Source organism: Falco peregrinus, chromosome 16, assembly GCF_023634155.1.
Source record: "Falco peregrinus isolate bFalPer1 chromosome 16, bFalPer1.pri, whole genome shotgun sequence".
Taxonomy (NCBI): domain Eukaryota; kingdom Metazoa; phylum Chordata; class Aves; order Falconiformes; family Falconidae; genus Falco; species Falco peregrinus.
This window is the reverse complement of record NC_073736.1, coordinates 4,475,253-4,528,321: the sequence shown is the minus strand read 5'-3', so window position 1 is coordinate 4,528,321 and position 53,069 is coordinate 4,475,253. Positions and strand designations below refer to the sequence as shown.

At 55.6% G+C, this 53,069-nt stretch overlaps 2 protein-coding genes and 1 long non-coding RNA gene across 3 annotated transcripts; 1 reads left to right on the top strand and 2 right to left on the bottom strand.

Moving 5' to 3' along the window:
- Positions 1-13,459: 13,459 nt before the first annotated feature.
- LOC129785786 (uncharacterized) lies at positions 13,460-19,490 on the bottom strand. The gene is made up of 2 exons (XR_008750021.1): positions 14,064-19,490; positions 13,460-13,810 (listed from the first exon to the last, which is right to left on the bottom strand). It is a non-coding gene; the product is annotated as an uncharacterized LOC129785786 (long non-coding RNA).
- Positions 19,491-19,618: 128 nt separating this feature from the next.
- On the top strand, positions 19,619-30,518 carry FMOD (fibromodulin). Its single transcript, XM_013296894.3, has 3 exons — positions 19,619-23,498; positions 25,833-26,843; positions 28,914-30,518. Exons 2-3 carry the CDS (start codon positions 25,853-25,855, stop codon positions 29,063-29,065), a joined length of 1,143 nt encoding a protein of 380 aa, XP_013152348.1. The 5' UTR covers positions 19,619-23,498; positions 25,833-25,852; the 3' UTR covers positions 29,066-30,518.
- Positions 30,519-39,230: 8,712 nt separating this feature from the next.
- On the bottom strand, positions 39,231-43,723 carry BTG2 (BTG anti-proliferation factor 2). Its single transcript, XM_005234522.4, has 2 exons — positions 43,495-43,723; positions 39,231-42,480 (listed from the first exon to the last, which is right to left on the bottom strand). The coding sequence occupies exons 1-2, from the start codon at positions 43,655-43,657 to the stop codon at positions 42,140-42,142; spliced, it is 504 nt and encodes a 167-aa protein (XP_005234579.2). The 5' UTR covers positions 43,658-43,723; the 3' UTR covers positions 39,231-42,139.
- Between the last annotated feature and the right edge of the window lie 9,346 nt (positions 43,724-53,069).

Genomic DNA, 53,069 nt, shown 5'->3' with positions numbered 1-53,069 from the left:
ACACCCCCTGCACAGAGCCCCACAAGGCTGGTGGAGAGGGGAAGAGCACACGCCATGCCACAGCCCCACGTGCTCTCTGCGATGCTGGGGTCACTTCTTGCAGCTGGCCCCGCACTGGCACCCCCCAAGCTCCACAGCTGGCTGCCCACCAGCAGCCACACTTTATTTAGCTTTCAGCAATAGCTAAAAGGCAGTTTTTCCCCCTCCTCCTCTATTTTCCCCTCTCTTTCTCCACTCTTCACACAGGACAAGGGGTAACAGCAGCCCCCCAGCATGTCCCCCACAGGCTCAGCCAGGCACGGCACGCTTTGGACCACTCTGTCCTCTGGGATGAAAGGATCTCGTGCCAGAAAGGCTTTCTCCAGCCACGACAGCACTTTTGCTGGTGGAAGGGTTCTTGGTGTCAGCTCAGCAGTGGGAAGAGCTGCCAGTGTTGGTTAAAAGAACAAGGGGGTGATTCAATGAAACTCTGAACGAAGGGCAATGGGATCCATGAAAGCAAATATTTTGAGTCAAACACACAATTAGCTGGGGGGACCCATCACCACAAGATGCCACTCAGGCCAAGGGTTTAGTAGGGTTTTAAATAAATACATAATAAAATACATGAAGGTCTGCCCACACGTAGGGAGAGTGGGGACATGGGGGTGACAAGAATCAATGAGGACAAAGACTTGGACAATGCAAAAAGCATCAGGACCACAAAAGAGAAGGAGTCACCAAGCTGTCACAGACATCTGCCCTGCCTCCCTGGGTGACACGTGTCTGCCACTGCTGGCTGGGGCTTGCTGCGCCCCTGGGGAGCCCTTGTGGTGTGGAAGCAGGGGGTGCCACACAGATGTCCCCCAAGCCCTCTGGATCCCTGGCCGCTGCAGCAGTGCCCTGAGCCGATGGCCTCCATCACCTCCCTCGCACTGTCTGGGCTTCGCCGCCGAGCTGCTGCTTGCAATGGAAACACCTAAGCAGTGTCTAGTCCTCCCTTGGGTTTGGCCTTCATCCTTGCCTCCTCCTCTTTCTGGTCCAGTATTTTTCCTCTCCAAATGCAGGAGCCAGCCGGACGCTTTCCTTGCATGACATCAGCTGCCTCAGGAGCCCGACTGCTCCCTGGGCAGGGGGTACCCACCACACCACAGCCCCGGGGGCTACTCCATCTCTCAGGGGCTGCTTTCCCTTGGATAAATTAATTGGGGTGCTCCTATTTAGAGCTAACAGACCACTATGTCAAAGCCAGCCCCATCCTGGCCAGCAGCCCCCACTGGGGAAAGCATGGTTGTGGAGACCCTGTAATTGCTCTTTTCTATTAATAAATATTTTCCTCCTGTACAAGAGTGAAACAACATGGAGAAACTTCTCCAGCAAGGTCATAATAACAGGGCGTTATCCTGGTGGAAACGCAACGCTGTCCCTTCAGCCACAGGAACGCTTACAGTGAGCCTCTTGCCTGCTCAGCTGTCCCCAGGAAAACCTCAGCCTGGGGACAGTCACCTCCAAAGGCATTCCAGCCACAGCTGCCACAAGCACTCGAGATGTCCCGAGCTGCAGACAGCGCTACGCCTCGGCTGGGGAGTTCTCCTACGTGGAGATTGTGGAGCTCGCACTGAGCAAGGGGCAGTGGCAGTCCCCAAGGTCCCTGTGCCCACATTGTCCTCTGCTCGTGATGGGGAGATGAAACTAGAGAGCTCAGAGGGGCCAGAGGGACCCAGGATGATGGATGCACAGGTCAGAACTGAGAAGGAACCTCCACAGCCCCGGTATATTATTACATATTGCACGCAGTGCAGATTTGCCTATATTGCTTGGCAGCACGCGAGCCGAGAACAGGCCCCTGTCAAAACCCCAGAGATATTCAGAAACTGCTCCAAATATTACAGCTATAAATTCAGCTCATTTTTCTATGAGCTGCCAGGGTCTTTGACTCAATCCATCTCTCCCCAACCTCTGTGCCAGACCCCTACAGACACCCGTCCCTCTGCAGTTGCCTGGAGCAGCACAGACCCTGCCTGCCCCTGTCCTGGGCAGCATCCCACCCCACCGAGGTTCCATCCGCACCTTCCAGGTATCCTCAGCCGCCAGGGTCTGCCCTCACCCATCCTGCAGAGTTCCCCCCTCCCTCCAGACCCACATCGCAGCACTGCTGGGGCTGCTCAAACACAGGCAGGCTGCAGCAGCCGGTCCCCAACTCCTTCTGCCTCCCTTGCTCTCACCACAAAACCAAAACCCATCTGCTCTGCCCAGCATCCCTTCTCCCCTGCAAGCAAACGATCCGTTTTCTCATCTCAGTGTCTTTCAAGGAATAAAAATCCCACGGGAAATGGGTCTTTTCCCTCCCCAAGAAACACCTGGTGGGGGTTTCCCCCTTCCCTGAGCCAGATTATTTCATTCTCATGCTTGGCCATGTCCCACCACTCAGAGTGCCCAAGCAGGAGCGGGGGCTAATCCAGCCCCCTCCCCTCCCCTGCAGCAGGATGCACAGTGCTTACAGGGAAGAGTTAACTCTTCCTTGCAGGCGCTGCACATGGATCAGCTCTCAAGTAGGGAAGCCTCAGAGGCAGCATCAGATTTCCAAAACCATTCCAGGAGTGGTCCTCCAAGGGCTGTATCCTCACACCCCTCTCCCCATAAACACTTTTCTTCCACTGTGGGGAAGAGCAGGGCTCCAACTAACCCGGTATCATCTCCAGGGTTGGTAGTGCTGGGAATCATCCAGAACATGGACTCATCACCCAGCCCTTCCCCTGACTTTGTCTGGCCACTCATTACCCAAATATTTGAGGCTCGGTTGTGCAAAGAGCTCATTGTGCAAAGGGATGGAGCAGAAATCTGTGCAGCCATTTGCAGGGGGAGGTGGGCACCTAACTTCAGCCTAGAGGGGGGGTTCAACATCTCCCATGTAGGAGAATGGGCAGCACCAGGAGCGTTGCCTTCAGGTCTGGGACTCACTCCTCCCATTTCGGGGGCATGAGCCGGCAGCACCCCAGTAACAAAGGGGAAAAGTGGGAAGAAAAGTGCCTTTGCCTTGAAACGGGGCAGCAGCTTCAGGGGGACAGAGGTTGGCCAAGCCCCCGCAGCACCCAGCACGCATCACCCCGAGGAGCCCAGCACTGCAAAAACTATCAAGAGCAGGTAAAATCACATCCCCATAAACAGTCTCAATTTCCCATTAAGGACTTTACTGAAGGTAAAAATAGGAGTGAAATATTTTGATTGTACCGAAAAAAAAAAAGTAATGTTTCCTTCAACTGCAAGGGAGATTTTTCCAACAGTTCTGTTTTACTGGAAATGTCTTATTTTTGTTTTTATATTATTTTGGAGTGGAAAAAAAAGCAGAATATGGGGCCTTTCCAGTGAAACTGAAACCCCTGGCCCTGTCCAGCTCCACTCGCTACTCTCACTCTCTTTTTTTAAAGAGAGACCAACCAAGGCTCAGAAATGGAAAAGGCAAGGCACCAGGAAAGGCATCTCATCAATGAAAGTTGTCTTGGTAAAAATCCCAGCTTGGTTTAAACAAACTCCAGATGCCCCGATACAGTCAGGATTATCAATCACAGCTCAGGTCAGGCTCCAGGTTTGTTTTGCTGGTGATGGTTTTGCTCCGAATCTGTTTCGGTGTGGAGCTGGTCCAGCCATTGCACAAGTTTCAAGATAAACTCTTCACAAACCATGATGAAAATTGGAAGCAAAGGAGATGAAAGGGAACAGCAAATAAATCAAGCTCCTCCCGTACTTTCCACCTAGGCAACTCCATCCTTTATCGCCCCAGCTCTCCCCAGTTGCTCCCAGCCCTTTCCAGCCATTCCCTGGCACTGCTCCATAGGCACAGCCTTCACATTGCCTCCTGCAGCAGTTTCCCCCCTTCGCTAGAATATCCTTCCCCTCTTCCCTTTCCCGTTTTTCCAGGTGATTTGGGGTGAGATGGAGCAGAAAGTTCCTGATGCTGGTGTCCCTCCAGCCCTGGCCCTCCCACTCTGGGAACTGGGGGCATCAGAGCCTGTGCCCATCAGCATCTCAGGCTCTGCCCCATCTTTTCAGGCCAGGTTAAGTGAGGGGGGAGGCAGTTCAGCCACTCTCCAACCAAGTAGCTCTGCACAGCAGCAGCCTGGTTCCAATTATTCCCCCAGACTGGTATAAAAGGACAAACCCGAGCCTGTGAAGGTTTAACCCCTTCAAGGAAGGGGAGCAGGGGAGGACGGGGGCTCTCCAGAGGCTGCACACAAGCCCTCCATCTCCAGAAGGCCTGGCGATGTGGAAGGCAGAACTGGGGCTGGGATAAAACAAGGGGGTTCCTGGAGCTTTGCAGGGAGGATCTGGGAAGGCAGACCCCCTGTGCAGCCTCTGGGTGACCCCCTGGGGCCACCCAACTCCAGGTAGCTCCCAGGGCTCTGGGGAGGCAGGTGAAGGGGCAAGTGAGGCACGTTTGCAGAATTTGGGAGCCGGCACTGCAGTGGCTGGAAGGGATGGACCTCATCCCTCCACCTCCATCCTCACCCCTCCACCTCTCCAGTCCTGGGGTCCCCGTGCAAACCCACCACGTGCCCTGTAAAGCTGGGGTGGCACCTGGAGCCTTCCTCACCTCGAAGAGGATGGGGGCCACCTGGCAGCCCCTTGCCATGCCCCTGCACAGGCGAGAAGCCGGAGCAGCCACCTCCCTGCATTCCGCCAGCGGTCTGCCAGCACAGCCCGACATCCAGGGGTTAAATCCCCAGGCTGGTGAGTCAGAAAATCTTTGATGCAGCCAGAAGGAGCTGAGTAATTTGTGTATCTGCAGAGGTCACATTGCCTCCTCTCTTTTTACGTCTGTTACTCATGCTGCTCCTTCCCACTCTCCCTCCACAGCCCGGACTCTCCTCTTCTTTCTCCCTTTTCAACTCACCAGCTCTTTTTACTATTAATTATGGATATTAGAGGAGCCCCTGGCAGCCCCTGCCCATTCCCATCGAAGGCAGAGCTGCGGTCAGTGCCAGAGCCTCTGCTCCTTTCATCTCCCTCGCTCCTCCCGGGATATCCATCGCTCTGTGGTTGCAGCTCAGGCCCGCATGGCAGCATTTCTATAGGAGAAACCCTGCCACCAGCTCTGGAGCTTATTTTCCACAGTGTCACTTAACCCCCGAGCTACGAGCCACCCCAGGCTGAGAGGCACAGACTTTTGCACCTCTGGTTTCAAGCGCATCGCCTTGGCTGGGCACAGAGGCACACGCCCGGGGCTCTCCCACACTCCTACGAGCCAAGTGACAACCACCCACCACAGCAATTAACCACTGCAAAAATCAGAACCGAGCTATAGTTAACAAGGCGCATCTTAAAGCGCCTCATCTCCCCAGTAACAGTTTCAATAAACCCAGGTTGCTACAGAGCACCAGGGCAGCCAGAAAGACTTCCCTGCGTTTAATCAAATCACTTCATTAGGTTGTTTAATAAGCAAGGGAGCTCTGGGAACACCGGGGTTTCACTGCTCTCAAACAGCATTTGGAGAAGGAATGTATGGCAGAGCTATTAAGGCCCAATAAATCTGCCTTTAATCCTCTCACAGCATCCACCCCGTGTATGGCTTCCCTGGTCCCACCGCCCCGGCTGATGCTCGGACCGCTCCGCTTCCCTGGGAGCTGCTTAATGGGATGGAGATGGTCCAGGCACATCGTTTAGTGTACAGTTCCCCAGTCCCACCGCCCCAGGTGATGCTCGGACTGCTCCGCTTCCCTGAGAGCTGCTTAATGGGATGGAGATGGTCCAGGCACATCGTTTAGTGTACAGTTCCCCAGTCCCACCGCCCCAGGTGATGCTCGGACTGCTCCGCTTCCCTGGGAGCTGCTTAATGGGATGGAGATGGTCCAGGCACATCGTTTCACCATCCCCACCACCAGCACCTCACCAAGCAACAGCAGGGTCAGGAGGTCCTGCACATGAACCGGGGACTCTGCAGCACATGAGGGATCGGGGAGGAGGAGTGCTGAGCCCCGTGGGATGCGTAGGGCAGTGGAAAGGGTGATACATCATAAACCACAGGAGCATGTCCCGCACACCCAGGTATTTGGGCTTTTGCCCAGGGTGTCAGTGCAAGAGCAGGTCCCCCCTGCTATCCCCACCGCCAAGAGCCGGTTATTTTGCCGTATCATTTCACTGCACGACTATCACCCACAGTCCCTGCCCCTCGTACTGTGGCACTGTGGGCCAGTTCCAGCAGTTTAGCAGGGGGATGGTGATGAACAGGCAGCAATCACACCCGAGGCACCAGCGAGGTGCCTCTGTGGTCCCAGGGCTGGGCTGGGAGCCCAGGGATGGCACACCACAGCTGAAGGGAGCGCGTTCGGCCCGGGGATTGCAATCCCAGCCGGCGCCCGTGGGATAAAGCAGATACAAGAGCACAAGGCTGTGGCCAGAGACCTGGGTCAGCTCGAGGGGCTCCTGCCAGCCACCGCTCACTGGTCTTGCCGAGAGCTCAGCGCTTGCTAAGCCACAGGCATTGCCAGAAGCTTGGCTCAGGCGGGAGCTGAGCTGTTTGGACAGCCTGACTAGCAGGGATTAAAGCTAACAAAGCCCCTCTGAGCTCCTTCCTAAAAAAAGGAGGGACACTTGAGCAGGCACCTTCTGGATGCTTTTCCCAGCTCTGCTGCCCTGAAGAGCTCACAGCATCCATGACATGCTGCTGCCATTGCCCCGTCCCCTCCAGATGGATTTGCTTTGCATTTTCCAAACTGGACCTTTGTGTTTCCTGCAGATTTTTCTAACCTCTCTGTCCTCTCTGGTATTTGCAAATCCTCCCAGTTCTGCATCCTTAGAGGATTTTGTGCATGTGTTATTTCCTCCCTCATCCAGAGTGCTCCCAAAGCCCAGTAAACACAGCCGGTCCCCACAGACCGCCACCGGACCTGCACTTTCAATCTTCTCTGGCTCGCAGAGCCCTGAAAACCCTCAGATGAAGACACAAACATTTCCACAGCAAATTCAAGCCCATGAATCCCAAACATCTGCCTGGCACAGCTCAAAACCTCTGTGCAAGACACCAAAGCCCACCTGATGCAGTCCACCATGGGCCCAAGCCACCCCGTGGCTCCCAGCGGCCAGTGTGGTGTGGAAGCGTGACCTTCACCGGCTCATTCCCCAGCACCTCCGTAGATTCCCCAGGCTTGAAAACCAGCTGGAATTACTGGCTGAAGGTGCAGACTTTCATTCCTCCATCCAGAAGTAACTGAGCTACTGCTAGCAGCTCAGGGCATTTGATAACTCCCAGGCTAATGCAATCACTTGCACTCAGTAATTACAGCTGCTTCTCATCCCGCACCTGGGAAGACCCGAGAAATCGCTCAGAGGTCAGGTGTTCGCAGGCAATACCAGCTCCAGGTATCGCTGTGCCTTTCCTTTGATGTGTCAGACCGCAGCCTGATGTGTCAGCAGCTCACATCCCTTTTCCCAGCCCCCTGCTACCCTCCCTCACCCCCTTCCCCTCTCCCAGCATCGCGCCAGGTGATGGGAACCCCCATCCCCAGGGAGGGTTTGTTCCCACGGCCCTCAGCCTCCAAAGGAAACGTTGGGAAGCTGTCAAAGCAACACGCCTCAGCCTCATCTCGTTTCTTCCATTTCTTTTTTGCCTGCTCAAGGGACAGTCCCTGCAGTGGCCGTCTCAGCCTGCAGCCTCTCCTGGAGGAGCTGGGCAGGATCTGGCTGGAGGCATCTGCCCTGTCCCGGTGTGCACCGTGGCTGGCGAGCTGCGGCCGCAGAGCCCTGCCAGGCCTTCCACCCCGACAAGCACCAACATTTCATAATAAATACAGAGCTCAGGGCTGGAAAATAAACGTCTTTCTGTTTCTTTCTGCCTGGGGAGTTCGGCTCTGATACTTTAAAATTGCACATTTATTCTGATTGAAGCAGAAGCGGACAGAAGGCTGAGCCAAGCTGCCAGCACTGTAAAATCAGCTGTCAGGAGCCTTCCCAGAAGCTGCCGTCCTCTGGCCATGCCCAAGATCGTGTTTTCTGCGGAGGGACAGGCTGGAGCTGAGCCAGAGCAAAGCACAGGCAGCTCTGGAGGGCAGGGGGGCTGCCCTGAGGCACATCACCCCCCCTCCCCCCCCAACATCTTCTTGCTGCAACAGCATCGTCTGGAAGGACTGCCTTCTGTTTGCAAGGGTGGGTGCTAAACTGCAGCATGACTAAAAAACAATGAACCCCAAAACGGTGAAAATTCACAGCCCTCGGGGGTCTCTGCTGGAGCTGAGCTGCAGCCCATGAAGGACCAGCACGACGGGCACGGCTGCCCCCATGGAGGCGTCCCCCTGGGGAATTCGGGCTCAGGGAAGGAGGCTGGGCTGGGATCCAGAGCCAGGCAGCTCAGCTCTGCCCCTCCAAAGCCTGGTGTGTTGCAACAGATCAACTGCACAAAGCTTTCACCCCTCGCCCAGAGACCTCTCCCGTGGGTGACACATCCCATGGTACCCATCAGAGCCATTGGCAATGGGTGCTGAGGACCCACCAACTCAGTGCACCCATGGAGCCGGTTCCCAGCAGGCCAGCCACATATCCTGGGCTGCAGACAACCCACCCAGGTCTGGTCCGGGATAAACAGCCAGTTCCCCGGACAACAGCCTGGGGTGGCTCCGGCTCCACTCCAGGCTCTCTCCCGGAGCCAGCGCTGCCCCACGCCACCGCTTCACGCCATTCGGCATGATGAGCAGCGTGTGTAATGGTGTAATGGCTCCAATTAAGAGAGCCGGAAAGCTCCAGAGAGATGCGGCTCTGCTTTCCCAAATGTCAGGTGGAGGTGGAGCGGCAGAGGAAGTGTTTTCATCTCGAAGGCATCTGCGCCGCTGCTTCCAGCTGAGGCAGATGCTCTGGTAGTTGCTCCCATAGCCTCTGAGGATGGAGGCTGCAGATGCGGGGGGACTGAGAGCTCCAGGCCCTTTCCTGCCACCCCCAGCATCTTCCCAACATGGCAAGGGGACAGGGCAGCCTGGAAAAGCATCGCTAGTTCCTCCTTTTTGAGCCACCTCCAAACCTTGCCCGAAACAAGGAAGGTTCCTGGGAGGGAAGGGGAGGCACAGGGCAGCAAACGGTGCTGGCCCGGCGGGTGTCTGCAGCAGATGCTGTCCCTCAGCCCCCGGGGAGGGAATTCAGAATCTCTACCCTGAGCCGACCCCAGCAGCGGGGGCCGGGGGGCAGCGGGGGCCGGGGGGCAGCAGGAGAAGAGGGGAGAAGGTGGCTGCATCCCGCACAGCCTGTTTATTTTTGAGCGCAAACCAGAGCTTTGCTGGAGCTGGAGGAATTCATCTTGCTGAAAGAGCCTTGTTTTTCACGGAGGAAATGAGACAACGTGCTTTTAATAGGAAATAAAAACACATAAAATAAAGAGAAACTGAGACACAGGCCTGGAAAAAAGCGGAGCCATCCAGCTGCGTCTCGCCAGCAGCACGGCCCCTGCCAGCAACCCCAGCGGCTGCACTGGTGTGCACAGCATGGCCACAGCCACACCACGCTTGCACCCCCAGCCCCTCGCTCCCCTCACCCGTCCCGGTGGGTGATGAGTGCATCCAACCAGCGCATCCTGCAGATCTCCATCATCTCCATGTGGAGCCACCTCCTGCCCTGCCCCTGTGCCCTCCTCCTGCACACGCAGGGTAGCAGGGGTTGCTTGGGGGGGCTCTGGGTGGATGCATGAGTGGGTGGATGGATGGATGGGTGGGTGGGTGGATGGATGGATGGATGGTTGGGTCCATGGAAGGGTGGGTAGATGGATGGATGGATGGTTGGGTCCATGGATGGGTGGGTAGATGGATGGTTGGATGGGTGGATAGTTGGGTGCAGGGATGTGTGGATAGATGGATGGGTAGATGGATGGCCATATCAATAGATCCAGCTGTTGTCCTCCAGGGAAATCATTGATGCTTCACAAGCAACATCCCTGACATTTGCAACAATGAACCGTTCAATAAAGCCCCGAAGGGTTGACTCTTGCAAACGTGCCACCAGGATTCAGTAGGTTTCGTGCAGGAAATTCACATTGATACAGCTCAGCAGTGAAAGTTGGGGGTGTTCAAGCCTGGCCAACCCACCAAACATGAGCAGGGGCAGTGTGCACGACAGAAACAATACACAGAAATAGTTATGAAAGGTGTGCCCAGCAAGGAGTGCAGGGAATGGACCGTGCAGCACCCGTGGCTCTGGGCAGGGTGGAAGCTAAGGACATCGGTGGGAGGCAGGTGAGGGCAGAGCCGCACCGCCGTGAGGCTTGCACAGAAGAAAAAGCCCTGATGATTTTCCAGCTGATGGGGGCACCCAGTGCCCTGAGTCATGCGCTCCAACGCTCCCAGGAGAGCTCGGCCAGCCACCCTGTCATGGGTGGGATTGCCGGCACCCTGCGGACAGACGGAGAGCCCCCCCAGCAGGTACAGCCTGCCTCCCAGAGGTGGGCAGCATGTGCTTCAGCAAACGCACAAGGAAAACCAGCCAAAGGCTGGGAAAGAGTTTTTCCAGCTGCATGTTTTACAGGGATTTGCGCCGGGATCAGAGACCACTCATGGCTCGTAACTCATTTGCATTGATTAAGTGAGGCAATTAAACAGCAAGGGAAGGGCTTGGTGGTGGGAGATGGTGGCAGTGCAAGGGAAGAGGCTGGGGAATAGCCCTGGAACCATCGCCAAGAGCAGTTCACAGCTTTACAGTCTCACAGTAAATACCGGATTAAATAGGAATGAAATGCACATCTGGAGGTGGCGCTGGGGAGCATCTGTCCTCCTCTGCCTGGGAGCCCGGGGCCTCATCCTGACAGCATCGCGCTGCCCCATGTCCCTCGGACCTGTGCCAGAACTGTCCCACCTCGGCCAGCACGGGCAGCAGGACATCCCAGCCTGGTGGCTCCTTGGACCATCCGCCAAGCCACAGCTGGGGCTGGCACCATCCTCTGCTCAGCAGCTGGGAATTGTCCCCGGGGCCCAAGATGGACCATCCTGAGCAGCAGCTTTACAGCCTGCAAATGCAGGCTCCTCTCCGAGCAGGCAGCCGGTGGCCAAGCAAACCACGAGCCACACGCACCGGGTCAGAGCTGCCGAATTCAAGGCTGAGCGTTCCCCATCGCTCCGGCGTTGCTCACACACCCGCCCAGCTACTGCCCGGTTTCTTTCCATCAGACACCATCCTGACGTATGAAATCAAAACTCCTCCTTACGTTGCTGTTGGCTGTTGATGAAAATAGCCGTAGCTACGGATGCAAACAAGTGATGTTTCCATACGGAGCTGGCTCCAGCCTTGTCCTGGTTGTCTGCAGAGAGCCGCACCCAGGGCTCGAGCCATGCACGAAGGGCTGGGAAATTTGGTGGCCCTGACCTGGCATTTCTTAAAAACCTGGGGACAACGGTGCCTTGGGCTGTGCTGTCCCCATGCCTGGGTCCCTCTGGCTGCTTGCAGCCACCCCAGAGCTCCAGCAGCTCCCGGCAGCAGCACGGAGCCTGTATCAGAGAGTGGTTAAAGCCTTTGAAACCACTGCTCAGAGGCAACCTGCCGGGGATTTCTGAAGCTGCAGACACTTCAAGACAACCTCACTCGGAAACATTTAATTGGGAGGGCTGGGAGGGAGAGAGGAGGGAGCCCAGGGCATATGTGGCCCGCAGGGAGCGGGGAGAAAAGCTGGGAAGGAGTTTGCAGCGCAGGGGCTTGGCCTCCTGATACCTGGATGCTCCCTTGAGCCATGCGGGCTGCAGCCGTGGGGCACAGCTGTAAATCCCCCAGGATCATCTTTGCCAGCCAGGGAAAGGTTGGGAGAAGGAGGCAGGAAGAGAAACCTGGAAGGAGTTTTCAAATGACTCTTGCAGTCGTTTCCCCAACAAAAGCCCCTTCAGTCCCAGGGTGGCCAGCCCCGCGCGTGCAGCCAAGGGTAACATTTGTGCATGCGGAGCTATATGGAAACGTGTTTATTTTTCAGCACATTTACTGAAACGCTGCATGCTCGAGGGGGGGAGAGGCAGCGACCCAGGGGCCAGCTCCTCTGCTGGTGGGAGCAGGCAGAGCTTTCCTTGGGTCAGTGGGACCGGTGCCAGCTTACAGCTCCAAAACCCAGCCCGGAGCTCCTGCGTGATCCCGTCCTCTCCCCCATGACACCCGCACCCCTTCTCCCACAGCGATGGCTGCGCACCAAGCGCTCCATCCGTTCACAGCCGCACCAAAGTCAGCCGGGAGCAGGGGCGGTGGGAGCATCCCTGGCGCCTGTGCCAATCTGCTGAAAAGCCCACGGTACATCCCCTCCCGGGGAGCACCAGGAGTGGGAAGACGAGTGGGGGTCCCCACCACACCCCCCCGGGGCCGTGTCCGCTAGAGGGAGAGCATGGCAGCTGGTTCCCATCTCCAGCACCGCTCAGCACCCTGGCAGAGCCGTGGGGTGCCCCTGCAGCCCCCAGGAGCCGGGATCCCCCCGCATGCAACCCTCCATCTCCGGCCACGCATGCACTGCCCACCCAAGCCCTCCCACCCCCGTGGCCCCCGGTAGCCCCGTGCTGTGGGGCAGTGGGTGCTGTCCTGCTTGGGCTGCAGAGTGCTGCGCGGGATGCTGAGCTGGGGGTCTGTGGAGGAGGCGGGGGTCTGCTGGAGGGGTCGGGAGGGCCCCCCCCATGCACCCGCCACGTGAGGCTGCAGCTGCTTCCTGGCGAAGGGTATGTGTAATCACTACCAGACCTCGTTGCGCTCCTTGCTAATCAACCCCAGGCTGCTGCGGTTTTCCCTGCAAGACCCCCAGCCCGTTGGCTCGGGGGGCAGAGCTGTGGCAGCTGCTGCAGAAGCCCCCTCCGTACCCCCAGCGCTTGCGAGGTTAAACAGGGAAGTGAGGGGAGCTGGGGGGGGGGCGGGCAGCAGCAAAGCCTGGGAGCAAACAGCACGACCCCCCCTGGAGTCAGACTAACACTGCCCCTGGCACCATACATGGGGTCAAAGCTTTTGTTGAGTTTAAAACCAAATAAACACGTTCCCACCCCTCCCGTGTGGCAGCTCAGGGAAGGACCCCGCTGGGATCAAGGCCATCTTTGGGGCTGAGTCCCATTTAAATACCTGGGGGGGCTCCTGAAGGTTGCACCAGCAGTGACAGTGTTTGCTCATGGTTTGCTGTTAAACACACCTGAATGGAGACATTTACTTAGGATTTCACATTATTAACAGCCACAGCAGGAAAAGGTCGGGGAAAGAAAAAGCCGATGTTATTTCCCCAAGGAAATGCTTGGTGAGAGGATGCTGCCGGAGTTTCCTCCAGCACCTCCATAGCAAAGGGGAATTTTCTCCTTTAAAACACCCAGAGAAAGAAGCGTCCAAAAAAATTGCTGGAGGGAAACCCCCTCGAGGTGACCAGGATGCCAGTTGCTGGGACTGGGATGCCCCGGAGCCAACACCGGGTACCGCTGGCAGCCCAAACTGTGCAGAACCATTCATCACCAGCCCTCGGGGGCGTTCCATGAGAGGATTAATTAAATTTTACACACAGAACTTAGCGCAGGGCTGGGTGTGATCATGCATTATTCATACGTTCAATAACACAGCTGATTTATTAATGAAAAGGTCAGACTCCCTGGAAGTGAAGGCTTGTTGTAAAATTGCTTTGAGCTGGGATGTTTCGGAGAAGCTGCTGGAGCACTGCCGGCATGGGGCTCGGGCTGGGACCGCGACGGCACGGTGAGAGCTGCCCTGTTCCTCACAGCCCATTAATCCCTACGGAAGCACGTTCCCACTCCAGCGCAGGCAGACAGCAGTGGAAATGTATATGCAGGAACCTGGAGGAGTATAGCAGCATCTATAGGGGTGGCTGCCCGGCTGTCTCCTCCCCGCAGCCGCTGCTTCAGCCATGGAGGACCTGGGGAGCCAAAGAGACCCAGAGCTTACACATCAGCATCTCGGTCTTGCAGGGAAAAGGGAGAAAAAGCCACAGGCAGCCAACCCCTCCCTCCAGCGCGGTGCGGGCCGGGAGGGAGCTGGCTGGCGGCAGGGAGAGCAGAGGCAGGAGCCATCTCCAAAAAAAAAAAAAAAAAAAACCAAAAAGGAAGGAAATCCTTATAGCAGGAGCTGTTTCCCCTGGGATTACTCTTGGGGACTAATAGGCCATCTACCCCTCAGCCCCGTATTTAGCTTCGGGCACCCTATTTCTTCTCCTCACCTCTCTTGAGGAGGGCAGCAAACGCGGTGCTTGGGGCTGAGCTGTGACCAGCCTGGCTCTTCCCAGGGTAATACAGGAACCAAGAACGTCTCCAGCGTTTTCACGCCCCCGGTGCTGTCCTGTGTCCCTGACACGGTGCGGTGCTCACACGATGTGCTTGCATGTCATGGCCAAGAGGATGGGTGCCTGCAAACAGCAAAGGGGGCAGACTGTGGGAGTGCAGAGACACCCCCAAAACTGGGTCCGTGGCTCAGGCTCAGCCCTTCCCATCGCTGCTGAAGGCACCAGCTGCCCCCTTTCCCTGCACCCCCTGCACGGTCCGGCAGCAGCTGGGGCCAGCTGTCGGGCTCAGCTCAGCAGCAGTTTCCTTCTGTCTTTGAAGGCAGAGACAAAACCGAGCCCCAGAGCCAGGGAGAGGTCCCGGGGCTCCCAGACACAATGTGCTCCATTGTGCAATGGCGAAGGGAAGGATGAAGAGGAAAAAAGGGGGGAGAAAAACACCCCGGGGGCTCGGGGGGCCGTGCAGGTAGGGACGCAGCCAAGGTGCAAGCCCTAAGCCCTAAGGAGTGGAGAGGGTCAGAGGCGAGCAAGGAAATTGCTGGAACCAGTTTGGGGGGGGACGGGGCTTTTCCAGATGCCTCTGCTCGGTGGGCTGAGGCTGGGAGGAGGCCAGGAGCACTGGGCAGGCATTTGCCACGGATTCCTGCTTGTTTCTGCAGAGCTGAAACCCCCGGACACCCCCGGAGCCTCCGCAGGGGAGAGGTGCTGGGTCCAGTAACCAGCTTTTCCCAGGGCAAACAGGCGCCCCGAGGGCAGGAGGAGAAGCCACTGGTGCCTCCGCTGGGGACGATGGAGTGGAGGCAGCTGGCAGCCGTCCCTGCTGCGATCAGCCCTCACACACTGTCCTCAGAGACGGCCAGCGGAAAAACGAAGGAAAACAAAGCAAGAATTTATCAAACCACATGTAGCGCGGCTGGGGCACATCTCATCCAGCCCTCCCGCTGCCGGCACCGCCGAGGAGGGGAACGCAGCAGGGCACGGGAGCAGAGGTCTGCCAGCCCCTGACATGAGCACAGGGGGTTCGTGCCAGCTCCGGGCAGTGACACATCCCGCTGGGATAACCCGGGTGAGAGCCTGCGGCAGGGACACGGGTGCCCCAGCTGTGGGGACAGCCCCAGCTGGGTGCAGGAGGGGTCGAATCTCAGGCTGGGGTGGCTCAGCAGCTGCACCATCACACTTCTCAGCCTGCTCCTGTCCCCGAGGAGCTGCCAGACTCCCTGTCTGCCTTCACTCTCTCTTCTCGACTTGCAGAGATGCAGTGATGGAGACCTGGTGGCTGCCAGGCTGGACGCAGAGCTCCCCCATGCTCTGCACACCGGTGGCCCGCGCACAGCTCTGCCCATGGCAACACTCACCCCCAGCCCCCCAGAAGTCACCCCACTGCTTCTGGGGGTGCTGGGGGCAGCTCAGCCCCAGCAGATACCTGCCTGCACCAGGCACTTGCCCACAGACAGGAGCGGGTGTTGTTTTCTCCCTGCCAGCAGCCAGAACGCTCGCCGAGATTTCCAAGCATCCGTATTCAGGGCTGTCGGGAAGAAGCCGCTTTGATCATTGCTAATTATTGCTCACGGGCTGACAGCACCCGCATGAGCTCTGCAGCACCCAGCCCACCCCCAACTCTGCCGCATCTGCCCACGGAACCCCCGCAGCCCCTCGCCACCTTGGCCCCTGCCTGTCCCACTCCATGGGGCCGTAGCACCATGCCCAGATTATCCACATCCCAGCGCCCACCCTCTGGGGCAGAGGTGACCAGGGATGTGCCCCAGCACCCAGGGCATGGAGAGAGGGGCACTGCCACCCCAAACCCAGGGGGTTGGTCCTCTCCCTCCAACGCCACCTCCTTCTAAATGCTCTTTTTATTCCCATAAATTGCAAAGGTGCTGCCAGGACCCCAAGTTTCCCCCAAACAACTCAATTCAGCTGAACAGCAAGTGAAAGCAGTGAACGCCCACGCCCTGCTTCTTGCTCCTGTTTATCTCCAAAGCTTTTTTTTTGCCTTTTTTTTTTTTCTTTTATAAAAAAGAAAGCCATGCCTGCCCTTAATCTGGAGGAGTGTTTGCAGCTCGGCAGAAGGCTTGGAGCGCGGTGATGGGAGCCAGGGCAGGGGAGGGCAGGGGCTCGCTGCAGTGACCCCTGGCAGGGCGCAGCTCTGCTCTGGGAGAAGCAATGCCAGGGCAAAGAGGCTTTGAGCACCAGGACAACTTGATTTGTTTGCTAGCGCAGGAAGCCAGGTGGCAGGAGCAGGCAGGAACGCTAATGGGTTTCCCAGGCAGCTGATGTTTCGCTTTTCTTTTTTTTCTTTCTTTTTTTTTTCTTTTTTCTTTTTTTTTTTTTTTCATATTTCAGATGCTTTAGAGAGAAAAACAGCCCGCGCACCATTTGGACAGGGAGCTCAGTGCCATGACCTTCCCAGAGCTGGGGGTACCTGGGAATCTGGAGGGACCCACGAGGCACTGGGGAAGGGCTGAGCGTGCCATGGGATGGCCAGGCTGGGGGGCTCATCACAGGGCTGTGAGGATGCGCCTGGCTGCAGAGGGCACAGCGGGACAGGATCAGGCCCTGCCTTCCCCCCCTGCCCACCAGCTCTGCCACCCCCACCCCAGGACTGGCTGCATTTCACTAACGGGAGTAGATTTGGGAGGCTGTGTATTTTAAGACCATCAGCATCATTTAATAGTGATGATAGACGTGTGGTTTTAAAGGCACCCTGGGACAGGGATATTCACCCTGCTCCGCTCTGATGGTCCCTGCTGAGCCAGGAGGGACCCCCAGCAGCTTGATTCTGTGTGCCAGGACCCCCTCCCTGTTCGCTGCCTGGTGCAGCTCAGACTGCTGGTTATAATTTATTAATCTCTACACAGGTTTATATTTGGCTCCCAGTGTGTCTGCAAATCTGTTTGCGGAGAGGTTTGGGTACCAAGCACGCCTTGGGGGAGGAACCCTCCAAGCTGCAGAGGAGAGGCTTGGGGCTGGGGAAGGGGGTTGGGGACAGGTTTGGGGACAGGCAGAGATGGGACCCTTGGGCTCAGCGCTCTGCAAGAGGGCTCTGAAGCTCCCTGCTTGTAGGAAACATGACATGAGATTTTCCCCATCCAGGAGCCTCAGTCAATGGGCTGGAATGAACCTGTTCCCTCCTGCTGTTTGTTCAGGAGAGCTGGGAGGCTTCGGAGAGGAGCCAAGCGTTCAAAGGGCCTTTGAAAATGTGAATTGAAGGCTCTGAGCAAGGAATTGCTGCATTTTTCGCCTTTTGCTCCTTGGACAGCTGCAGCCAGTGCCTGGCAGCCTTCAGAGCTACCTTGATGCCATGGTGGGGACAGAAGGGGAGAGGCAGCTTGGTCCCGACGGGACACCTTGCTCAGCCACAAAGCACAGAGCAATCACCACCAGCAAATGTCCTGGGGCTTCCCATGCCCCTGTCCCCTCCTAAGATCCAGCAAGGGGCAGAGAGCTGCTGCCACGTCCCAATGGAGCTTCTCCGTCCCGTGGTGGTGAGCACAGGGGCTCTGGGTTTGGACATCCATCACCCTGGGGGGCAGGGGCAGGTCCTGTGCCAGGCTGATGCAGATCAGGGTACAGCAGTCCCACAGATGGGGCTGGGAAGATGTCAGAATCCTGCCGGGTTTGGTCCCGACACCACGTGATAGCCACAAGCAGAACTGAATGATGCCCACGCAGCCGTGGGCAAACATCTGCGTCAAAAGCCTGGGCACAGGCAATAAATCACGGCAGCAGAAGAGCCTGTGACACCTGATGGGACTTGGTGATCTTTGCAGCTGGCAGCTCCCTCGCTGGCCTCCCGAGTGGATTTGCACTTGGCTAATTTTGCGTGAACTGGTCTCCTGGCTCCCCTGCAAAACCCAGAGGCTCTCAAATGTATTTCACTGCGTGCTTGTAACCAGCCTCCGTTAGCCGTGGAGATGTTAGCAGTGTAAAGCACACATCCAGGGACAGGCGAGGGAGCGACGGGATGAGGAAACGCTTCATAGTTTCCAGCTCTGTTCCAAATTAAGCACTTAACCTTTTTAAACACATTTTACAGTGGTTGTAATAAGCTCTGACCCTCTTTGTGCTGAGACATCTTCTCCCGGCCCAGCCCAGGGTACCAGCCACGCTGCGAGGGGGGAGGCACTGGAGCCCGTGGATGGAGATTTCAGAAATCCAGCATCTTGAGCTTGCAGGGAGGGTGATGAGAGCACACACACTGAGACACTGGGTATCCAGAGCCACGTCTGTGGGACTGGGAGCTGTGGAATAGGCTGCAGGGACATTCCTGGGTGTGGGTGCTGGGATGCTTGAGTCCACCCCATAATAACCCGCAGGCCCTGAGAGACCGGGGAGCTATTACATGAGACTCCAGAGCCCCAAAGGCAGCCTGTAATTACAGTGGGATGGGGCAAAGGCTTCCCCAGCCAAATCAGTATTTCCCAGTGCCGGCAGCCGTGCCAAGCCAGCAGTTGGGGTGGGTAAGGGGCAGTTTGGGGTCTGCTTTCCTCCTCTGACCCCCACCGCCACCCCCCCAGGAGACCTGGAAGCCACTGCCGGACCACGATGGGATGGACAAGCGAGGACGGGGGCTGCAGGGCTGCTCTGCCCAGTGCAAAGGCAGGTGGCACTTGGGGGTGGCACTGGGTACACGTAGTGTGCCCAGGACAGGGGACAGAGCAGCAGCAAGGGGGCATGGATGGGGGCCGGCAGCTGGCAACCCCCTTATTTTTGGTGCAGGCATTTTTTTGGAGCCCCATGGCACGGAGCATCTGGGGCTGGGGCATGGGATGCGAGCGAGGGGGGCTGCAGCCGGCCACCGATTCCACGACGCTGGGTATCCCACGGGAGGAAGAGGAGGGGAACGGGCGGAGGGCGAGGATTCCCAGCCGAGGGCTGCCTGTCATCCCCTTTCTCGCCAGGGAGAGCCTGGGCTGAGCCCTTGCAGCTGGCTGCAGGCAAAGGAAGCGTTGAAGCACCTCCCGTGGAAATTGGGTGACCCCGGGAGCCCCGGGAGCATCGGACGGCGCTGACACACGGGAGCCGCGGCGTGAGCATCGCCCCAACAGCCCGCGCCCCACTCAGGGGTTCCAGCAGAGTCCCCCCGGGCTCGCTCAGCAGTCCCGCCGTCTCCAAGTGACCAACTCCCTCCGGATTGCCTCAAATCTCGATTCAAGAATGTTGTTTGGGCTGAAGAATGTATCGCTAAAAAAGAAAAAAAGGGAAAAGGGAGGCCGGGGCGAGAAGGGAGGTGGAGGGAGGGTTCACCCTGCCCTTCCGCACTGACCTTTGTGTTTTCGGGGGGGGGGGGAGGGGGGGCTCCAGCCGCTCAGTGTAGATGTTTGCCAGATGTTGAGCACCTTCCCCCCACCCAGCTGAGCCCATCACCCCTGTTCCCCCCTACCCTGCTGCCTGCACCCCCTAAGGACCCCACCTGCCTGTCTTGCAGCCACCCTCAGAAATCAGGTGGGGGCTTTTAGGTGAGTTTGTTCTCGGCAGAGCCCTTTGAAAAGGAGCAGCACAGCCCTGGTGGGGGCATCCAAGATGATAACGGCTCTGAAAGTCACAGAGCTGCTCCTGCAAGCAGAGGAGAGCCTCAGGCACCCTGCAGACACCAGCACTCCCACTTTGGGGTGCAGCCAGAGGAAGGAGAGGGCTCCGGGCACGGCACAGCGGGATGGAGCCATGCAGAGGTACCTGGAGAAGGGCACTCGCTGCCAGTGCCCACACGAGCAGTTTCTCTGCGTTTCACAAAGGCTGGAAGGAGCCAGGACTAGTGAGGAAGAGGAGATTTAGGTTGCAAACATCCAGAAAGACGGTGCAAACCTGGGAGCCGCGGACCTCCGGGCACTGGCTCCAGAGCCTTTCTGCTCAGGTGTTTGTAGTCTGAGCCTCGTCAGGAAGCCTGATGCAAAGAAGGGGCTCTGGATCACGGCTTCATGGGTCACTCCACCACGCAGGCTCTGCCCCACACATTTCCACACACACCCCTGCCTGAGCAAGGCTGGAGATGCCAAGGGACAAGGTCTCCTTGGCTCCTACTTGGACTCTTGTCACTGGAGTCCCTTAAAAGAGCAGCTGGGACCTTCACCCTTCAGGGATCTGCCTTTAAAGCCAAGGTCTAGGAGGGGACCTGAAGGACTTTACAGGCAGCCAGGGCAGGGCATGGTGAGGTTGCTACACAAGCAGCCCTGTCTTCAAGCACCCTGAGCCCAGCGGGGCTGGTAACCCCCTCCCAGGACAGGGAGGGCCATGGAAATTAAAGAAAATAGCATGAGTGGGAGGACAGAGCAGCCAACAGCTCCAGCAGAGCTGAAACTTCTTGGAAATGTAGAAGAGGCAGAAATAACATTTCCATGAGTAAAAAGGGAAGCTGCTCTAGAAGTAGCCACGCTTATGACAGCCACTGGTTTTGGATGCCCACGGTAGGTTTAATAGTTCGTCCAGGCAGAACGAGCTTTAGCCTTAGCAGGAGCATCAGAGAGTTTTGTTTCTTCGTTATGCTGTGCAGCGTTTGGTCCCCCTGCCAAAAGCATCCTGATAAACCCGTGTCCATCCCCGAAGAAGACAACACTCCCGGCTCCAAGCGCAGGATTTGCAAATTAAAGGCAAACTCGGGCCAGATTCAGTGGTTTCAAATACAAAGCTCAAGAGTATTTGATCAAAACAACTGGAACAAACCCAACCAAAATAGACACTGTTCACATCAGTTTGATTTAGAAAACCAAAGCAAACCAATACAGGCATCTGTCTGGCCCTGATGAGACGCAGACTGTGACCGCTGGAATAACTGCTCCGGATGAGATTATGCAGCGATAGGGACAATTGGCTTCGAGCAAACAGGACGGCATGTTCCCAGCTCCTGTCACCAGTTCAGGGCTTTCTCTGAACCGTCAGCAATAGGGAAGAGGTGTTTATAGGAGGAGACAGTGAAAAAGTTTAATGGAAGTCACTTGGGAGAGAGAGAGGAGCTGGTTTGCACTGAGGTCTTAGCAACACACCAGGCACATGGACCACACCAGAGAGCCCCACTTGCAGCTTGGGAGGTGCCAGACACGTGGAGCATGGGATTTCGAGGTTGGATGGAGAAAAAGAGACATATGTGGTTCTTTAGACAGTAAAGTTTCACTTCCCTGAGATAGTCCGAACCAGCTCATCCCAGGATGAGATTAAACAGAAAGTCCCGGTGGCTGTGGGCAACACACGAACTGAGCTTAAGCACGTTGTTATTTTCTGGTTTAGGCTGGGAAAGGGGGATGTGGCCATGGGGATTGGCACCACGGGAGCCAGCTCATGTGGGGAGGGGTCCTCAGCATCTCCTGGGGGACCCCCAACCCCGGCACCCCCAGCAGGGCCTGACCCCAGCAGGCACTGGGGGACAGCCTCCCCCAAAGGGACCATGTCCTGGGTCATGAATATTTTTAATTTCTGGAGGATGGAGAGGCCACACTCCTTATCTAACCTAGCTGGGGACAATTTGCTTTTCCAGAGAAACATCCAAGCCCTGTGAAAGCCTCCGAGCTGCTGGCCACCAGGACACCTCGAGCTGCCAGAGATGTGACGTTGGTTGACACCATCCAAGCGCCGAGCAGCAGATGTTACTGGCTGCCACTACCCTCCCCACCATTCTCCCCTGGAACGGAGCTCCCTGGCAGTGGGAACAGATCCCTCCAAGCAGGGTCATTCTCAGCATCAGCTCAGAGCCTTGAACCACCTCCCTGCCTGTGGTGAGAGCCCTTCTCCAGCCGCCCCGCGCCACTGCAAGCTGCCGTGGCAATGCTCGATGGGGAAGAAAAGATGCTACCAGCCACATGAGAGACCCCCACCCCACTTTACCAGGGTTTTACCTCCTTTTGGACAGCACTACCCGCCCCCCCCGTCCTCTTTTCCCACTCAAAGGCAAGGCTTTCTCTGAATCCTCTCCTTGCAGATCCCGGCCCCGTGCTGTGGTGCAACGCGCTGCGCTTTCCAGGCACACTCTTCCTTCCCAACTAAACCGCCTTTCTGGCAAAGTCCCCACTGTACAGCGTGTCCCTCGCAACCCCGGCCACCAACCGCCCCGCACATTCCTCCTCCTTACAAACAGGACCTTCAGAGCAGAGCGATAAGGATCTTTGCAAGGCTCCCCAGGGGAAGAGGATGTTTTGGCTGGGAAATTTCAATGAAAAGCAAGGAGAAAGAGAGCCTGGAGGGAGTCTGGCACCTGCTGAGCTTCACTAAGTAATTCCAGGCTCCTAGGAGGACCTGGGCGTGTTGCTGGAGCCGGGCATGGGGATGCCGATGGGCGGTCAGGGCTCCTCCTTTCCTTGTGGGAGGAAATGCTTCGACAGCCCTGGAAGAGCTGTCTCCAAAGTTAAAATGCAGAGAAAGCCAGGATGGGGACCAGGGGGGCCGTGACAGCACCCACTGCTCCCTTGCTTTGCAGGGCCCCCCAGGGCAAGGCTGGCACCGGGAGGCGATGAGCCTTGTGACAGGGAGAGCTGCGAGCTCTCGTGTCTCTGCACAAGCACGGTCACCCTCAGCACACGCACCCCTGCCCCATCCCCTCGCACCCACCCGTGGGGTATGGGGACACCCCTCATCCCAGGCGGGTGGGCACAGCCTGCAGAAATGCCAGCTTGGCATCTCTCTCTCCTGCCAAGCTGAAGACAAATTCCTGCTGTCACAGTGGCCCTTTGGTAGGCAATTTATTTACCTTGGATGCTGAAGCCTTATCGTTCATGGAAATGTTTATCCTAAATATTTAATAGCAGGACTGCATAAACTGAGGCTTCCTGGGGAAGAAGCCCAGGCTGTAGTTCGAGCAAGCACTAATGTCTCTTCTCCTAGTATTGCAAAAGTTAAAAGATAATTTCTTGCTTCTCCCTAAAAATCACATCCTCAGCGCCTCAAAATTAGATATTTTTTAATCTGGCCGGAGGCCTCCTCATCGCTTCCTGATGAGAAACACAGGAGACCTAACAACACCCCTTTTAAAAACAACATCCCTGATTCCACTAACTCGTTAAACAGAAAGAGCCTGAAAAGTGCCAACACTCCTATGAGAAAAGACGGGAGAGAGAGAGAGAGAGAGAGACAGAGAGAGAGAGGGAGGAAAGAAAAAGCAGGTTATTTATAACGCCAGGCAGCATTAGGGTCTCTTCAGTCTCTCCTGCAAACTGGCTGCTGCTGGGAGGTCACTCCCCAAAAAACCTGCTGAGCCCGTGACCTGCAAGCACAATATTTGATCTGGGATCTGGGGCGGGCACCAGCCTTTGCAAATTGGGAGACACACTCACATGCTGCTTGACGCACGGGAGATCCCAGAGAAGAGCAGCGAGGCTTTGGAAAGGAGGCTTTTAGCTTGGTAAGTCCGTCTCTATATTTATTATGATTTTTTTTTTTTTTTTTTTTAAGCCTGATTTCCATACCCCTGCCTCGGCGGGCGGGCGGCTGCCACGCAAAGCACATGCCAGCGACACGGGTGGCACAGCTTGAAAGCCAGCGCTCCCAAGCCACGGCAGTGGGGAAGCCCTCTCCTGCGACCCACAGCTCTCGCCCCTCTGGCAGCTCCTTGCCCCCTGGGCTGGGAGCTGGACACCTACAACCATCGACACCCAGGTGCAGGCAGTGCTGCCTCCCTGCCCATCCCAGCTCTGCCCGTCCCGTCTGACGGGATGCAGGGAAGCCGGTTTCATGCCTGGCACAGCAGCAATGGGCCAAGCCCATGGATGGCCACAGACCATCCCCTTTGGAGAAGTCCCTTTCTCCAAAACCTGCTCCCTCCTGGAGTGAGGGGCTGGCCCCACTATCCCAGCAGCCTCTGGCACGGGAGCATGGGTACCAGGAGATGACACGGATCTCGTGGCCGGCACGCTCAGCTCAGATCCCACCCCAAAATCAGGGCTGAAGCCCACCGGGGAGGGGACAAGCAACCTTCAAAAGAAGCGGTGGGCAGCGGTGTCTCCTGAGGACAGACTCTGGGGTTACCAGTACACTGAAGGGGACCACTAGGAAAAGTGGAGGGACCCCACGGGTCGGTCCTGCCCTGCAGAGAGGGCCCCCCTGGGAGGGGGCTGCCAAGCAGCTCTGCACGGGTGGAGAAGCCCCTGCGCAGAGCAGGGCGGCTCTGGTATTTCAGCAGGCAGAGAGCCCTTGAGCAGAATGGAGGAGGAGAAGAAACTCCTCTGTGACTGCCAAGCTCCCCCATTGCACACAGCATCCCAGAGGACCACATCTGATCTGCCCTCGGCCACACGAGCGCACGGAGGGGGAAGGAGGGAGAGCAGGGGAAAGCCAGGGAGCCATGCCTGCCCGCCGCCACCTCAATCCCTCTTTTCTTCCAAGCACGAGCAGCCTGCCAGTTTGCCTCGGTGGCAGGGCGGCCGCCGGCTGGGAGCAGACTGTGCCCTCTTTGTCTGCCAGGCGAGACATCCCCTCCTCGCTGTGGGGTGGGGACGTGGTGGGGTTCCATTGGGACACCCCACGGCCACCCCCTGGCACGGTGAGGAGGGACAGTGGCCCATGCCCGAGCATCACCCGCAGCACGGCTGCCGGCGCGGAGCTGGCAGGGATGCACCAGCAGCTCCGCGCTCCCAGACACGCGTACAGGAGCCAGCAGGCAGGAGCGACTCCTCTCCCCCTCCGAACAGCCCGCGTATTTCCTGGAGGCATTTCAAGCTGCTCTGTGTGCTCATTTCGCCCCGAGATGAGGCGTCAGGATGAACTGCCCGGGCTGGAGTCCTCCAGCGCCAGCGCCGCGGTGTGCCGGCACGCTGCCCTGGGCATGGCATGGGGCAGCGGTGAAGTCCACGTCAAGCCAAGGGGCTCGGGGACAGGCCTGCCTTGCTCCGAGCCCTCAGCCCTGCTCTCCTCCTGGCTGTCAGCCCTCGGCAGGCTGGATTTCATAAGCAGGGTCCAAGCACCAGGTGACAGCTCCCTCTCTCCCTGGTCACACTGGCCTCGAGGGGCCGGTGGATGCTGCCGCTTTTCACGTCGGGGCTGAGCTCAGGGAAATCGAAGCTTGAAAGTGATTTCATTTAAAAAAATAAGCCAGAATGTGTTTACCAGGATTTACATCAGTCCTAAGCAGCATGAGCATCCTGCGTTTCTGTGGGGGAAGGGAGAGCTGGATGAAACCCACAGCGTATCATGTAGCCAGCGAGTGTAGCATAAATATAGCTCCATTGAAACATGCCTTGAGCTCCATCAACCTGTTCCCACAGCCATGGCTCCCTGCTTGGCCAGAGAGTGTCCGTGTCCCTTCTCCTCCCTCCGTGCAGGGCCGGCGCAGGCACATCCCAGGCACCCTGGAGCAGAGCTGCGTGCCCTGACACAAATTCAGACCATGCATCCCATATCTCCATCCTCTACACAGTTGTAAGAGAAATACCCATAAGTAAAGATTTTGCAAGCAGATATCCGCTGGGATGGAGGTTTCTAGCAGGCCTGAGGTGGAAAGGGGACTGACCAGCTACCTGCAGGCAGGGGACATGTGTTCAGCCACAATTTTTCGGGTAGGATTCACCCAGGTCCCCTGGTTCTCCAGCTCTGCTGCCAAGTGCCACCAACCCCACGCAGGGCTGCTGCCACATCCACCCCCACCGGCTGCCCAGGCCACGGGGTGCAGCTCGCCTGCCTCCAGCTCTTCCATCAGGCCTGACTCTGCTGATGGTTTCCTCCCCATTTCTCCCCCACCCAGGTCCCTCCAGCATCGGCACCATGCGTTGGGCCACCGTCCTGATCATCGCTGGGCTCTGCGGAGCCTCGCTGGGCCAGTACAATGAAGAAGAAGACATGGCTTGGTTACAATACTACATACGGCAGTCCCGTATGTCCTCCTACAACTACATGCCCTACTACGAGGATGACAACACCCCTTACGTGTACTCTTACCTCCCAGCCCCAGACACAGAGGCAGAGCCCGGCCCTGAACCTCAGCAAGCCCTTTCCTGGCAGTGTCCCCAGGAGTGTGATTGCCCCCCTAACTTCTCATCAGCCATGTACTGTGACACCCGTAACCTGAGGTACCTGCCCTTCGTGCCTTCCCGCATGAAATACGTCTACTTCCAGAACAACCAGATCACCGCCATCCAAGAGGGAGCTTTCGACAACGCCACGGAGCTGGAATGGCTCGCGCTGCACAACAACCAGATCAACAGTGAGAAGATGGGCAAGAGGGTCTTTGCCAAACTCAAAAACCTGGAGAGGTTGTACATGAACAACAACAACCTAACCAAGATGCCCAGCCCCTTGCCCCGCTCCCTGAGAGAGCTCCACTTGTCTTACAACCAGATCTCCAGGGTCCCCTCCAACGCTCTGGAGGGTCTGGAGAACCTCACAGCCTTGTACCTCAGCCACAACTACATTTTTGAGATGGGAGCATCCCTCAAAGGACTCAAGTCCTTGATCCTTGCTGATCTGAGCTACAACCACCTCAGGAAAGTCCCCGATGGGCTCCCAATGGCTTTGGAACAGCTCTACCTAGAGTACAACTACATCAACACCATCCCTGATGACTATTTCAAGGTCTCTCCCAAGCTGCTCTATGTACGGATGTCCCACAACAGCCTAACGAATCAAGGTCTCTCTACCAACACTTTCAACAGCAGCAGCATCCTCGAGCTGGACCTCTCTTACAACAGGCTCCAGAAGATCCCCCGGGTCAGCACCAACCTCGAGAACCTCTACCTTCAAGGGAACCAAATCAACGGTGAGTAGGAACTCATCAACCAAAGCGCGGTGGTGCAGGGGATGGTGGTGCAACAGAGGGATGGGGAGACGAGGATGCAGAACCTCCTGTGGGAGGCTACCCGGGGTAGTGGTTTGAGTAGGAAGCTGGAATTTGGCAGCTTCTAGGTGGCCCTCAGCAAGGCAGGAATGGGGCCTGTTGTGTCCCAGCACAGCTGGAGCTCAGAAGCTCCCAGCCCTGAACGCTCCCGTGTGACCCACAGAGCCATCACACTGGTTTTACTGAGCATTTATCCAAAGCCTGAGCATCTTCTGGTTAGAGATGCCAGAAATCAGCTGTGGGTAGAAGCACAACCTGGGAAGGGGACTACAGCCATAGCCCAGCATTGCACACAGGCTGAGGGGTCACCAGTAGAGAGACAGAGGTGGGGGGTCCCCACAACCACAGTCATTGCACGTGGGAACACGCATCACCCCAGCCAGCACTAATGCAGGGGACAGGGATGTACCCCGTGATACCCAGTGGTCTGCAGCGCTCAGTACCAGTGCAGCCCCCTTTGCCCACCTCCCACCCCACCTTGCAGGGCACCAGCACAGCCCAGGCACAGTCCATGGCCCCAAAGCCCCCCCCAGGGTCACGGTCTGCAGCCGAGGGGTGCATCCTTGCCAGGGCTGGGACAGACGGGAGCTCTTAGTTATTGAAGCCATCAATGCAGCATCTTCTGCCAGGACTAAAATTCACTCCACACAAATAAATAAAAGGAACAGATTGTTCTGGGGCTGCTATTTATAAAAATAAACTAGGGGGAAAAAAAAACCCAAGCATTCTCCTGGAAAAATCCAGGCTTGCTCCTCTCACCTGCCAGGCCCTGAGGGCAGGACCCTCCCGGAGCGGTGCTGGAGCCCCTGAGCAAGCCTGGGATGGGGACAGGGATGCATCCGTGCAGCCATCCGCTGTTGCATAGGAAACACGCAACCCCGCACCCGGGAACCAACTGAAACACAAAAACAAGAACAGATTCCCAACTGTTTGCTTTCAACATTTGTAGCTGTTAACGTCTGCCCACAAATGCCACGAAACCTCCGCAGAGCTGCGCAGGCTTTACAACAGCTTTTCCTCCAGCTGCGGTTTTTGCCTCTGACCTTTAAAGCATCCCCAGAAACAAGGGGGCTGCGGGTCCAGGGGTGCAGCACCAGCCTCGGGGGGGGGGGGGGGGGCACATCCCACCCCATGGGGCATCAGCACTGGGGTCGTGCCCCACCAGCCACACAAGAGGCCCCCACTTGCCTCCCCACACACCACAGGGCTTGCAGCCCCCCCCCCCCCCCCAGCCCCAGCCTGGGGGCACAGGGGTCCCCCAGCACCCAGCTGAGCTCCCCAGCAGCAGCCTGGCCTGGAGCTTTGCTGCCCTCTAGTCCCAAATCCTGCACAGAATTTTTGGAGTTTGCTCCATCTCCTCCCTTCCAAACTGGACCCGAGTTTCCCTGCCTGGCACTGACAGCAGCCTGTGGCAGTTGAACAGGGAGGGGGTGTCTGCAGGCGTGGGATGGGGACAGGGACAGGGATGGGGATGGGGATGTCCGCCCTCCTGGACACGCTGCCTGGGTGGTCCTGTGGTAGCTGGGGAGAGCTGGGGCTGAAGGCTGTGGTGTACGAAGCCTCACAAAAGAGGCTGCAAAGGCAATTCCTGATAAAAAGCGGTGTTTTCCCTGTCTCCACCCGGCGTTTTCCCTACAAACATCCCAGCCAGGCTGGGCAAAGGCAGCCGAGTGTGGGCACCAGCACTGCTTCCAAACCCTTGAGCAGGCACAAACTCACGGGCTGCCTCCGAATATGGCAAGGAGCATCAGTTACCCTTTTATCTTGAGAGGGGGGGGTGTCAAGACCAAATTTGCGGGAATAATTGGTAATTTGGGGGTGCTTTCCTTTTTTTCCTGCCTACCTTAACATAAACCAGCTCTTGGAGGTCGGTACCCACAAACCCATCCCCAGAGCAGCCCCACTTGACATTTCTCACATCACTCCCCAAGATCAGTCACATCATGAAGGTCAGAGCTGGGGCTCAGCTCTCTGTCTCCTCTCCCCCCGCAGAGTTCTCCATCAGCAGCTTCTGCACCGTGGTGGACGTCATGAACTACTCCAGGCTCCAGGTCTTGCGGCTCGACGGGAACGAGATCAAGCGAAACGCGGTGCCCCCCGATGCCCCGCTATGCCTGCGGCGTGCCACCATCATTGAGATCTAGCCTGGCCCCCCCCGGCCCCCACCCCATCCTCTGGACTTGGCTCCCCCATTCCTGGGGAGACACTCATGCCCATTTTAATGCAGCTTGACAGTTTGATTTGGCTTCCGCAATAGTGCAGTAAGGGTACTCCAGCGGCAGCCCACGTGGGTGGGCAGGAGCCATTCTTCCCCCAATGCTCCTTCTTCCCAGCTCTCCGGCCACGCAGGGTGGGACAGTCCTGGTACCATTCCCCCTCTTACCCCACCACAGCCACCCCCCAAAGTGCTGCATCCCCATTCATCCTTTCCCCAGGTTTGGGGAGGGATGCAGCAGGGATGGGGGAGAGCTCATCCTGCCTCCCAAACGTGGCACTGAGCACCTGAGCCCAGCAGGGAGGGGTTCAGGTGTGGGTCCCACACCTGAAGAACCAGCAGATCCAAACCCACCCACCCTGGGCCAGGTTCCAGCATTCACTGGGAGGGACACCCAGGAGGCTGGAAGCTGCATCAGTAAAGGGTTAAAGATGCTCTGGCTGCCAGCATCCTTCAGTCTAGGATGGGGAAGAGCGAGCACATCCACACTTGCCCCTCGGTTTTTTCCCCCCTTCCATCAGCCTCCTGCGCCAGAGAGAAAGGAGAGAAACCTTTCCTGCTGCTGCCAAGTGGCTGTCAGCTGCTGAGGTTAGAGACAAACACCCTGAGAAACAGCCTGTCTGGGGCCACGGCCGAGGTGGGTCTCACATTTTCCTCCTGGACCACTGGTTCGGGGCAGCGCTGGGATGGAGGGATGGGGCAGTTCCCAGTGCTGCCACCCCCAGCTGCCTGGGGACCCCCGCACACCCGGCTCCATCCCACCCCCCAGCCTGGCCTCAAGCTCCCTCCCTGCCCAGGCAACCAGGGTCTTCCAATTGGAAAAAAAAATAATAATATCAGTGTGACCTGTGCATCTGCAGCGCATTTGAATTTGCCAAAAGCCAAAACCACCCAGCTTGGTTCCTTGGACAGTTTAGTTTGAGAACCAAAAGGGGCAGCTGAGCTTTGGAGATGACCTGCGAAGCTGAAGAGGTCATCCAGACCCTCCGCATTTCCACTGCATGCCAACACTATAGCAACAAAAACCCAAAAAAACCTGTACTCTCACTGACGCATGAACTGTAGATATCGTACCAACGAATAAAGCCCTTTCTGTAACTGCACGAAACGTGTCTGAGGAATCCCAAACGCAGAGACCAGGGTCCCAGCATCTGGGTGCTCGGAGCCGTAACCTCCCCTCTCGCACACCAGATCTTTCTGCAGACATAATCCGGGCTGGATTTGCCGTCTAGTGGTTGTACCAGACACGACATGTGTGTACACCGCCTTCCAATGCTCCAGCATATCCCAGATGGGGTCCTGGACGTTTATAGAAGGAAAAAATGCACATGGAAAAGCAGCATCAGTTGAGAGGGAAGGGATGGCGGTGCCACTGGCACAGTACTCCCAGTTGTTATTTTCCGGATGCTTTCATATTCTCCAGCCTTCAGCCCTGCTTATTTTTAACAGCTAAGCTGGAGGATGCTTAAAAAGAGATATATTTCACATAAGCAGGATTTTGATAGCTCTGGAGTTGCACAGAAAGTGCCACTTCCCCGCCTGCGGGCCCCTGCGTGCACCGGGGGCTCGCCTGGTGCGGGGCTGGGGGCAGAGGCTGCAGGCACTCGGGGGGGGAGGGGGCAGGAGCTGGGCTCCCCCAAACAGCCCCCCCAGCTCCACCCAAGGCTCAGGAGGCAAGAAGACCCCGCTCAGGCCACCCCCTTACTCATCCTCTCCTGCATCCCAGGGATGCACACATCCTCATCACAGCCTCCCACAGCCAAACCCCATTCCCAGCAGAGATGCAACCCCCCGGCAGCGGGCTGGGGGACCCCCAGCTGAGGGGATCCCACTGCCCACCCAGCTGGCTGATGACTCCAGGGCTGTCACTAGATATCAGCATCCACACCCCCTCCCGAACCAACACCCGGCTTGGGGGGTCCACAGGGGTCTGTGCCCCATGACCACAGTGGGGGGGCTTTAGGGTCTGGCAGCAACCAAGCAAAACCCCGGGGAAGCTGCCACTCAACGCTGCTTCCAGCAGCTGCTTTATCCACACAGGGCGATCAGGATTGCTGATGTACACCAGCTGGGGCACTGGCTCTGCATCTGGCAGGGGTAAAGGTGAGGGGGTAGAGGGCCATTGAAACTCGCTACCCTCCTTTTCCCTCTCCTCCCCAAAAAAGGGGGGGGTGAGGAGACCCTATAGGGCCTGGTTGAGGCTACGAGTGCCCAGTCACTGCCTTGTTGTTGTGGGGATAGCAGGGATGGGGGCTTGCACCCCCTCCTCATTCTCCTCCTCCTCCTGTTGCTGGCAGGAGGTGCAGGGTCCAGTGTGCCCCAGCAGCCTGTATCGCACGATGAGGAAGAGGAGGAGGAGGAGACAAAGACACCCCACTGCTCCTGCCAGACCTTCTTTCCCCCACCATCACCCCACGTCTGCAGGGGGGCTCAGGCCACGGGCATTGGATCGGGACACCCACCTTGGGGCTGTCCCTGCATGACACCCTAAAAACCAGCAGCTCCCACAGCGTGCCCCATGGGGACAGGCAGGATTCCTCTGGAGCTCCCCTGGAAACCCCCAAACTCTGTCTCCACTTCTCTCCAGCCTCTTCCCCCAGATTCTTTTCCCCTCCTCCTTTTTTTTTTTTTTTTAATTTTTATTTTCCCATTGCAGCATCCCTCAGCGCAAACGCTTCCCAGCCTGTTTGCAAACATCCCTTTAGGAGAATGTTTCCCCAGGAAGTGCGGGATTTATGTTTAAAAACAACCACTCCAAATATTTTCCTTCGGAGAAGTACACAGGAAAGCGGGGAGGCTGCGGGCAATGGGTTTGACCCAACGCTGCCCCAAACGTGGCTGGAGGAGCCCGGGGTGGGTAAGAGCCACCACCCAGTGCAGGGACGTGAGCCACGGGCACGACATCGTCTCTGGGCTTCAAATCCAGCGTGCAACCGTTTGCAGAGCTGATGCAAGTCACGGCCGAGGGAAGTGTAACCCGGTGTCACGTCCTTCAGCGCTTCCCTTTGCTCAATTCTTCTCAGGCTCAACCTAAAACCTTTAACTGAGCGGAGGAGTTGTGAGGACAAAAGGATCGGTGGCCAGGTCACGGCTCCCACTGCCACGCCTGGCCATCTGCAGACGTGCTTACGATGTGACGAGCAATAAAAGTTGATTATTAATAAGCTGCTCGGATCCGTCCTGCAGCAGCTGCGACGTTGCTGGGAAGAGATAAGAAAACTGCAGAGGCAGCAGGAAAAAACACCGGGAGGGGGACACAGGAGATGGCCAGGACCCCTCGCCTCCCTGGACGAGCTGGGGTCCCCGCTTCACAGAGGAGCAGACTGAGGCTGGAAGGAATGGGGGGTCCTGCTCTCGCAGCTCCACATCAGGAGTAAAATGGAGATGGGATTTTGGTGCTTGGGAATTTGGCTCTCGGGATTTTGGCTCTCTCCACCCGGCTCTGGAAGGATGCAGAGCTTGGGGGATAAAGCAGTTTGTGGGGTCAGACCCTGCCAAGGGAACAAACACTTTGGGGGGACCACTGGGGCAAGGCAGTCCCGCTCCCCGCATGCCCCCAGCAGAGTTTGGGCATGGGGGAGAGGGACGGGCAGGAAATTCCCAATCTGTTCAGCTCCCATTCTTGCCTCCCCTTTTGTTTCACTCGCCATCTGTCCCACAGCCCCGCACGCCCCGCGCTCCCACTGCACGTGCCGTAAATATCAAGACGGGCTTTGTCTCTTCTTCAAAAGGCAGCGTGGACCCCGCACCCCAGCCCTGCCACAGCCCACAGCCCCTCCAGCAGCGGCTGATGCCAGTCTTCAAGCTGCTGAAGGCTGGCACAGGCATGGTGGGGGGCCATGCTCGCTGTCAGGGGGTCTGGGTTTGGGGGGGGGGCAGGCTCAGCACCGCTTTTTGCCCCCCTCCTGCCCCAGCAGGCATTTGGGGCAGCGCTAGGAGGGGGTGCCTTGCTCTGACACCACAACCATCTGCAGGAACCAGAGGCACAGCCTTGGGGCTGGAGCTGAACCTCCTCACCAAAGTCACCCCAAAGGGGAAAAGGAAGAAAAAGGGAAGCTGAGCCCCCTGCATGCTGGCAGAGCCCCCCGGCAGGCTCCACATCACTGGACTAAGCAGGGTTGCGGCCCAAGACAATGCCAGGGTCTGTGCTGACAGCCCGGAGGGGAATTTGCTGGGGCAGATCCCAGCCGGTCCCTCTGCAGAATCCCCGCACAGGGGCTGGGAAGGGGGCAACGAGCCCTCAAGCTTTAAGGGAGAACCACAGCCAGTGTCTCAGCCCCGATCCAGCCTTTTAACTCACAACAAAGCAGCGAACAAGTCAGCAAGGGCAGCTGCTCCGCTCCAGCCCCATCCTTTCCCTTTTCTGTTTTATCCGGTGCTGTAATAGAAATAAACTCCCTGGTAAAAGGGCATTGTCAGAGGGAAAACGGGCCTCGCCCTTTGTCTGGCAGCTGGGAATGCCGAGACACACAGGGCTTAGGGATATTGTTGCCTCCAGCCGGTTCCCAGTAACACATTTCCCGGAGGTTCCCCAAAGGAGCGGGTGTTGCATTCACACGGCTGTTGCATCCCCCAGCAGTGACACGAGAGTTTCCCCTTCCCTGCAGGGCCAGGAAGGACCCGCAGGGACGAGTGGCCCTTGCAGAGGGGATGGGGCAGGTACCAGCCCTGTGAGAGATGCCCTAACACATCCCAACACGAGCTGGCGGGTCCTGGGGCACAGACCCCAACATCACCCTTAAATCCTTCTCCTTCTGCCTTGTTGCTGCGGGCTGGGATGTGAGGCTGGCAGGGTAGTAGCCACGGGTTCTGGGAGAGATGTGCAAGGGGGACACAGCACCTTGCACGCTACCTGCGTATTTCGGATACAGCCCGCGAGACACTCCTGGGTCAGTGCCACTGGTGTGGAAACGTGGTGAAGGGGGGAGTCCCACGAGCCTTCGTCCCTCCTCCAGTGCTCCCCAGAGCTGGGAAACACGCTGCCCCGGACACGTAGGGCTCGTCCCAGCTACCAGCCAAGATGTGACGCGGCAGATGATGAGCAAAGCGAGTATCTCAAAGCCTGAACAAAACACAGGCAGCTGGTGAGACTCACACACCCGGCTGGAACCTGCCCCGAGCTCTGCCCTCCTGTCCCAGACACAGACACTGCTCCAGGAGGATGCACAAACTGCCCCGGGGCAGCAAACGCAGCCTTTCGGTGCTCCCACCATCCCAGCTGCCTGTGCCCTGCCCTCTCCTCACTGCCACTGGCAGGGCATGGGATCTCTCAGGGATGCACATACAGCATCACTTGGGGACATGGGGCATGGTGGCCCCTGGAGACAGGGGCATGGAATCCTTGGAGATGGGGGCACAGCATCTCTTAGTGATAGAGCCACACTGTCCTGTGGGGACAAGGGCACAGCATCCCTCAGGGATGGCTGGGCACCGCTGTCACTCCAGGGCCACACAGCCTCGGGTCCCTGAGGGATGCACCCCACTCGCATCAGCAGCTGTGGCACAGGACATGTTGAGGCACCTCACTCTGCCCAGCGAGCTCGCAGGGTGCGGCACGGCGGGGGGAGGATGGAGGGGTTCAGCACCACATTGCCCAACACTGACAGACTTGCCAAATAACAATAATTACTATTATAATATATAATAAGAATCGTATGCAACCCCCCTGGTGAGCTGAGCGAGCTCTGCTCTGACCCACACGGCGCAGAGGCCTCTTTTCTCCCCAGCTCTCAGCCCTTCTCTGGGAAACAAAAGGTGCAAAGTTTAGTGGTGCATGAAAGGAGAAACAAAACCCCGGCCCCGGCTCGGCCCTGGCCCCGCCACGGCCCCCCCGCCCCACCAGACAGATGGCAACAGTTGTCCCCGCACACCAGTTGCTCGCTGCCGCCAACAAGCCCCTTTTATCCCCCAACAGGTCATAAATGAGAGCGTTGGAGCTGGCCCCAGCGCAGGGGAGCAGCCGCTGCTGAGGGGGCTGGGATGGGGATGGGGACAGCTTTTCCCATGGGATGCTCAGTGGAAAACAAAAAAGCAGCTGAAAGTGGCTCCTCTCCCCAAGCCCATCTGTCCCAGCCTCAGGAGCCCCTCGCCCAGGCACTCACAGCAGGGGGGGTGGCCAGGACAAGTTGGCCCCTGGGACCCCCAAGTCTCTCAGTGACACCGCAGGAGTATGGACCGTCCCTCTCCAGACCCCACTTTTTTCCCATGCGAGCTGCTCACCTCGATGGGGAATCACCCCTTCCAGGGCCATGGGACATGCCCACTCTCAGAGCACCAGCAGCAGACCCCCCACTCCCCTTTGGGGACCCCCTTTTTCCTCCCCACTGTAATTTTTAATGAACTAGGGGTCTGCGCAGCACCCGCTCCGTGTGCGCTCCTGCCCGAAAGCTGGCACGGGAGGAAGGGGGCAGGCAGGGAGCGGAGACAGGGCTGGGGCTGAGCCTGCCGGCAGGTTTTGTGGTTGGTTTGGGGTAATTTTTTTCGTTTCGAGTTAACATTAAGCAGTGCCGCAGCCTGCCCCATCTGCTGCTGGAGTCTCTCCAAGCACAGCGAGCCGCGAGCGCTGAGACGGTTACTGCGCCTCGCAGGGGGGAGGCGAGTGGGCGTGCGGCGGCTGCGGCACACGCGCTTGCATCTGCCCGTGACCTTTTTGGAGGAAGGAGGGTTTTTTTTCCACCAGGTGGTACGGTTTTGAGAAAGGATTGGAAAGGCAGAGCAGCGCTTTCCCCACTGGTTGGGGGGCCCTGGGTGTGTGCGAGGCTGTTGGGGTGCTCGGAGATGTACAAGCAGAGAAAAGATGGGTCGTGGCTGGGCAGAGCTCAAGGTCTGGCCGCGACCACCGGGCAGATGCAGAGGCCAGAGAGCTGGAGGAGGGAGGAGGAGGGAGAGGAAGGTCTGTCAGGACAAAGGGCAGGCAGGGAGTGTGGTCCCCAGCCAGGAATCACGCTGCCATCCCAGCCAGGGGACAGAAACCAACAGGAGCCCACGCGCCAAACCCAACCCTGGACCCGAAGGGTTTGGCTCATGCCTGGGGCAGGGCTTGCGTGGGGGCTCCACCACGGCAGCAATTGCTGGCAGCGCCGGAGTTTGCTGCTACAAAACAGTGGCGATGCCAGCGATGGCCAGTGCAAGCAGCAGCGATGCCGGAGTCTGCCGGAGGGCTGCAGCCCCAAGCGCCATGGGCTTGGCACAGCACCAACCCCTCCAAACCCTGCGAACCATCTGCCCGTTGCTGGGCCACGTGAATTCAGAGTTTCTACAGCTCCAGCAGATCCTGGGAAGATCACCCAGGCTCCGGAGCACCGCAGACAACGGAGCGCCCCGGGGCCCGTGCCTCCCCCTTTTCCCAGGGCTGGGGCTGGGTGCTGCCAGCTGCATCTCCCCAGATACAGGCGAGCGCGGCTGCACCCACACAAGTGCCTGATTGGCCTCGGCCAAGCCGAAATAGCCGGTGGCTTCCCATCGCCCCATCGGCAAACAGAGGGCAGGAAGCACCTGGCAGAGGCTGAGCCCTGCGTGAAGGTGCTGGCGTGGGGAGGAGGTTGAGCAGCGCCCGCCTGCGCTTCTGTCCCTCCTGCAGCTGCAGAGGCAAGGAACGGAGAGCGCAGAGCCTCCGCTGCTGCGCTGCTGCTGTCCCCATCCCCGCTCACCTTCTTCTTTTCCGAGCAACCTATCCCATTTGCCACATTTCAAAGGGGTCCACCTCTCTTCAGGGTGGGAAGGGGTAAAAGCGCTTCAAGGGACGGTAATACCAGGTCTGGCTTCTGTGGGAAGGGCAGAAATAACCCCAACAAGCACTTTTGCATCCTAAATACTGATGTTGCTTTTCTGACAGAACTGAGAAACGCCCAATTTCTGCGAAAGGAACCCCCAGGAAAGAGGAGCACACAAAAAAAATCAAACAAATATTTCACCATGAATCAAGCAAAACATCCTCATCACCCCAGGGACGTTGAAGTCCACCCACCTTTTTACTCTAAACACCCTTCCAGACGGCTGGGACAGGAGCATTTTCCCCTGGGACCCAGCATTGTGCCACCCTCCCTCCCTGCAGCGGGGTTTTTGCGGGGGTAACTCATTTCCAGGTGGGTGTCACGCAGAGGGAGACCCTCTGCGTTTAAGCCCTGGCCGGTGCTGTGCCAGCAGAGCTCCTCTCTCCCGTGGGAAGCAGGCAGGCGAGCAGGCAGGGCCACCAGGCAAAGGGCTGAGCTCTCACCCAGGACACGTCAAAGGCAAATGCTCTTTTACGCAACACACCGATCTCTGATTACTGAGGACGACGTTTGACCCAGGGTCCTTGAACTGGGCATTTCCCTGCCCCACCTGAATAAAAAATCCCAACGGAAACTCAGCGAAAGGCTCAGCGGAAAACAAGTCCAGGTTTCAACAGGCAGGAGGCGGGCAGCAGTGGGCAAGTACGGTTTGAGTTACTTTCGGTCTTTTTCAGAGCTTCTTCAAGCACACCGGGGGGGCAGCTGGGTCCCCCAGGCATGGTCGGGCTGTGCCTCCACACCCCCTTCCTCCGGTGCTGGTCCTGCGACGTGCTCGGGGATCTCACAATGAGAAAATCTGCAGTTCAGCTCAAAAGGGCTTTGGCGGGGGTGGGTGGCAGATAAAGCTGCACCCCTAAGCTAACCCAGCTTGTACATCAGATATCGCAGTCCTACCAGAAGAAAAACGATGAGCAAAATAAAAATAGTAGATGAGTCAGCTATCGAAAGGCTAGCAGGGGGATCTGGTTGCGGTGCGGGTAGCATCAACTCCTCAATAAAAACTCTATGGTGTAAGAGCTGTATTTTTATCTTGGCTGTGAGCAAAAAAAATTTTAGATGATCTTGGCTCTGCCTGCTGGGGCTCAAATGCCAGCCACAGGCCACAAGACGCAGGACCACACCAGGCTGGCCACGGCACAGACTGTGCCAGCCTGAAAATGGGCCACGGAGCACAGCACACAGGTCCAGGCCAACCACACTGGTCCGGACAAGCCGGAGGGAGGAAGGCTGCCATCACCTGACTTCACCAAGCCTTTGAACCTGGATGACTCCCCAGCTAACCAGCAACTGACTGGGACGCCCATTCCTCCCCAACAGCTCTGTTTCACAAGCAGCAGCAATTTGGGTGTGTTTATGGAAACTAATAAAAGGATGAGTTCAAAAAGGAGTGGCTTTGACAGAGCACCAAAATCAGCCCACAACTTGTTTTCCTCTTAGAGGTGGTGTGTTATGGTAAAAGCTGGAGGGGAGGAAGCTGGGCTGCAGGGAAAGCAGTGGAACCAGGCCTGTACCCCCCCCACCATCACCACTGCCAGGAGGGCACAGGTTGGGGTGGGTCACAAGGATCCCGACAACTCAAGCCCTCCTGAAAAACAGCGTTTTGGACTAAAACTAGCACAAGCCAATTTATCTAGGGTCAGCTCAAAGATGAGCGCAGACAGGGGTTAGGTTAAACACAAGCTAGACACCCCCATCCTGGGGAGCAGGGTTACAGCTCCATGCCCCCGTCACCAGCCTGGCCACAGCCAAAACAGGATCTCCTGTGCATCCAGCCCAGCTGCCTTTATCATGACAGGCCCAGAGCATCCTCCGCATGCCTGAACATTTCGATCCCATGATCTCTCACCCTTCCTCCTCCGCTGGCTCACTCACTCCTGGAAGGCCAGTGGGGGCAGGGAGGCTTAACCAGGAACTGCCCCATGCCTCGCTCTTCCAAGGCTTCCTTTATGCTATTCCTAGGGTTGGATAATGCAGTTGACTGCCAGATCTCTTAACACCTTCATATCCTGGCAGGACACACTTTCTACAATCCTGCATGGAATAAATCCCCCACTGCATAAGCCAGAACCCAGCATGGGGAAGGAGAGGGCAGGACACCCACAGCACTGCATTAGTCATCAAACCAATTCCCAGCCTTAATTCCTCAGGTTTAGAGGGTTAGGCTTAGAGTCAGCATGTTGACTAAGCAGCTTTTTCCTAAACCTCCTCCTTGCCACAGCTGGATAATAAGTCATCCAACATTTTAACCAAGCCCACAGCATTCAGCGTGGGATTTAGGTTGCAATCCCAACCCTCACCCTCTTTGCAAGCATACAACAGCTCCCAGCAAGAAAACAGGGCTCATTTGTTCTGCTACATTTTTATTAAAGTAACAAAAGCATACATCTGTCAAAGGATCTGTACATTCTGTATATAAAAAGACTATACAATTAGTAACCATCCACTCCCTCCTCCGAGTGTAGCTTACAAACTTTCTACCATTTTCACCAAATACGAAAAGCAGGTCCCGTTCAACAGTCCAGCTTGTTAAAAAAAATTACAGGAAACCCCTCAAATACACTGTCTCAAAATACACACCATTCCGCTCATCAGGCTTTTAGACAGAAGGCAACAGAGAACACTAATTCACAGCTTTTACATGTAACCAGCTAAGAGAGAGAAATGGATTATACCCAGGTTTGGCTGGTTTTGAAGCTAAAAAAAAAAGACACCTTTAACATTAGTCTCCTCCACACCAGGGACAAAAAAAGAATAAGACTTGGCTATTTTGGTTCTGGAAGTGGGGGCATGTGAAGGGCAATTATAGTGTGTTCCTTTGGTGTAGGCTGTTGTTCCTGAAAAAATTTTCTGGTAAGAGGGAGGGAACAGAGTAAAAGCAGGAGGTGTGTGTGTGTTAAATCTTAAGACTGCTTTGATCGTGACAAATTACAACTCAAGGAAGTACCAGCCTTCAGGAAACTCCACATCCAGCCAAGGAGTCCAGCAAAACAAACACTGCTCATCCTGGATGCAGTTCTCATCACAGGCTTTCCACACAAACAGGTTAATCAAGGACTCCAAGAAGCACTCAGATCCCTTTTCCTTGAAAAGGGAATAGGCTTTTTGGAAATTCCCAAGTACTCCCCTCTTGGTGAGGTCACCTATTGCACAAGTTCACCAAGGGAAAAGCCCCAGTGCTTCATTTCAGCTTCTGTTTGCTGACATAAGAAATTCAAGTGATGCAGAGGGAAGTGATGCAACTTCAGAGCCAGTCTGCTATTACTGTGCAAGGACAAACAACTTGCCAAAACCTAGCCATTTTAAAAGGATCTAATAACTGAGGGCATTTTTCCAGTTCTGGAATTCATTATTTGAAGCTTACAATAATCTGAACTTACTTTTTCACATTAGTAGACAAGAGCTGGGGAGCTGTGCTGATTTTTAAATATACTTTTAAAAAAGCTAAGAACTGTGGCAGATGGGAAGCTTCCTTCCTCTCCCAGAGCACCCAAGATTTGGAAACATATTGCACAAGTGTCTGAGAACTTGATTCATCAAAGGCTGGGCAAGAACTACTCTGGTTATGCCAGTCAGAAAAAGAGGAAGGTAAAAAAAGTGTGCTGAGACAAATGTGGGAAAGTTTCACTGCAAACAGCTATGTCAATGCCCTGCTTTTCCAATCACTTCTCCCAGGATCACTGGAGGAACACCAGCTGGTTAGTAAGAAGGCAATGGACATACAACACCCTGGTAAAGGCTCATTCCCAACAGGAAGGCGAAGTTCTTGGGGCAGCACTTTCAGCTCCCACCCCATTTGTGGTTTGCCAGAGCAGTTTTAAGGGCCAAATGCTGAACACCATTCGGGCAAAGTCTCCCCAAATACAAGTACCATTGGGACTCCAAGAGAAGTTTTGCTTGGACAGAACAGAGAACCAGGGCACGACTTGTGCCAAACAACTGTGTACCAAGACAGAACCAAACAATGCCCCTTACCGAGGTATCAGTGGAGACAGCTCTCAGGGACAGCTACATGCTGATCACCCAGAGGAGGAAGAGAGGGAAGAAGTGCTGTGACCTTAAAAGCAACATTAGGACACCAAAGCAACCCACACACATGGAGAAGAGACCCCCAATACTTCTGATTTTAAGAGACAGGGCAAAGGGAATTCTCACACACCGACCTCTACGGCACAAGGTGAGTTGCTTCAGCTCTTCTGGAGAAGTGACACAGCAAGTCATCAGCACCGCATTAGGCAGCTTATGCAAGCAAGAGGCCAGACTCCACCCTTGGAGCACAGAGAGGCCACACAAGAGCAGGTCACAGGTCATGTTTAAGCCACACATAGCAGAAAGACTTGGTAGTTCACAGCTGTTCAGTGCTGGTTTCATGGTCTGAGTACCCTTCTCTGTGTGCAGCAAGAAGCGGGTAATAGCCAGGTATGGGGAGCACCAGGAACAAACAGTATTCCCGTGCCACCACAGGAGCTGCAATATTAATCTGGGGCACCTTCTCTGCACAGCCTGACACCCAGCACATCTCTGCCTTGCTCCACATCACAGGACACAGATACCCATGTGGCCCCCTTTTAGTCCAGCAGCAGATAGGAAAGATGGAGGGGCTGGAAACAGGCCATGCTTCCCCTCATTTTGTGCTGGGAGTAGGGCAGAGCAGAGCTGCAACTCTCACAGCACAAGTAGGTCCAAAAGAAGTGTGTGAGAGCAAAGGAGAGTGATCCCAGGGTCCCCCAGCATCACCCAGCCCTGAGACTAGGTTGCCCCAAACAGCACATCCAGGCCCCAGAGATCAGACCAGCTGGGGAGTAAAGAAGGTAGTGGAAGACAGACAGCAACTCCCTCATCCCTTCTCCAACAGTATTGCAATACAGCAATAGTGTTGGGTAGCAGGATGGTGAGGAGGTGACAGACATCTCCCACCACCAAGCCACACTTCCCAGCCTGGCTCTTCCCCTCATCCTCCATTCCAAGCTGCCCAAGCGAGCAAGCCAGCCCAGAATTGCCATCCAACACTAATTAGGTAGATATCGGCTTCATAATAAAAACTCATAAGCTTGCAACAGCTTTAAAAAAGGCACCAAGAACACTGCTTCTGTTCAAAGCAGTGCCCAATATTTTAATTTTGGATTTTCTTGGATTTTTTTAAAAAATATAAATAGCTCTTCATCTTAAAAATAGATCCTCAGGTGAGGTATACAGTAGCCTGTGTCTTGGCAGTGTGAGGACAAGAGGAATATTTAGCTGGAGACAGTCATGATGTAGTTTTTGGAAGGACTGGTGCGACCTAACATCATCTGGTTCTTACAAGTAAGCATCCCATAGGAGCTCACAGGTTTCGATGCAGTTGCTTCATATAAGACACAGATGGAGCCATCCTCACCGATGCGGTATGAGACCTCATAGGGGTCCACCCAGAGCGTGAGCTCGCTGGGCAGGAGCTGGTAGAGCTGTGGTAGGCTGAGTCCGATCTGGCTAGCTGCCTTGCTGATAATGGGGTCCATTTTGTGATTGATCCGGATGCAACGATACCCAGAGCCTTTGAACGGTTTCTCAGGAAACCAGTGATGTTTGTAGTGCTCTGCAAGGGAAGCGAGAAGGGAAGAGCTGTGAGCAGGCGTGCAACAGCTGCAAGGAGGTCTGTGTCCTACTGCAGTCCCAAGGAGGTCCCACGCCACACTGCAGTCAGAGGAAACTAGTCCTCCTTCGGCTGCCTCCAGAGCCCAGTGCTCAACTATACAGTTGCTCCAAGGCAGGGGAGGTCCCAGAAACCCCAGGCAGAACAGTGCCCCGGGGAGTTGCAGTGATGGGACCACACCACCTCCTCACTCCAACCCCTGGGGTGGCTGGAGTAGATACCGTATCACCAAGAACAAAACACCACAGTCACAGACTAACATCCAGGTCAATTCTGTAAGTTCAGGGGCATGTTGCTACCCCTTATCTCAGCACAGCGGCAAACAAACCATCCCTTCTTAGGGCTGATAACACAAAGCTATGTTCAGTTGGGAGGAGACCCTTGAAACACCCAGCTAATGCTGAGCCCCGGACACATTTGTGGGGAGGGGAGTGCCAAACTCCACTGGCACAGGGCCAAGCACTTCTTTCTCAGGATAGGGCACTCAGACTAGCTTTGGATCATCTATACCAAGCTCCAGCAAGGATAGCTTCAAGCAGATGGGCTGCACAAAACCCTCAGAGGATAAGGCAAGGGATATGCTTACTTTCAGGGCTGAGGCAGCCATTTGCCCCAGACCCCACACAGACACAGGTGGGTGCCCAGGAAGGCACACATACCTGCCAGTGCCCAGACACGGGTAGGCACCCAGGCAAAGGCACAAATAGGTATCCAACGTCAGGGATGACACAGCTAGGCATCTGGGAAGGACACAGATAGGTGCCCAACCCAAGAAGACACAGATGGGCACCCAGGGAGGGACACTAAGCCGCAAAAGCAACACGGGATGCACCGAAGAAGGACACCAGTGGGCATCCGACCCCCAAGCGGAAAGCAAGAGGACAGGCACGAGTGGGTTCTTCTCACCCCGCGCCTTCACCCCCACAAAGCCGACCTCTTCGCGGAGCCGCGCCTCACCTGCGAGCGCCTCCCGTAGCGCCCCGCTGAAGACCCGCAGCTGCTGCTCGCTGACGCAGCCCCGTGTCCGCAAGAGGCCGGAGACGAAGCCCACGGCGGCGGCAATCTCGGGCACCATGTCGGCCCGCGGGCCGCCGCGGCGCTGGCTCTGGCGCTGGCTCATGCTAGTCTGCAGCGAGATAGACCTGTCCACCGCGACCACCCGAGCGCGCTCTGCGCCGCCGGCGCCGGGCCGCCCTTAAATAGCGCTGCCCGCGGAGGCGTCACCGGCGCGGCCGCGCCCATTGGCCGAGGGGCGCCGTATGCTAATAGCGCCTGACCTCAGCGCGCTGGAAGGAGTGACGTCACCGCCGCCGATGACAACGGCGGGGGGGGGCACTTACGGGAGCGCTATTTTTGGGGCTGACCTGGGAGGAAGAGGAGGAGGAGGAAGGGGGGGCGGAGAGCCCACCCCAGCTCTCCGCAACCCTCCTAGCTCTCTGCAGCCCCCCCGCCACGGCAGAGGGCCCCTGGGCGCCGGGGTCCGCCCCCTGGGCGCCGAGGGTCCCTCCCGGCAGCTGACTGTGGTGAAGGTGACCCAGGGGAGGTGGCAGCCATGGAGACCAAGCCAAGGCCTCCCTGGCCTCCGGGTGAGCGGTGGAGAACCCCTCCAGATCCCTGATCGGCCCAGGTGCCCTTTGCCGCGCCGGGGCCCCTCCAGCTGGAGTGTGTCTCTGGGGTGCTGGTGGCCTGTGAGAAGCTGGCCCCATCCCAGCCTGCCTGGCCCGTGGCAGGGAACCCCGGAGCGGGTACTCCCAGGGTCAGGCTCCCACCCGCCTCACCAGTGGGTCAGCCACTACTGCCGGGGCATTGGTCCCACATGGGCACTCGGTGCTGGATCGGTGTCGGATCGGTGTCGGGGCGTTCTCGGCATCGATGGAGCAGCGATTCTGCTGACCTGGAATGACACGGATCAGTCACTCAAGGCAGTCAGTGACAGTGACCCATCCCTGATGTCTAGCCCTTCCTACACGCCTGTCTTCAGTACAGGGTGGGATCTGACCCCCTACACAGGGGTCTCCTCTCCCCAGCAGCGTACAGGCAGGTTTCCATCACCAAATTTCCTTCCCTGAGAGAAATGTGCAGATCCTTGTTCCCTGGACAAGGCCGAATCCTTTCCAGAGGATCCCTGAAGCACACAGGGAGAACTTGCCATCACGTGCACTGTCCCAGACAGGTGAGGGAGAAGAGGGGGAACACTGCCATAACCATTTTCAAAGGCCTGAGGAGCATTTGAGGTGAGGAGTAAGGGCAGACACCCCAGGACTTGGTGCCTCCCTCCAGGCAAAAGCCAGGCTGGAGGAAGAGCAGGATCCAGGAGGAGGTGGCTGCAGCACAGAGGACATGTCCGATCATGGAGCAGGGAGAGCAAGCCAAGGCAAGCACAGAGCAGAACTGAGCGTCCTTGGCTGCCTCCGTCCAGCCCGGCAGGAGGGGAGAGGAGAACCGGTGCAAGCGGTGCACAGCCCTGATGCTTAGTGAGATGCAAGCAGCACCTTAAAGCCACTACAAAACGGGGAGCTGCACCAGCTGGCCCAGCTGCCAGCCACACTGCCCAGGATAAAGGCACTGGCCCAGCTTCTGCTGAAACTGGCCTGAAGCTAAAGCAACAGTAGGAAGCCAAGCTCTTTTCTTGCCTTCGCTTTGATCAACCATGAGAGAGTTAGTATCAAAACGGGATGGGATTTCTGAATGAATATGCCCTGGCAGAGAACCGGGATGGTTTCAAGCCATTGTCTCACAGCCCCAGATGCCTCCCTTGGTGTGTACCGGGGGAGGATCTGAAGCCACAGCTCGGATGTGATCCCCAGTGAAAATGCGTTCTCCTCCCATGGCTGGGGCCTCATTTGACATCTCCACAAGCAGTGGGTGCAGCTGGAGAAAACCGAGGCAGGCAATTAGATCATCTGGGTTTGTCTCTGCCCGAGGAGCAGCCTCGCGGAGGCTGAGCCATCGCCGGTTCCCACAGTGCCACTCCCGGCGCTGGCACAGCGCTTTTGCCGCGGCGCTCCCTGATAAGGAGGAGCATGCGCTTGCCAGCACACAGCCTGCCAGCGCGGCTCCACCTTATCGCCACTCTTATCAAACTGCTCGGGGTCCTGTCCCATTTGGGCACTGCTCTTTGCAAGGGGGTAGCGACAGCAGCACCAACTTGCCTGTCCCCCTCAAAAGAGGGTATTTCATGCAGCAGGACAGGGGGAGCCCTTCCGGCACCTCGTTGTACAGCAGGTCTCAAAACTCCAATTATTTCCCGTGACCAAGGGTATAATAGGATTTTTTGAGGCCTTTTGCTTCCAGAGTCTGCAACTCATTTTTTTCGCACCTCTGTCATTCCTGCGTGCACACACTATACATGGGATTTCACACCTTCTGAAGCACAAGGGTATGGCTATGTAGCAATGCGTAACCAACAAGCCAGAGCAAAGATTAAGAAAATAGCTTTTGAAATCACAGAAGAGGAGGATATAACAGATAGTGCCCGAGCAGAGGTCTGTACTGACCTCTTTTCATGTTCTGTGCAGCTTAAAAGAAAACGCTTTGGGCAGCAGGCACAGAAGTAGGGTCAAGCTAGCAAGAAGATAGAGCCAAGGGGTCCCTGAGTCCTCCCCTCCCCGCTCCATCTGCCACTCCATTCATCTGCAGAGCACAAGGAATCAAGTAAATCTCTTGCTATAAACCAGATTTGCCTCTGGAAGCTTTGAAATAAACCCAAGGATTAAAGTCTAAGGAATTTTTTTTTTTTTTTTAAGTCAGCAACACACATGAAAGAGCACATGGGGGCATGTGAAACCCAGAGCACAGCACAATGGCAGGGGGACGTTATTTATAATGTAGCAGCAGCCAGAGGCCCCTGGAAGAGGCTACACAAACACACAACCCGAGCCTGTCCACACACAGCTTCATTACTTTAAACACACCTGTATTGTCAGCTAGCAGACACGCTAACAACGCGTGGGTACAGTCATAATCAGCAGAAAATTAGGAAGCACGCAAAACCTTCCTGGTAGAAGATACCTTTAAAAAAATATATCAGTAAAAGCCAAAGCAAAAATAAACCCTCGGCTTTTCTACCATAGTAAAGCACAGGAGGTCTGAGCAGAGCTTGCCATCAAACCAGACTAGCTGAGCGCAGGGAGAAGGGCTTGTTTCTCCCATCCAACAGAAGGATCACATTAAGAAGTACTTGGATGGTATCATCCAGTCCTGAGTCACTGGACAGCAATTGTAGCAAGAGGTCTTCTGTCCTCCAGCCTGCCAAGAATAGCACTAATAGCAAGTGGAGGTTTATTTGCCATTAGGGCTAACAGTGTTCATGAAGTGCTGATGATGATCTAACCTTGGCAAGCAGGTTCCCCTGGTCCCCCCTGCTCTGCAAGCGGATGAAGTAAGTGGTGGCACCATTCTCCAAATTCACATCTTCCATTTATTCTTAATCATCGTCTTTCTACAGGCTCCCTTTGCACAGCTTAAGGCCTTTGTCTTGTGTGTGTTCATATGGTCAGGCACAGGCCCTGGTCTCCGAAATCTGATTGTCTTCGTTAAGCCCTTCCAATAAGAGATTTCCTGTGGAGCTCAAGGACCTCTAAGTGGGTTATGTGCCCATAATTTCTGGCCCTGTTACAAGAAGACTGCAGTCTTAAAGACAGGGCATTAAGACTTAATACATGCTTTCCAATTGCTTTGAGGAGTTACAAAGTAAACAAACAATTAGTAAATAAAATTCATTTCTAAAAGAGAAGTTAGAGCTGGTTTTAATGCTGTTCTGGCTAGATTAGTTTCTGCCCTGTGTTAAGCTGGAAACGTCTGAGCATTTAGATTTCAATTACAAAAAAAAAAAAAAAAACCAACACAAGAAAAAACAATAAACTTCTCCATAGCAATTGGCCAGACTAGATTTGTAACTGGTTTGACAGGAATTAGAAGTTCAGATAGGCTTTCAAACACTCTGGCCCTGTTTATCCAAATGAGGTTCAAAACCAGTTGAGCTGGAAATTTTACAATAAAAGGGGAACATCTGGCTTTCAATCAAGGGTTAAAACTCAGCATGGACAGACCAAGCTGCTCAGCAGACTTGGCTTTTCAAGAGTCAGCAACTCACAGTGTTTTATGTGCACCTAAAAGGCAACCATTCCCATGCTACGCTTTGACTTGTTATGTTTTTTTGGGGGTGACGACAGGTTTTTTAGTCAGCTGGCCTTAAGTTCATGAGACATGAGACACAAAACCCAATTTCAAGTTGTCCTTGAATACCATTAGAGTCAGCTGCCAGTCAAACAGCCACAGTGTGAATCTGCACCCCCAGTTATCAGCAGTAAAATAGTTACACAGAATTAACATTCAAATCCTCCTGATTAGACATGTCCCACAGACTGCCAAATTAGCTGTCACTTCTCCCAGCTAGGTCTCTCCCAATCACCCTAGCATTTAAGAAAGATTTTTAAGGTTATCTATGGAGATTTGGGAAGCCAAGGGCTGGCTTTCTTTATGTTATGGAAAAAAAAACCTGGAAAAAATCTCTGGGAACAGTTCAGAGCTGTAAAAATAATAGATGTACTGGCCCGGTTCAAATCTCATTATCTGGCACTGCTGGAGAAGGCACAGACAATTGTGACGGCAGTGCCAGCAGCCACCTGGTTGCTAACACCAGTTAAGCACAATCACTGGGAATTTAAGGGGAAAAAAGCCCAGGGGTAAGCTGGGCTAGTATGTTTAATCACAGCTGTAATTGGTAACCTGGGTCTGACCCCAGAAACAGGCCTAGCAGGCAAGGTAAACAATAAAGCAAGAGACTTAAGCCCAGCCTACACTTAGAGCTAATAAGTCCTTTCAAAACACACAGTTGTGAAATAAGTCTGTGACTGAACCGTGTGAAATGCAACAGGGGGGGGAAGAAGGAGGACATGGACAGAAAACAAAGCCTTTTTAACCTGTTAGCTGCTAGATGAGACCATGTTTTACAGCACGTAATAATTCCTGGCAGTTTAGAGCAGTCAGGACAAGCATGTAGCATCTTCTAGGCAGGCCGAACTCCTAGAAGTTTATCGTCCCGCATGACTCCATGGTGCTGGGCTCTGCTCAGCACCTCACCACCTATTTTGGTGCCTGAATGTTTGTTGTCAGCTTGGTCCTTTGTCAGGTCTCTGTCGCCTGTAACCTGAGTCCCCGTGCCAGCTCCAAGTGCCTTGGGATTTGTGGATGGGACATGTCAGGACACGTTTTGGACATGTCTGGGCCGTTTCATTTGTAGACTATCGGCGACCTTTAAATATTCCCCTCTGCTTCTGAGCGTACTGCTACGTGGACTGAGAGCTGGATGCTTTTCCCCACAGCATTTGAACATGCTGGCTTTTGTAGCCCAAGCCCAAGGCTTCAGTGAGGGATCACGGAGTTCCTAGGAGCAGTCCTTTGCAGAACAGCCTCCCTCTGATCCACTTTCCTTACTGTATGCCATGTTTCCTCATGGAAAACAACCTATCTGACCCATGCGAATGTCACATCTGTTCAGAAGTATTTTGGGAAGCAAACATTGCTGTACTCAAGGGAGTCGCAAGCAGAAAGAATTGCTTTTTCTTCAAACTCCTTAGGACTTTGGACCTAGTTTTCCAACGGTCCTGAACACTAGCTGGCTCCAGCTGCCTTCAGCGCACTCTGGGGTTTTCTCCTTGGCCTTACTAGCTTCTTGCTGAACCCCTGTTGACAGTGTCTTGTGTAAGAAGACATTTATTCAAAGCTCAATATTATCGGCCAGAGATGAAGCCTCAAACTACAGTTCCTCATGAAGCTGCCTCGTTGGGGAAGGTGTATAGATGACCTCACGCTGATTTCGGAGATGGTTTCCTGTTCTTTGCATTTGGTTATTGTTTCTTTCCACATCCTCTTTGCAGGATGCAACTGCCTCCGCCTACCTCTGTTCCCGTCAAACAAAGCTTGAGAGGGTAGAAAGGGGACAACAGAAAAGGTCCGTAGGAGCGCTCACCAAGGCAGCAGACCCAGAGCAGTGTGGGGAAGGAGGTGTTTGCACAGCCGTGTCAGAGAAAGTTGTCAGCTGTAAAGCCTGGAACGGGCTTGTTAGTTTATGAGATAAAAAGAGTCCAGAGCCCTGTCTTTATCGCAGAAATGGAGCAGGGAGCCGCAGGACTCTGGGAGTAAGGCACTGCAGTAAGACGTGCCCCTAGACAGCCCCTTGTCCTGCTCCACCCTTTCTGCCCTTCACCAGCCCTTGGTGATAAAATCTCCCCCTAGTCCTCACCTCCAGCACAAGGTAAACAGCACGTGTAAGACACAGATGTGTGCAAAGGCAAATTGCCCCTCGGTAATTCTCCCTTATCACAGCACGCTGGGGTGTGTCTGCCTACCTGGGCTTTGCTCTTTTCCCCTCTCGAAAGTCCCTGAGTGGCTGGCTCCAGTCAAAACATGATTTCCATCCTGGTAACTGGGAACAGGTAAACCCACCACTAACTCTGATGGTGAACCCACCAATAACACAGGACACCCGAGCCAAATCCTCCTCAGCACCACAAAGACACATATGAACAACCACAAGCTGAGGAGTTAAGGTCTAACGTGGGAGAGACAGACAACCAGCACGGCAGGAAACTGAGCCTAAGAGATGCCACATCTTGTTCCAAGCCACAAAGCACAGGCAAAATACAGGGCGCTTCCCATGAGCTGTGCCGTGCCGGTGCTGCAGCCCGTGGGGTAAGGGGCCAGCATTCCTCCCCCCAGCCAGCGCTTTTCCAGGCAAATCCCCCTCCTTGGGTCTTTCTCACACCTCTCCTTCTAAGGGAGGCTACAGGGTTATATATAGGGATTTCACACTTCACTGACATGCAGCCATGCTATGAAAAAAGGAATTTTCTTTTCTTAGAAATAAGAAGTTAAAAAAAACCAACCCTCTGGCTGAAACCACAAGACAGGATTTTTTAGGTGGTGAGAATATGGCTTGTCTGCCAAACTCCAGCTCAGGCAGGGAGCAACGCTGTGACGCGCTGCCAAAGCAGCACATTGCCGAAATCTGCATTTATTGCTTATAAAGCATTAATGCAGAGTAACATGTGTTGCAGCACCATAGCAACCCCAATCATTGGCAAAAAAAAAGAAGGGCAAGAGCACCAAAGGCACTGTTGCTGTAGCAGCTGGTAAGTGAATTTACTGACCCTGTTCTGAGCTGCCGGTCTCATATGCCTGATGTCTCAGCACTGAGTGGGGGTTTTTGCTGGGCTTGAATGTGTTTTTTGAAAGCTTGTGAAGAGCAGTTTATTTACCCACACTTTGGAGGTGAAGAGCGGAGACAGTTATAGACAGAAGTGATTTCTATTGCGGCATCGGACCTGAGCTACCACCACAGCACCCTTTGCTTGAGTGTTTTATACGACATACAGTATGAAAGAAAATATGGGATCTTTCTGGGACGTTCTGTGTTTTCCCACAAGGCTGAAGAGATCAAGCCAGTCCCATACAGACTTCGAAGACTCAGTGTAGCAGGTGCTGGGTGACAAAAGAGAAGGCAAGTAGCTCTAGGACTTCCAGATTTCGGCCTACTCTATGGCAAGCTGACCTGGTTAGGGCTAAAACTCCAGAATCTCATTACCATCACAGGCTACGGATCTGGCCATATGGATCTGGCTTCCCCTCTTCTCCCTCCCCACCAGCCCTCTTCTTGTTCCGCAGCTCAATTCCACAGCATGGATTATGTCAGGCATAATCTATAGCTGCTATACTGACAAAGCTCTGCCCAATCCACCCTTCTCGCTGCTGGTCTCTATATTCCCAGACTGCAAATCCACAGGGGGACTTGTGTCTTACAGCCAGCAAGAGCTGAAACGTGTGGATGGTCCCAGCTCCAGCGTGGGAGAGAAGGGACGCTGGGAGAAGGTCCTTGGGGTTCTTCTCAGGCTACACCCACAAATATGAAAGAAGCCATTGCTTCCCAGAGCCCAGCAAACCTCCCAGCCCCTGCAAACATCAATTAGTGCACAAAGCCAGCCCAGATAAAGCTGGGCAACACCCTACAAGAGCTTAGATCTGGGTGGTGCCCTTTCCCAAGAGGCAGGCTGATCCCTGCTCGGAGAGATACCTCCTGGGTAGCAGGTGGACTCTGCAGGACTGCTCTAGGCTGTTCCCAAGGATTCCTCTCCTTCCCTGGCAAAGCCAGCTAATTGATTTTTGGTGGGGTGCTGCACCTGGGCAGGGGGAGGCAGGCGCAGGGTGTACCACATGCATCCACCCGCCAGTGCTTTGCAAATCTCCTCACAAAACGCAATTTTACATGCGAACAGCACGCTCTCCCTAACCACTCCTTTGTAGCTAACACCAAAGGCCAGCTGAGCATCTATCAGCGTTCATGCATTTGCTTGCTGTCTTGCAGACTCCTGCCAAAGAAGCAGATGTGGTTTTCTTTACTCTGCCTGTTGCAGAAGTCCCACAGAAAGTTCTGTTATTCCAGAAAGTCAGGGAGGCCAGAGCTGAACAGGTATCTGGCTTCAGAGCTGGAACTCGTCCCGCACTGCCGGGGTGTGTGCAACCAGGAAGGGAGGGAGGGAAGGAGTTGGTTAGTTATTAAAGTAGGGGTCATTTACTCAAAAATCTTGGTTTAGGCATGGCTTTGGATTGCATGTAGAGTTCATCTGAGTTTGGATCTGAAATTTCAGGGTAGAGCCACATCTGTTATTCACAGAAGCAGCACATAAACTCTGTCTTCATATTTCAGCATTTCAGCAACAACCAAGGCTTTAGCAGAGTCTCTGGAGGCATTTTTCCACTCATATTTAGAGGAATTAAGAGTCACAATTTTATCTGTGTACATTTGAGGAGAGGAGGTGTGGGCTGGACTCCTGAGCCATTTTCAGGTCAGACCTTGGTGCCTGTCCAAGACCTTGATCTATTACTCAATTTCTGCTCAGAACTTTGAGTTTGCTTTATGAAAACCCAGGAGCTTCACGTAGAAGCTAGGTTTTCAATGAAAGAGGCACATTTAAACCTGATTAAGCTAAACATGACTTCAATATCCTGTAAACAGTCTCCAGGAGGCTGCCCTGAGGTATGCCAGGGATGTGAAGGTCAAAGACCTGGCCCAAATAGGGCACAGATGATCCTGAGAGACCAGCCACTCTGGCCCAGGTTGCTCCAGTCCACCTCTGCTGACCAGTGTTCCCCACAGCTCCTTGGAGTGATTGTCCTCCACATGCTCATCACCAGCTCACACTATAATTAATGCTTTTGGGAACCCAGTTATACCCCAGCCCTGCCCCACCCCACCCACCAGTAATGGCAGGGATGGTCCCACTCCCCTCCCAGACTGCGATGTCCCTGTCTCCCACAGGGAGGTCAGCGAAGCTGTCTGGGACCTCAGCACCTCTGGAATTTGAGCAGGCACCAAAAAACAAGCATGGCGGCTAAGACATGACAAGAATAATGACTGGAAATCCAGAGCTTGGACACTGTCTCCCACGAGGTGACAGACAAAAAGATGTGCAAAGGAAACACTGAGATCTGTGATAGCCAGTGTGGGAGGATGGAGTGTGGAGTGAGCTGTG

Coding starts and splice junctions, on each gene's coding strand:
- FMOD (XM_013296894.3), top strand. CDS start 25,853: ATGCGTTGGGCCACCGTCCTGATCATCGCTGGGCTCTGCGGAGCCTCG. Junction 26,844..28,913: donor TCAAGGGAACCAAATCAACG/GTGAGTAGGAAC, acceptor CTCCCCCCGCAG/AGTTCTCCATCAGCAGCTTC.
- BTG2 (XM_005234522.4), bottom strand. CDS start 43,657: ATGAGCCAGCGCCAGAGCCAGCGCCGCGGCGGCCCGCGGGCCGACATG. Junction 42,481..43,494: donor GCTACGGGAGGCGCTCGCAG/GTGAGGCGCGGC, acceptor CTTCCCTTGCAG/AGCACTACAAACATCACTGG.